Source organism: Falco punctatus, assembly GCF_963210335.1.
Source record: "Falco punctatus genome assembly, chromosome: 3".
NCBI lineage: Eukaryota > Metazoa > Chordata > Aves > Falconiformes > Falconidae > Falco > Falco punctatus.
The window spans coordinates 64271723-64343811 of record NC_137582.1 but is presented as its reverse complement, the minus strand read 5'-3'; the positions used below and the strand labels follow the sequence as shown (position 1 = coordinate 64343811).

The 72089-nt window shown below is 35.5% G+C and overlaps 1 long non-coding RNA gene across 1 annotated transcript; it reads right to left on the bottom strand.

Moving 5' to 3' along the window:
• Nucleotides 1-16242: 16242 nt before the first annotated feature.
• LOC308060574 lies at nucleotides 16243-63963 on the bottom strand. Its single transcript, XR_013926796.1, has 2 exons — nucleotides 59767-63963; nucleotides 16243-44516 (listed from the first exon to the last, which is right to left on the bottom strand). It is a non-coding gene; the product is annotated as an uncharacterized lncRNA (long non-coding RNA).
• Between the last annotated feature and the right edge of the window lie 8126 nt (nucleotides 63964-72089).

Here is a 72089-nt window from a genome sequence, read left to right as displayed (position 1 = left end):
GAATATTGTCCCTGCCTTGAAAAGCATTTCTGCAAGGCTTTCTTTTTTCAAGTATCCCAGTCTTTTGATCAGAGGGATTACTGATGTCTACCTTTGCAAAGAGCAAATATTTTCTAATGAGAACCTAAATTCTCTTTTTTTTTTTTTTATTTGTGGTGTGTACATGAAGGAAATTTCCTTCTATGGAAAGGGATGGATTTACATGATTTAGAGAGGAATAAATGGGGGGTGGGCGGGAAGGCATAAAGGGGACAAAAGAAGACTGGTCACAGGTAAATAGTTGGTTGGTATGCTTGTCTGGCCATGCCATGCATGTGTAATCAGCACAGTATGTCCTGACTTCTAATGATGCTTGCTTTCTAATGACTTTGCAGGTGAGATGCTCCCTGTTCAATGTGCATGTGTGTATACGGGGAGTCTGAGTGCCAGCAGCTGAAGTAAGACCACAGATTACAGGTGCCTGTAGAGGAGCAGAGTGAGGGCAGGTTTGGGTGCCAACATCTGGGCTGGGACTGTGGGCTGGAGCCTGTGTGCCAGTAATTGAAAAGGCCAGATTGAGCGAAAGAAAAATATGCAATCTGCATGTGTGTGTATATATATTCTCACTAGCAGATCTCCATCCTGTTCAGCCAGAAAATGGAGCTAGATGAGGCCATTGCTGCTGTGTGCGTTCATGTGAATGCTTTGTGTGTCTGTGTTACTCATGTGGCTGGCCTGTATATGCATGTGTTGTATATGTGTGCATGTGCCTACAGGCAATATATTTTCAGCTTTGCTACTGGTTGGACCTAGAGTGTGAAGCCCCAGCAGCCTTACCTCTTTTAGGCTGTCAGATCAAATAGCAAATACTTTCCCTTAACAGTTTCCATTAGGAAGACTTGAGTAGCATCACATAAAATATTCCCCAAGTCTGAGTCTTAAAACATTGACATAACTAACTTTGGAACCATAGCCTTATATGTCGTGTTCAGATATTTCTCCTGTTCATACAGAAACATGTATGGATATGCACATATATACATACACACTTATGTATGTGTAGAAGAGAACCAATAATAAATGCTTCAAATTGCTGTGTGACTCCCTGTACTGATGATATGGAACTATAAGGGACTAAGAAGAAATCCATATACTATAAAGCAAAGGTTTGACTACATCACATTTGTTCTGGTTTGAATAGAATAAAACTGATTAGGCCAAATTAGTTGTTAATCAATTAAATTGGTTTAACTTCTCACTAAAAAAATGTCTGCCTCTTTTTATAGTATGTATATTATTAAGAGGGAATATTAAATAATTATCTGATTTATATTTTCAAGGTTTGGTTGGGTTACCATATCAGAGTAATACAAAGACCATAGAATTTATCTACTGACTGCTTTAATTATTCATCACAAGACTATTTCAAGTACACAGGGCAAAAGCGATGTGTTGAATCACCTGTAAAGTTACTCTTATCCAGAAACTGACATAGAAGGATATGTTTACTTCAATTTTGGACTGTTCTGTATTCTTCAACTTGACAGCAGCATTTGAATTGTTAATTAGCCAACATAAAAAAGTAATTTAATTTTCAGTTTACAAATAGATAATTGTGTTACAGGAAAAAAAAAAAGAAAGCTCCCCGAGACCTAATTGTACATATTTAAATAGACCCCTATACCCACACAGGCCCACTGAAGTAAATAAAGCTTCACTAAACTGTTGTATGCCAGATTCACAAGCAAAATGAAATTTCATTTGGGAAATAAATCCAGTTGTTGGGTTCTAAAACAGCAAGATAGAGTTGACACAAATTTTGAGAAGAATTTTGCCTCTAAAGCTTGTTTTTGAACACATACAAAATTATCTCACTGCCACTCATTATACTCAGTCTCATAATCTGAAGGTCCTGAGTTTGAGCCTCACACAGGGCACCAATTGTCACAGCACTAGCTAAACTAGCTGGCTGCAACAAGGGTTTTGCTTCCCCCTAACCAGGTTAACTTCAATAAGTAGCTCCCACACCTTACCATGGCACAGCCACCAATCCCCCACAAGATTTCAAAAGTTCATCTACTGCTCATGCTGTTTCTTCATCCTCTTCAGGTTATTCCACACTGCTTCTTGCCTCTGCTGCATCCAGGACACACTCTCTTTCCTCCCCCTGCTTCTTCAAGGTCTCCCTTCATCCAGTCCTTAGAGCTATTTAACTACTTAGCAGGAACCAGCCACAGCTGCACATTATCCATGTCAGCCAACCCACCGCCCCTGAAGCAAGCCCAGAGCTGTATATTATCGATGTTAATTAACCTGCCTTGATTCTTCTGTAATTCCTCTACAATCTCACTCATCATCTGCTTTTACAAAGTTCTTCCTATTGACCCCTGTGTTCCTATGTCACCATCCTTTCTCCAATGATGTTACTCTCTTCCACATCACAAGTGTGAACCTGCCCAATGGTTGGAGCTGAAACAGTCTCACGATACAAACGTTTCTTCTGTCACTGTGACTGGACTTTCTTAATGTGAAAAAGAATTAACTTTCCTTTGATGTTTGAGTTTCTATAGGAAGCAAAAAAGGGATTATTCCTTTCTCCAGTTATGATACGCTTTGTTATTTCCCCATGCCTCAAATTGTGAAAGCAAGAATCTGTCCTGTTTGAATGATCTGCTTTTGACTTGGGACCGGTTCCCTTCCAGACAATTTGTGAACAACCTCTCTTGTCATTACAAACCTCCTTCTTTCCTTCAGCATCTCTCCTATGAATCTGCCTTCCCAATAATTCCTGCCCTATGATCTGTTCCTCTAAGTACATATCATAAATTTTCAGTGTTCTCATGTGGTTTTTTTTTGGACAAATATTCTAATGTGATGTGTACAGTATCTCTTCTGTAGGACATGTAACATTCTGAGCTTGAATCATGAAAGTTGTTTGAAAGACATTTTTAATCAAGCATATATAGTTGAGTTTAATGTAGTAGCAACTGGGTGAAACATTATGGGCCTAAATTCTATAGGAGGTCACACATTTACAGTTACATTTTGGCCTGTTAACTTCTGATTTGTGTAAAAGTCTAAATAATAAGATATTTAACATTTAAAATGGTTTATTATTAAAAAGTACAAGAAGAATAGTGTTGGAGGCAATCTGTCTAAAATTGTTGTATTAATTTTAATAATATATATATAAATAAATAAAACCAGTCTTTATAACTGATTTTCCTAACTCCTGGCAACATTAACTAAAAAATACAAAGAAACTTGACATAATTTTATACGGCATTTTGTTCTTCTGTTTGTGAAGAGACAAACAGTGTTATAATAACCTAGAAATCTGATTTTTCATTTTTTAACTCATTCTTTCTTCTCTTTAAAAAATAGGTTGTATTTCATAGCATAATGAAAGATTTTATCTGATCAAGACTGTCTTGCCTGGCAACACAAGATGAGTTTATCTGAACAGAAACAAGCTTTTTCAAATTCCTAGTAGCAACCTTTCACCTTTGCTCCTTGCTCTCATGAAAGAGTGGAGAACAGAAGCTGAGCAATGCTTTTCAGTGCCAAATAACCCCAACTACAGATCTTCGTTTAGAGTCACCAGGAGTGTCACTCAGAAGGCAGACTCCTTGACACCACAGAAAAAAAGAACTTGTATTTTGAACATTACAAGAGCCCTATTGTTGCTGATTGCTAGAAAGGGAGAGAAAGAAAGGAAGGAGGGAGGGAAGAAAAATGAACAAAAAACAAACAAAAAAATCCCACAAAAAAACCCTTCAGAGGCTTTTAAGGAGCTTTGGGCTTTGAAAAATGAATAAAACATTGCATTTGAAATCCCTTTGTGCATTACAACAAAGAGATAAAAGTTTATCATAAAATGAAGGTCTGGCAATTTCAGCAAATATATCCATGGAATTGGAACTTACAAAGTGTAGTAAATAAATAAATAAAATTTAAAAAAACAAAACAAAACAAAAAACCCTGTTAAAATTAAGTTTGCCATCTGTGTTTGAAGGTTATTAGAATGTTCTTTGTTGAAAGATGAGCTTTTTCAATTAATGACTATGTAGATTTAGATCAGTAATTCCTTTAGTAATTATACTCTGTGTAAAGAAGGAATTATATGCCTCGTAAGCATGTTCAGTTCTATCAAAGTAGATTTGTGCAAAAACTGAATTAAAAAGATAGTTTATCAGTAGCAGTTCACATAATAGATATGTCAGTCATTGCTTCCTGGGAGTTACAAGCAAAATACAGACTTGGTTTTACCTAATAATTAGATGAATTCCCTACTTTAAACATATATTTTTTACCTGTCAGGTTATGAATCTTTTTATTTATTAGGCTGAGGAAAAAGAGAATGAATAGATGTATGGATCAACTGTGATTATGTTTTATTACTGAGTGTGTCATAATTCCTTTTATGCTTTGTGTTTTTAGTGAAACATTTTCAGCTTTCAGTGTATCCTGTCATCAGCTCCCTTGTCCATTTAGTACTTGAATCTGAAATAGTATTTTGGAACAGAATCAGCTGGATATTATAATCTAATTTTGTTGTTGTTGTTGTTGTTTTTTTCTGAGTAAAAAAGCATGTTCCAAACAAATGTTTTCAGAGAATTTGAAAGAACTTCATATATATTCATCTTACAAAGGCTGGCATCTGCTTCACTCACATGACTTTAATGGGGTTCAAATGAAACATCAGACCATCAATTCAGGAGAGAAAAAAATTAGTCTAAAATATTTACAAAAGAAGATAGCAGGGGCTACTAAATGAAATTCAGTTGTGCCTCATCTTTTGGGACTTATTTCTTACCCTATTTCACAAGACGGATTAATGTGAAAGCGTATTATAAGTCTGTTCCCACTGACTTCAACCATCATTAGTGGTGCCAGAAAATAAGAAAATATGAAGTGTTTTCAGAAATAGATGAATACAAAACGTGTACAGCCAAACTGAAAATTAAACTACATTTGTTACCAAAAGAATAGAAATAAGTTATATTTAGCTTTAATATTAGCTTTTATTTCTCTGTCACCATACTTGCTTCCTTTCTATTATTATCTTTTATTTCATCTAGCAAATTTGGCACTTGTTAACTAGAATCAACATTGATTTTTTTGTCCCAATTTTTTAGTACATCTGCATGATCTTGAGAGTGGGATACTGAAGTGTCAGCAGAGTCCTGCTTCTCTCTGGCCTATTGCAAGCCTTCAGTTACTTTGCTGCTGCTTGTATTTTTGTTCTCCTTCACATTTTTTTTTCCCTTGAATAGAGATCCTAAAAGTCCAAAACTCTTTATCATTATGTGATTATTGTCACAGAAAAGGTAAAAAGGATTATTAAGGTGAATGTTTTAGCCTAGTGAATCAAGCATGCAACAAAATAATGGATACCAGTTCTTCCCCAAGGACACTGTGTACTATGGTCATTTAATTTACATAATACTAACATCAGTCCTTTCTGCTGCTTTCCTGTAGAGTAATATCTGTTATGGTCTTCTGGTTTCCATTATTTTCATTTCTTTTTTCATTATTATTTACTGAATGTGAACATTTTTCCCTAGCAATAACATCTCTTCATTGATATGCAGTCTGCATGTGACCACATAAGAAATTTTAGAACCATAAAATCGTTTAGGTTGGAAAAGACCTTTAAGAACTTCAAGTCCAACCTTTAACTCAGGACTACCAAGTCCACCACTTAAACCATGCCTCTACGCACCACATCTACACATTTTTTAAACACCTTCAAGGATGGTGATTCAACCATCTCCCTGGGAAGCCTGTTCCAATATTAGGCCACTCTTTCAGTGAAGAAACTTTTCCTAATATCTAATCTAAACCTCTCCTGGCACAACTTGAGGCCATTTCTATCACTTGTTACTTGAGGAAAGAGACCTACCCCCACCTGCTTACAACCCCCTTTCAGGTAGTTGTAGAGAGCCATAAGGTCCCCCTTGAGCCTCCTTTTCTCCAGATTAAACAACCCCAGTTCTCTCAGCCGCTCCTCACAAGACCTGTGCTCCAGACCCTTCACCAGCTTCATTGCCCTTCTCTGGACACACTCCAGCACCTCTACATCCCTCTTGTAGTGGGAGCCCAAAACTGAACACAGTATTTGAGGTGTGGCCTCACCAGTGCTGAGTGCAGGGAGACAATCACTTCCCTAATCCTGCTGGCCACACTATTTCTGATACAAGCCAGGATGCTGTTGGCCTTCTTGGCCACCTGGGCACACTGCTGGCTCATGTTCAGCTGGATGTCAACCAACACTTCCAGGTCCTTTTCTGCCAGGCAGCTTTCCAGCCACGCTTCCCCTGAGACTGTAGATTTGCATGGGGTTGTTGTTACTCAAGTGCAGGACCCAGCACTTCTACTTTGTTGAACCTCATACAACTGGCCTTGGCCCATCAATCCACCCTGTCCAGATCCCTCTGCAGAGCCTTCCTGCCCTCAAGTAGATCAACACTCAGCTTGGTGCCCTCTGCAAACTTACTGAGGGTGTACTTGATTATGAACTTTTTCCTTCTCAACAGAAGTCTTAAACATCAGCACCTTTTCAAGATTTTTTAAGCCTATGTTTTAATGGTCAACTCTTTTAATATATTCTATATGTTAACTGCCTCAGAAATTAAATATTCTTTTATTCTCTACTTTTTTTTCTCTCTCTCTTTTTTTTTTTTTTTTTTTTTTTTCCTGGTGAAAACTGCAGAGCAATGAGGAAAAGCTAAAGTCTGACATAACAACTGTATTCATGTTATGAATAATCTATGCTGGCTAAGCCTATATTGAATAGTTAATGAAATTAATGAAATTCACATTCTTGTTTTATACATTTTTAGATTTCTACATGAGTTCCTAGCCAATACTGTATATTTTTTTCTTTAATAGCACTCTGAAAAAATTACTATAAAATGTTTCATGCACTCTCTGTTGTCCTATATTCCCATATTAAAGGATAGACATAGTTATGGGTTTACATCAGCCTGATATAAAAGAAAAGAATTTGTAAAATGGTTTTGCATCACAGTTTTGACATGACCAATCAGAAGTACACTGTGATACCCTCTCAGGTCCTTGGGATATCCAAAATGGCACTTGATCAGACTAAATTCTGTCTGTGATGGGGGAGGTGATGACTAGAAAAAGAGAACCTAAAACATGCTCAGGTTTTGCCATGATTTTAAGTCCAGACAAAGCACTGTGTGCTCAGGAATGGGGAAGCATTCCTGGTTATGAGTAGAGAAAAGCTAGGAGGGATTCCAGAGCCAGTTAATGGAAGAGCTTAATTACTGGCAGAAACAAATGGCAAAAAAAGAAGAAGAAGAAAAAAATGTCAGACTCCACCCTAACAAAACTAGTTTTAAGACCCTTTTCTTCTTTTAAGTATAAATATTTTATTTTGGCTAGCAACAAGTAAATATGTTCTATATCTAAAAAAAAAAAAAAAAAAAAAAAAAAAAAGATTGTAGTTAATATCCAAGGGCCATCCTCTTATGTTCTTTCACCTCATACATCAACACAAGCTCAATACAAAGGTAACAGGTATGGAAGAACTTTATAGTATTTTAATGCTGTATCTGTGTCAGTACACATGGCTTATCACATGATAGCAATCACAAGCCCTAATGTGAATTCTGGAAAGAGTGAAGAAAGGCAGTTTTGTTTCTTTGTTTTGAATAGACATAATTTCTACTAAGGCTTACTGTCATTTTAGAAAAAAAAAAAAAAAAAAAAAGGAAAAAAAAAAAAGAAAAAAAAACAAACCCCCTGACACTTCAGTTCATTTCTCATATCAATTTAAGAAAATAAGTAAAATCAGGATATTTTCAAGAAGCTCTGCCAGCACCTTCCCTCTTCCATGAAAAGGTTTCAGTTATAAAGCAAAGTACTTGGGTACTTCTTACTGCTACGTTTTGACTAAGCGTTATGGGGGACTGAAGACAGTCTCTTCTGACTTACAAGAAATTCAGAAAAGCAGATTCCACAAGAGACAGCTAGAATTGCACAAGAAAATGTGTATATCAGTTTAAGGTGCTTTAAGCACAGTCCTGCACTTTCCATTCTCACACTTTGTTTTTGCTTTCAGAATACCTATTCTAGGAATGGGATTAAACACACAGATAATCCCAACTAGATGACACATATATATTTAATGTGTTTGTCTATCTCTTTTCCCTTACTGACATTATGCTTATGGATGCATAAACAAAAATAGGTATAGAAAATAAAGAAATATTAACCACTGAACATAGAAATAGAATTTCTTGAAACAGAAGCAATACAGTATTCCAGATAATACAAAAGCATTAACGGACACCTTTATCTGTGTGCACCCAAATTGCAAAATATTTTTTGAAATTTGTTTTATAATAATAAAATAAGGGATCATTTGAATAAAGTGATACCAGAATCTAACTGATAACAATGTCAACAATATTACTTGCCTTTGTGGTTGCATTAATTTGTGTTTCACTAGAATCTTTCTGTTTGGGTTGCGTTCAGTTCAGTTAATGAATAAGGTGAGTCTGATGAAAGGATAAAAAAAAAATCATCAGTTCTATCCTTTTTCCTCAGAGCTTTCTAATCAGCATTAGATGACTGATCACAACTCCTTCAGCAGTGGCCTTGTTTTTTACCTAATCTTTGTGTAGTAAAGACAATTTTGATCTGGCTGGCAAGATCTTCTTAAAGCATATTAAGAATTAAATTACTAAGGGCTTCTGATCAGCAGTAGAATATTTTCCTAAATTTAAGCTGAGAACATACAAAATAGTTGCCTGACTTTTACTCTTCTTTTTCAGCAGGGCGAGAAATCATTTTTTCATGAGCCTTAGGGAGCAAATTTAGCAATTTTATGAGAAAATTAGAGAATAGGAGAAATATATGTAATAAGTGAAAAAGACAAAGAAGTAGCAAGGTTTCCCATGAAAAGGATAAAGAAGTAGCAAGATTTCTTCTCCCTTTCATGGCAATGAATACTCATTCTCTATTCTGAGTCTGTACAAAGTCAGTCAAGAATTATTAATTTCATGAAGAAGAATTGCAAATTCAGTGTAAACTGCTGCCGTGGTGTTTGAATTTCTTTTGCTCTTTCCCAGTGTTCTGTTTCTTCCATGTGGCCCATTGTATTGAACCTCAGCAGTGAACAGTCAGGGATGAGGCCTTCACTTTTATACTGTGCACTTGTAAACTTAAGAATGAGTAACAGTTTCATTTGCACATAAATCTACTGCTACGTGTTATGAAATTAATATTTCTCTATTGATTATTTTAAAAAGAAGACAAGTGAATAGTTCAAATTGAATGAAACTTTGTGTAACTGAGTTTTTCAGTGTAATTATCTTTGGCCCTAATCCTGCAAAGAAATATGAAGAGATGAACAAATTATTTTGTGCTGTATCAATCTCTAAAGTATCACAATAAAATCCGGTAAAATATCACATTTTGCCAAATACCAAACAAATCCCAGCCTGCAAAGGGTTTGGCTTCCCTTTCAGTCCAATGTGAATCAAATTTGACTTGTCTGGTGTCTGGAGCTACAATGTCATGACAACAGTACAAGGGTGATCAGACTTGAGCTTCCTGCTCCTGTGACAATGTATGTCTCAGCATTTTTGCCTTCACACTCTCAGATTACTTGCAACTGATTATATTAAGGATAGTAATGACCTCTGGGTCAGCTGTTTCCTGGCAGCTAATCACTGAGGGCACCAAGGGCCTGAGGCACAGCCTGTGGGCCACAGCTCTGCTAGCTGGTGCCTGCCTGCCTGTTAGGAACTGCTTTCTTTATCTGCTATCACTCCTTAATCTAAGTTCTTTGTGAACTTCAAAAAGCTAAATAGTTTCATTTTGTTTTGTTTTTCTCAAGTACTAATTCCCACAATACACCATTAGCCTGTATATGTTCTCTCCAATTAATGTTTAAACTGTCCTTGAAATATACAGAAAATTCAAAGTCTGATACACTTTGGTTTCTCTTGTCTACAGATTTATGCCCATTGCCACATCAGAAGAGAGGCACCAATTATATTCTGAGAACAGTGTTTTCAGTTTACATATTTCTACTTAGAAACCTTGCTGTTTCATCCCTGGAACAGATTAACCCAGGATCCCTAGTTTAACAATAAGTATAAGGGGAAAGTGCAATAAACCCCAAAGAAGCACCTCTTATCTGGCAATACAAGGGGTGTATTTTTTTCACTAATTCAGATTTAGCTTGTGCCACATTCATACACAGAAATTAACATTAAAAAATAATTGGTATTAGATGTGCTTGGGAAGGAGTTCTGTACAGCTTAATATCATTGTTAGGTATTTTAGAATTTGAGCAGGAAGCATCAAAATCAGCGGCCGCAGTCAAGTTCCTACTAGAGCATCCTTAGCTCTGCGATTCAAGAACGATTTCTGAGTTCATAACTCTGGTTAGGATAGGGAATTTACAGAAAGTTTATGGCTTGAAAGGCCTGTCCATTCTGTAAGTATTATTCTTAGAAGGGAAAGGATTTTTATGTCAGGCAAGATCTAGTAGTGTTTCCTGAGAGCATCTGAGTTCTTGATTTACTGCATCTCAGACTTAAGTTTGTCAAACAATGTGATTCTTGAAGAAAAGTTCCCTGATGTCAGGTTTAACTAACTCAAAGTGCAGTATTTTATTCAGGTAACTGTAATTCTGTCATTTCCTAATTTAAAATGCTGAAACTTGTAATCATAGTTGATGGTTTTAGTTATTCAGTTTAATATAACCTTCTGTTCGCAATTTCCTAGATTCTCAAAGAGGAAGGCAGTCGAGCAAAATGACTGAACAAAGTGCACTCAAAACTCCTTTGAAGTGAAGTCTACTCTAAAAGAAATGCTGACCTCTTTCTAAGTGGAACAAATGCTAGCCATCATGCACTGTCCATTGTGCAGGCCACTTTACGATGGACAAGAAGGTGTCATTGTTAACAGTGAATTCCATAAAAAGGGATTTATGAGATTTATGGAACCCAGTTTTGGTTATCCTTTGTGCTTTTGCCTGCCTCTTGGTATTAACCGTATGTTCTTCACACCTTTAATTTTTATTCATTCCCCCATGGATTTTCTGTTCTGGATTCCCACACAACACTGATCAGTTTCATTTTCCAAATCAGGTTCTTATCCAGTAAACTCTGTGATATTTCCAGCCTTTGACATAATTTCGCTGTATTCTAAGAAAACAGGGGTTTCTCCTAATTTTTGTGGTAAAGAACAAGGGCACTGAAAAGATGAGACTGTTTCAGTGCACACCAGAAGTCCAAACAGCCCTCACAGTTTTTTGGTAGCCTTATATATTCATGTATATTTAGATTTATAGAAGCTAGTAAAGCATCTGCATTTAGTCAGAACTTCACAGTAATGATAAAATGCATATTTTCTACCTTGGAGAAGATTGTATCCCTCATATCAATCTTGCATTCCAACTATTGAAATCTAGGGCTTCCTAGACAAAGAGTTCACAATTTTTTTTCATGTGAAAAGAGTTGTAATTTCTTCCTTCATCAAAGTGTTTTCCAGAAAGACTAATCCCAGCCAAAACTGTTTAAAAGCAACTGATAATAAGTAATCAAAATTCTCATTTTCAAGCATTGTATTAAAACAAATCTGAGAGGGTCAGTGTTGGAGATAACAAAGCTTTTCATTTATGATCTAGCATAGTCCTTTTTAAGTACTTACAGTGCCTCCATGAATATACGTACAAAGCCTGGAAGATGAAAAGAACTAAGGAACTTTTTCATGAACAAGTTTCCTGACATTTGTGACAGGCTGTAAGCTGGTGACAAATGAGATCTGTAATAGTTTTACAATCCCTGTAATCAGCATAAGGAACTGACTCTTACATATTCGGTGACCGAATCCCCCCTGTCTCTTCTTACTGAATGTCTTCTAGCCAGCTGCTAAATTCTGAGGAAATATAAACCAGGATTTGTTTGTGAGGACGGCTGTTTTTAAGCTATACAAATTCTGCTCTAACTGCCAATGTCCTCAGAAATTGATTTACTTCAATTCTTCCCCAACAGCTTTAGTTGAGTTACATTTATTTTTCTGATAAATAACAGACTGAATAGTTTTGCTAACCCCAAAAAATCGTTATTTAATACTGTGATTGTACTGTAGATTGCATCTTGCTGAAAAGCTGGATAACTTTGCCACTGTACAGCACCATGCTGTGATGGCTAAGATCGCCACAAGTACCTGCTAAACCTATTTTAAAACAAACTCAGACATCTTTATTCTATGCTGAACACTGGAGTGCAGACATATGCTGAAATTTTTAGGCATGTGTTATATGGAGTTGTCCAGGCCCTCTAAAGCTCAGAAAAATCTGCCTCCTAGTTTCTCAACCAATATTAATTATACACTTGGTGTTGTCAAATACATCTTATGAAATTACAGGCATGATTTCTCTAAGTTAAACATGCTAAGGAAAGCAGCACAAGAGGTATTTAAAAGTTGCACTCTCAGCAGTCAGTGAAGCTGAAAAGAGAGTGTCCTTGATGCGTACTTGGAATTTTCATACAGGACTAATTTCAGATTACTTTTTAGTTCCAAGAGAATTCAGCATGGGACCTGGTCCTAAAGTTTTGGTAAACTATTAAAATGATCTTTTAGACTTTGTGTAGTTTCAGATAATTGTAAAACATTAGCAATTATTCATAAGGCATATGTTTAAAATTTGTTTTTCTAGACTGTTTCCAAGATTCTCATACATCATAGGAAACATTACGTTATGAGGGGAAGAGCTTAAATACAGTTAAAATGGAATTATGAAACCATTCTGTTTCAAAATTAGAAGTACATAGCTACATTTTGCCTTCATAAATAGTTTATCTGGGAAAGCACATATGGAGCAAAATGTTAAATGAAAGTAAAATTGTTTCATTTGACAAAACGTCCCATAACCGTCTAATTTTTATGTTGATCCAGTGCAAGCCATATTATTATCTGCCATCAGAGATTTTTGCAAACAGCAGCAAAAATTTTAGCTCATTTAGATAATACATGAAAAGCATATTGGTTTGCTCTACTTGTGTAATCTGAGCATAGAAGAGTACACCCAGGTTAAACAATTTCTTAGACTATGAATTCTAAAATTATTTATATTTAAATATATATTTTTATATTATATATATTTATATTTAAATTTTTGGCTCACTTTTTCAGTAGTGCTAAGAACAATAGACAGGACTATAAAACTTACTTAGCTTTTTGTATTTGAAATTACCCTCATCTCTTTATGGCTTCTTTTTGCAATACAGTACACAACAGGATATGCAGTTTCCTCTTGAAAAGAGTCAAGGACACTTGACTGTGGGTGATTGAGTTATTTATTTTCCTGGATAATTTTAGACTCTTTAAGAATTTATCAAAATATTAGGTTACCAGTTATTATACATTTACTATTGTATTTATGCAAGGATTACTCCTCTATTAGAAGAGTGTTTATTTCATAGCTTGTTGCTACACATGCAACAAACACTGATAGAGTTCAATGTCGGGATATAATGGGGGCTGCTCTGTTATACTTGATGAATACTTGATATTAACATGGTTACTGGGATCTTTAATTCGTAATGTTAGTGGGCTCAATCAACACTGCTGAACGCAAGAAAGCAGAGAAAGCAAGCTGTGATTCACTCTAGCAAACACTTGGGATGTCATTATAAGCCATGACACTGACTCTGTTTTCAGATGAACCTACCAATTAGTTTCAGGCAGACAGCCTGGTTACAAAACTGTAAAATAAAAGAGAAAAGACTGAATAAAACAACATGTCCCAGTGCAGTGAGGTCAGGCAGACAATAGAAAGCTGGTGTGAGTCAAAGACCCTAAGGAAGAGAGAACTGAGAGAGCAATGCCAAGGGAAGCTGAGCTGCTGCAGCAGTGAGCTGACACTAAAAAGGCCACTCCACCCCTCCTGCTCTGCTCCCAGCTCCTCAGCATCAATTGCTTCCCTTGTCCCAGCACTGATGCTCATCGATCTACACAGTACATCTATTCAGAAAATTAAACTGGCAGAAAGCAGATCTCTGCTGTTACATAGTTTGTTCTCAGCTGAACTGGCTCATTTGAGTCTCCAGTGACTGCCTGAGCTCATAAGTGAATTATCAGCAGGTGGGAAGAGAGGGAGGCTGCTCCTTTCAGCTACAGTTACCTGGCACCCTTAGAGACTTTACAAAGACACACCTTTGGATGTGCTAGACAATTACAAAAAAAGTTTAAAACTGTTTTTCCAACACCAGCTTCTGCTAAGATAACAGAAGTAAAGAAGACCATCTTCAGTACTGTCAGAGATTCCTGATAACAAGAGCTGTGATTACTTACCCACCTGTCAGGGTCAGATGAATCAGAGCTGACACAGAGTACTATATCTCAAAGCCTACTTTAAGGCTGAGGAAAAAATAGCATAATTTCATCTCATACAAAGTAAAGTCACAAGACTTGAGACTGGAAGGAGGTAGCTTAAAGGAGAGAAAAAAATGTGGCTAACTAAGCAAACCTTATGAGAAAGTTTATGTTTAAAAGATTCCTCTTCTGAAGTGCATGTGCTGCCTTTATACATTGATAATTTTAACAAAGATTCTTCATAAGGCTAATTGCTACTGTGTGTCTTATATCTGATTCTTGAATATCTGCTTCTATGAGAGAAAATATCTTATAGCCATGCCTGCCTCCTAAGGGAGATATCAGAGCAGTAAAATCTTTACCAGAACTTAAACTTTTTGAAAGCACAAGACTCCTAAAGCAAGTTTACAGGTCTCCCTGTGAACAAAGGGTGCTAGTAGGAGATACGGTGGATGTCATTCCAAAGCATATAAAAACCAGATATATCAATGTGGTTTTGGAATAGAGAAGGAAAAACTTTATGGGAAAGTCTATGCCTGCTGGCAGCTGAGGAGCCAAGAGAACAGCTTTGAGATGATATCTGAATTTGCTGGTGTGTGACAGAGTCCCTTCCTGGTTCCAAACCCCACAATAAGATCTATGTTCAGAATGTCACAAAGTATAGCTGGCCTGTAACTCAGTCCTGCATAGGAGACAGGACTTAAAAGTCAATGCCTGCCAAGGCTCTGTACGTCTTTGAAAGCATATGACCACAGTGCATCACTGAACTCTTATTCACTAAAGTATGTCCACTAAAAAAGTTGTGATTCACTCTTCAGGAAAGAGCACATCAGGAATGGGGTATTGGACAAAAATAAGTCCAAGAAAGACAATTCTGTTTGCTGGGCTGTCAAGAAAAAACTTTTCTCACGCCATCCCAGGGCCTGTGGGCAGCAGACATCTCTCTTTTAGTTTATTACTGAGATTCCAAGTATCATACAGAAAAGGGCTGTAGGCAGAAGGTCAAGCTAAGTCTGAACTCACAACAGTCAGAAAACAGTACACACAGATACTTACACTATGACAATCAATTCAAGCAAAAAAACCCTCAGTCCATAATGATGTACTGGGGTATGTTGCTTTCCCGAAGTTTGAAGGCAGCGGCAGTGGGCACAGCATAAACAAAGACATTGATAACAGAACTCCCCACAGAGATAATTTTTCCCTTTTAGGAGAATTGGCTGAGAGCTGCAACAGAAGAAGAGAATATCAAGAAGAAAAGAAGCTGGGCATTGTTTAATTTGAACTGGATGCTATCCAGAAGTCAATGCCAGAAACATTGTCAGTATACTTAAAATTAAAGCTATCAATAGAGAAAGTAAAGAGATATTTCCAGAGAATGTATTGTTGTATGTTCTCTTGCACTGACAGTAACACTGAATGTATAAATAATAAAATGGAAAAGAATATATAATCATTCTGGAGAAATAACCTATTTTTTATAAAAGCTCATAATATCTTCAAGATGATACTCCCCATGGAGAGTTAAAGGATAAAATAACTGAAGTAGATTTCAGGAAAAAAGAAAAATCTTTCAGGTAAAGTAGAAATGAGGGTTAATTTTCCAACCTTCCTCTGATTTCTGAAAGAACAGATTTCTCGAGTGGCAACTGTTAGGGAAAGATCACGCTGAATAGAGCTGCCATAGCTGCAATCTGAGGCTACAATGTTTCAAATGTATCTGCTATGCTTAAAATACACTTCTTAACAAATTTGGTAATGGGAGAAATTATTTTAAAAAGCATTGGTCGTAAGATACTATGACAGCAAATATATATTTAGCAGATATATAAAGAGAAGAATTAATTAAACCTAATTCCCTATGTTTTTGAGTGGTTTTTTGTTGTTGGTTTTTGGTTTTTGTTTTTTCATTTACAGATTTTTCATTGACAATAAAAGACCTTATTTAATATCTTTGACCAAAAATCCATGATGTCTTTCACGCATAGGTAACAAATGTCCAGTCTTTCCCTTGCTTGCATTGCAATAGCAGAACCTGTGTCACCTAACAGCTCATCTGTTTTCATGAAGCACAACATTTGTGAAACCTCTACTCCTTTCTTGTGTTTCATTGAAAACATTTCTGGTGGGGAAAAGATAAACATACATCTGCTGACAGATGCAGCATGGGAACAGCTTCATATCCTCAAGAAAGCAAGCTAAAAACAATGTGCTTCAAAGATGCTTTACAGAGCACTAATAAAAGTTGCCTGAAAACAATGCAAGACCAGAGAATATTCTTTCTGAACTTAAAAAAGTAAAGCAAATACAGGAATATTGAAACACTGAAAATAGAGACATTTTTTAATTTATGAATGATACAGATTGGCCCATATTTTTATTGATGGCCACTCAGTACACATTTGTCCCAAACTCACTATTGCCATTGCCAAAAATGCATCTGTATTCTTTCCACTTGTGAACTTGTACATTTTTGTACACATATTTTATCTGACATCTGAATTAATACTTAGGACAATCTTTGTGGAAGCAGACATAGGTGATAACATAGTGAAGCCCAGCAAAATGTAGAACTAAACACCATACATTCCAAATTAATTTATTAATGCTAAGTAATCTCAGATGAAACATAAAAGCTCACAGAACTTTGCTCTTCTCCATGAAAGCAAAGATGATGGGCAGGATAGAGAATATAAGCCACATAACAGGGAAAGTTTTAGTTCTATCCAGTAAATCCAACCCTGGCAATGATTACCAAAGTTATGAACCAAGATAAGACCCCAAGGAAACTGATTAAAGCTGTTAACACAGTGTAGCCAGTGCAGCAAATGTTACTAATTCAGAACAGAGATTTTGCTGCTGAAAGGATTTTCTTTCAAGAAACAGATTAGTTGTACCAAATGTGTTAGAAAAAGCATTTTAAAGAGATTGCAAAAAGGCCACTAGAAACTACAAAATCAAAATAAAAAATGAGATCTCCTTCACACTAATCTCAAATGAACAGTGATACTGATAAACAGTGAACCTATAAAACCTTTCTTCAAGCAAGACACATTCAAGAAAAAGAACCCCATGTTAACACCAGAGGAAGGCTATCCCTGTGAGGTAAATGAAGCACGAAGTTTTTATTTTGACTACGTATATGTAGTCTGTTCAATACTTTTTTTACCATTCTTGAAATAATTTCCCTAGATGATATTAAAATTTAAAATGTGATTACACATTTGGAATCTGGTGTGGTGTTTTTTTGGGGGTTTAGTTTGGGGTTTTCTTGTGGTGGTGGTGTTTTTTTAACTCTGAGTTTTCTTACTGTAGTCACTTCCTTGAAGACACAAGATGAACATTAAATCTGGTGGGTCTTTCACTCAAAAGGTTTATAAATGTGAATCCAAGAACTTAGTAAATCCATACAAATGGCTCTACTTTAGAATTATAGAATCATATTTGTTGGGTTTATCTGAGTTGGAAGGACCTCAGGAGGTTCTTAGCTCAAAGCAGTGTCAGCTATGAGGTTAGACCAGGTTTCTCTTGCCCAGACAAGAATAATCACAGCTCAAAAGAAAAAGATCTGGAAATCCAGGTGGCTGCTGGAGAGACTGATCAAAGATATCTAGTTAATATCATGGTTGGTTGACAGTTTATATCATCTGGCAAAAGAGAACATTGAAAACTAGTTTTAAGTGTTTTACAGCATATAAGCAAAGTCTTACCACCTAACTAAAAGACTGAATGAAAAATTGATTTCATTTTATTTGTTTTTAGAGACTGCAGTCCTTAAAAGACAATAGTTATACTCAACAGCTGTGATTGTTATGAGAAGTCAGACTTTGCATTGATAAAAGCTAGTAAATTTAGTTTATGTAAAAAAAAAAAACCTGTATCAACTCTTAATAACAAAACTGAAGTGCTATGTGTTTACAAAAAAAACACCTCCTCAGTCATTAAACTAGAAAAAAAGACAATTATTGTTATTTTCCCTTGTCATTTGCATCAATTTCATGTCCTCATAGTGTAATGATTTGGGAAACAATGGTAATAAATTAGTATAAAATAATTAATGAGGTAGTGATGTCTATCAGGTAATGTTGCAGTAGCCTTTGCTTATGATAACATTTCAGTGCTGAAGTCAGTAAGTGGATTTGTAGAAGGATAGTGATGGGAAAATTCGATATTGCACTCCCTGAATTAAAAAAAATAAATTAATTAGGCCTATACTGCAGAAAGTAACAAACTGCCAAATTTCTCAGTTTAGCACTGAGTTAACTTCTCATCTGGTTAACACTGCTGAGGTATTCACCTGCATAACCTGTTTCCAGCACCTAAGTTCACATCTCTTAATGACAATAGACTGTGTCACATTGGCTTGCCAGCTCCCTCAGAGCTCTCTTGGTGATGTGTGTATAACATTCTTCACAGTGTTTGAATGTGAGCTCAGTAAACCTGACAGAAAAGTGGCAAGTGGAGGAGAAAGAATTGTCCTTCTTGAGCATTATAATACTGACACGGAAGGTAATGGAAGGTTTTTATCAGGTGTTTACTTTCAAGATGCTTAAACCAATCTTGTTATTATAATCCAAGTATGTGGTCTTCAAAGCCATACATGACCATTCTGAATCATCATAACCTATCTGTATGTCCTTACATGACTTTCGGCATTAGCAGAGAAATGTCTCCAGAGTAGTTAGTTAGGTAGTTAGTTATTTTCTCTAACAATATGTAACTGAATGGCTAACTTGTGGTCATCATACTTACATGGACAAAACTCACATAGTTAGCTACATATCTGAAGATTGTGGAAAGACTTAATTTTAGTAAACAAATATTCAGTTTGCCTGAGACAGTGGAAATTTTGCTAGCCTTCTACTTTTCTTCCAGTCCAATAGAAATCTAACATCTCTGGTTGGCACAGTGTAGCACAATTTTCAATTAATTTGTTTTCTTGAATTATTCCCCTTCTTATTTCTTTTAGCAAAAACTTAAAGTAAGGTTTCTAGCCATTTATGTTCAGATTTCTTGACATTTTTCATCAGCTGGGGGCACCAATTCTAGTGGTTTACACCAATTGCAACTCAGTGGAACAATGTCTACTTGAATTCCAGCCACTTTAATTGAATATGTTGTAAAAATGGAATAAAGGGAAGAGAAGGGGAATGTCTACAGCCCATTGAACTTTGCTACAATGCTGCTACAAATGTTTAAAGACAAATGAGAGACATCAGCTTCAATGAGGAATAGGGAATTAAACAAATCTCTATGTCCCTTATGTATATAACTTGCTATTGTAAAGTGTGTTTTATTCAAGTTGAAAAACACTTTGAGATCTTCAGATAAAAGATGCTACAAAATAAAAAGTGATGGTGTTATTAGTTTATGTATTCCAAGTCCCTTTAAGACAGCTGCAAAATCCACAAGCTGGAGTTTGCATTAGAATCTCTGATCATAGATAAATTCTCTATCTTTGAATTAGTGGATTAAAGAAAAAAAAGAAAAAAAGCTTTTTCTGTGCATTGGAGTCTTGTTTACTCCCTCATGCATTATGTATTATATAGCATGTATATGTCCTTGACACTCCAAGTTATTCATAAATAATGAATAATACAGTAATACCCATCACATCTTTAGTGCTAGGACAGTAAAGTGTTTTATGTACTTGAACAAGTTAAGACCCAAAGCTATGTTCTCATTTTAGGTGCTTGGAAACTGACAGAAGCATACAAAAGTTTACATTGTTTGAAGAAGAGCACAGACTGGAATTACATAGATGAATTAGACTTTATACACTACTTGCTCTTAATAAAGCATTAAGACTGACCCCATCTGTTCAGATGATGTCCCAGGTGTTTAATCTCTACTACAGAAACACACTAGTGCTGCTATTTCCATTATTTTACTGTTATAGTGCCCCTTAGACCCATACTTTAGTTCATTTCTCTGTAACATAAATGGGAGAGGTTAAGCATTTTAATATTCTAGTTGCTCTTTACAGTATTCTCTGCAGAGTACATTTATACTTTCTGCCTTGTAAATATTACATATAACAGAAACCTGTATAAAAAAGGAAGGAACAAGGGGTTTAGAGAGATACTCAGGTTCTAAGAGCAGTAAACTAATCACAGAACACAGACAGGACCCCAGGTACGAAAATCGGTTTCCAAATAACCTTTGCATAAAAGACTTCATTACCACTCCTCCGGGTTCTGTGTTTTTTTTTCTTCTTTGTTTTTGTTATTCTTTTTTGCTTTTGCTTTTGCTTTTTCTTTTCTCCTTTTTTTTTTTTTTTTTTTTAGACTGTTCTCTAAATGGGAGCATTAACTGCTCTTACAATCAGATTTAAATTGTGCTTGCCATCTCACTTTAATATTTTTCTTTTAGTAATTTAAATGTCATTTCCCAGAAACAAATAGCCAGAACAAAAATAAAGTATTACATAGACGGTGTTTAAAGGCATGCAGATAAACAAAGTCCATTATAATTATGCCAGGGGCATAATTTTTACTGTTCTGCTCTGCCTTCTATAATTAGTCTTGGAAGCAAATACTGTTATATTCAGCCATATTCAGTCATGAAACAAAGTGGAAGAGCTGAGTTTATTAGAGATTAATAAAGTCTCCATGAACACTCCTAAAAAGCTACTAAACCCTTAAGTATAGATTAAAGGTCAGAACACATTGCCAGTACTTCCTCGGAGGGCAAGAAATTGAGTACACTATCTATTAACTACAAAGAGAGTGAATAGAGGGCTGTCAAATGGAAAATGGGAGATTTTAACAAACTATACCACAGAAAAAAATGTGTGGTATTTTTATTACGACATTTAAGTGTATTTTTAACAGTCTTATAACTGAGATGTTTTAAGAAAAAATCCACAGCTCTCATTACTGAAATTCATTACAGCAATATGTGCAAGTTTAAGTAGTATTACTCATTTATAAAGACATTTTAATGTAATTTTCTGGAAAATTCTAAACTATATTACCAAACTATATAAAACTACATTTGAAATGATGACTTTTTCCATCCAGCCACCTTCTAAAGTGTCAGATAGTGAGAAAATGTTTTCACTTTTCCTTTTATAAATGGGAGGCTAAATACAAAAAGTGATAACACTATTGTGATAAGCTTCTCAGAATATACATTATTACAAGTCTTGATCACTGCATTATAAAAAACAACGCCAAAGGTAAAAGGATACCTACCAGGGAGAAGATAATTTAATGTGCTTTCTTCTTCATAAGCTAGAAAATGTTCATATAGGTGCACCTTAAAGCTTTCTCTTCTGCTTCTGTTTTTTAATTATTCTGTTTCCCATAGTCAATTTCTCCCTGTTATACAGCTGATTTCCAGGAAATTGTTTAAATTTTTCAAAAGATTACAAGGAAATTGCCCTAGACTTTTTGAATGGATTATCCAAAAAACAGTCTTTCAACCAAATGTTAATCTCATCCTTTCCTACCTCATATTATACACAGTAATGGAAACATTAAGCAGTATACATGCTACAAATCTAACATTAAGCAGATCTCATAGACAAAATCTGACTTGACCTCTCATTCTCTTGCATTATTATCTAAACTAATTTTATGATCTTCTGCTGATCACCCAGCTCAAATGATAATTAACCTGATTTCTGAACTCTGAAACTGTTTATGTTCCAAAACTGTTGTTACTTGCTCTGAATAAAAGGAACCCAAACCCACAAATAAACAAACAAACAAACAAAATCACATTACCTAGAATAAATACTGAGAAATGACCATGAGATGGTTAACAAAAATAAGTATGCTTCTTTACCTTAACAAAGGAGATGTTAATGTTATTTATTTGAGATGTTTTCTATTTCTTTGAGACTTCAATTTTATCAAGAAAAAGAAGAGTAATTTCAGGTGTAGAAATTATAGAATACCAAACAGAACTAAGCTGTCCATGAAAAAAAAAGTAGAAGTAATTTTTAGGTTCTCAAAGAAGAAAATTCTGGGAAAAAAAAATGGAGTTGGAGATGAAATATTCTCATGATGAGATTGAAGAGATCCTATATAAGTTTATGATTTCAGAATATGAGTGTCATTGTTATGTACAAGGAGCTCATTTAAATGAATAGCTGGTCACGGTTTTGTTCAATTCATTATATATATATTTATAGACACACATAATTTCACTGATTGCAGATACAAAACCCAATAAATACTGTTTTTCCTTTATTTGTGTTTTACCATTCTTTTAATTGCTGTAAGCTGGACATGACTAGAAACAGATATTGGATGGGAATTCCCTCAGGTTTCCTGTTGATTTGGGTTTAGCCTGCACAGCTGAATATAATGTGTCTTGAGTTTTCTCCTTGGTTTGTAAAATACAGCAAGATGGTTTCCTTCTACATTGCTCAAGACTATTTTTCCTTCTAAAGGAGAGAGACATCCATGCAGTATGGCATTTAACTCATTACTTACTTTGCAGGATGAAGAGTTTACTCATGCCTGCATCTATTTAACATAGAATCATTTAGGCTGAAAAAGGTCTTTGAAATCATCAAGTTCATTTGTTCACCCAGGACTGCCAAGTTCATCACAAAACCATGTCCCTAAGCATCACAACTGTTTCTTAAACACCTCCAAGGATGGCAAGTCCACCACTTCCCTGGGCAGCCTTTTCCGATGCTTGAAATGGTGATGTTGAACATGATGTTTTAAAAAGTCAAGATGAACAGAATACTTAAATTTTTGGATGTGAAGGGTCACCGTCTCCAAATTTCTTGGATTTTATGTGACTAGAATAATTAATATTTTTTCTAGCCATCAAAAAAATCATTAACTGACACTACTAAATTAGGGAAAACATAGCTTTACACACTACCGAGTCATCTGCTACAATATAACAGTCTCATAATATGCACTATTAAAGTGCAATACTTTTTGATATGGTAATATTTACCCATTTCTTACTACCAGCCTATGCAGTTTGTGCTGATACAGTGAAGTGAGTGTGGATGAATGACTGCATGTGCCAGAGTAAACATCTCATTTTGAAACATTCAGACTTCTACTATTTGTAAATTGTTTTTGTTCTGCTTGAATACAGGTGAATTTTAAAATGTGAAATATATTCTAGAGTGAAAAAATCTTGCTGAAGTGAAAAAGAAACAAATACAATTCCCAACTTCCCCAACCTCTACTCCTGTTTCACAACTTTAGAGAAGGTGATAATAAGAGACTAGAATAGGCAGTGTAGATTAACCTGTAGTATAAAGGAATGTTTTTTTCTTGCGGTTTAATCAAATACAATTATAATTTACCACATTATTATCAACATTTAGCTTTTATCACCCTATAGTCACTGGATATGAATCTACCTTGTTTCCAAGGACTTTTACTAAAAAATTAAGGCCAGACTCTCAAAGGGGCATACATCAGTGTAGTAGCTCTGTTGACTCCAGTGGAGGTCATTACCTTACATTACCTCAACTGCACAGACATTCTGCAAGATACCAGTTCTTTAAGACTGAAACTGTGAAATAACACTCATCAGATGTATTGTTCTATGAACTTCCTACTTTGGTTGCAATGTTAAGTCATCAGTACCCCTATCCAATACTGATTTCTTGTATGATGTGAAGGTGCCATGACTAAGCATAACCTGAGGACTTAGGTTATTTTGCATACTGAGCAAAGCAAAGTAGGCAAAATTCTGCAATCTTGATCTTGATGGTATCTCTTCCTAAATCTGAAAGCATCTTACACTCCCTTCTATACTCATAATCTGCATTTAACACGTTTTAAAAATATCATATGCCTTTGTATCATCTGATATAATTTGTCAGATATTACATTTTCTAGGGAAACAAGAAATTATAGGTCTTTTGCCAAAGGACCAATATTTTTTTTTCTTTCTGTATGGTTATTGCTCCATGAATTTCTGTCAATCACTATGGAATAACTACGGGAATTTAGTCCACCTGCGCCACAGAGGACTAGATTTCTACAATTTGTTTCACAGAGAACTAGATTTCTACATCTCTGGATTAATACAAAAGTCAATGTCCTAGCTAGCTACGTTTTTTTCTTCTTTTTCTTTTTAAGGTGCTTTTTCTATTTGAAAAGACTTTAAAGACTGGCAGTATTTTTTTTTTGTGTGGTTTTTGGACTTTGAGGGTTTTCTTAATTTTCTCCTGTGTCAACTCATACTATATTTTATTTTATTATGTTAACACTATATGTGTAAGCAGATACAAAGTTTCAGCAACATAATTATCATTCATAAAAAATTGAAACAATATGGAGATGACAGATATTTGTTTGAGCCTTTCTGGGATAAATTCAAGCTTACTTCGGTAGTACATGCAATAAATTCAACAAATGTAGTTATATATTGAGTTTAAATGTCAGAAAATTGGCATAGTGATATCAAAGTGTCTCAATGGGATCATTTAAGCTGAGACAGGTGATTGGGTGATTCACAACAGTATGTAGCAAACTGAGTACCATTTATTGAATGATTAAGCAAAGCTGTTATTGAATATAACAGAAGAATGTATTTGGTTGTCAGGAGGAATCCACCTGCATTATTTATTATGTATCTGTGAGCTTTACCATATATCTGTCAGCTTTAGAACTTGGTGCAAGTATAATTTTCTGTGTTTCTGACACTCCTTTCCCCTTTGAGTGAGATTAGAAATAATTTGCATCTAGATAACAAAAACACACAGAAGACCTTATTTTCAAAATAAGGTCTATTGTTAGCCAGGTAACTTTACATCCAAAATCCATCATAACTGCAAACGACAGTGTCTAGAGTTTATTGCAGCTGCAAAACTGTGTTTAGGGTTCTATGTACAGTCAAAAAATATGCCTTTAAAGCTATTGACCTGCATGAATGTGCATTCAGAAATTCAGATCCTGAAAATGCATAGATAATTTATTTTTTATTAATCCCTAAATCAAAATTATACAAATCCATTGTATACCCTCCTCAGAAGCAGTTAACAATACCATAGAAGTTGGCTCAGTTGTAATTTCCATTTAGGACTTTACTGATAGACTTTTTATATCTTTTTACATCATTTATATCTGAAACAACGAAAAAGGTGAAGTAAAAGATGTAATACAGAAAAGTATACGTATCATTTTAAGACAAGTTCCTGAAATAAAGTAGTAGAAGGTGTGACAGCTGAGTCTATCCTGTATATTTAATTTAATTTTGATCTATATATGTGTGAAGGTGTATATGTATATGTATATATAAATCATATATACATGTAATTTAAAAATCATCAGAAGAACATTAAAATACTGAATCCAATAATTACACCGAGTAGTGTTTTCTTCAATGAGTAGTCCATTTAAGTCAATAGCATAACTCACGGGAGTTCACTTTGTACTCTTCTTTGAATAAGGACCAATATATAGGTGGGCTGCTGCAGGAGTCAAACAGGGGATTAATCAAAATTCTGAGAGGTACTAGGTGTCTGGACACTTTCCTTCTGTTTCCAAAAGTAAAACTGTTTTTATGCCACTGCTTTCTGAAAGGTCTGTTTGTATTTTTGTGTTCAAAACTTAATGTCACTGGCAAGAAACCACTGCCAATACTTTCAGAGACACTGCAGGTGACAGTCTAATTTATTTCCTCACATCAAACAAGCATACCACTGAATAAATTGCATCAGCTTGTGAAGTCACTTGATAAGATAAATAAATGAGATTCTTGGAATTTATACTACATGAAAGAACAAATTGTTTGAGGCAAGATATGTTGAAAAAGAGTAGAAATGAATAACGAATTGTTAGAAGGAGGGAATGGTAAACATTTTTGAAACTTGGATGGAACTATTAAAAAACATAAGAATTAAGAAATGTAATATGTCTATACAAGCATATACAAGCCAAGTTCAGACATGCAGAAAAAATGAAAAGTTAGACAGAAAAGACTGGCAATATGCAGATAGTGAAATCTCTCACTGCATTAATACTAGTAAACAAAAGTTTGTCAAAAAAACCCCTCTAACTGACTTGAAATTAGCAAAGCTTCTAAAGACATTCCTATTTCTGCATCACATAATGAAAAACTTGTTCATAAAGAGTTTATCTTTCTCAAAAGATCTGTCCCAAATGCCACTAAGGTCAATTTCTCATGACCTTTCTGCTTGATAAACACTGGGTGAATAAATAAAATTGCCTAAGGGCAACACCAACTTCTGCACCTGGCTTTTCAGAGGATGTTCATTTATTTTCTGTTTTCTTTTGTCTGTTTATTTGTTTGTCTTGAAGTGCCAGTCTTTAATCATTTGTGGTTAGACTTCATCTTTTTATTTCTGACTGCTCTTTTTACCCATCTACTGACACTGCCAGCATTCAAGCAACACTTATATGGTGAACCAACCCTGAGGATTTCAATGTAGGAGAAAATAATATTTGAGTCAAGTTAGTTTGTGATGTAAAAAGGAAAAAATAACAACGATGGGTCTACACAAGGCACATTTATGTTTATGAAATACTGTAAATTGAAACATAGAGAATATATATATAAATTTATACAAGTACGTGTGTTCGTATATATGCAACGTGTTTTCATACACATAGCATAGATACATACACATGCTGTGACACTATTTACATTTAGATTTTCCTGCCTCACAACTAAGTACTTAGTATTGTAACATATATAACTTCCATCTGTGGAAAACAGGTTTATTTTTCTGTTGATTTTTGCAATCAATGTTTTTTCTAACTCTAGAAAGTTGCCTACAACTTTTTGTACTTTGCACCCAATTGCTTACAGTATTTTATTTTCTGTAGTTGTGTAAGTATATAGCCTGTTACATAAGCATATATCTATAAGTGTATATGGTCTGTTTCATTCCTGGAACCAATATTTTTTCTTTAAGAAAATTGATTTCTTCCTGGCTAGATTGAAAGATAATCTAAAACATAAATAAACTTATTGTTAATTTAAAAATATCTTTTATGTTTAAATCAAAACTTTGAAAAGCAACATACAAATACAGGCATACAATTACTTAATTTTAAAAGAAAGCTACTAATTTTTATTTCAACACAATTATTGCTTGTATTTCTAAGATAAAAGTTTTTGGATGTTTTCAGTTCTGATATATAAAAATTCAAAACACAGAATGGATTATTTTCATGTAACGACTCTTATCTAAAAGCAAATTTGTTAGGACAATGAGAATTTCATTCTGTTGTATTCTTTTTCTTGAAATAGGAGCTATTTCATCTTTGGTTTTTTCTGCATGGGGAATGATTCAACTTTGGAGTTTCCTATAAAATGGAAAAACAAACAAACAAATCCCAAACCCAGTGAAAATCAGTATCTCCTAATTTTAAGTCTAAACTGGTAGTGGAAGCATGTAGAAATCTCAGGGAAATTAAAAAACAAAAAAAAACTAAAAAAAAAAAAAAAAAAAAAAAAAAAGTTGAAGTGGTCTCTAGAGGTTACTTAGCCCAGCTTCTTCTTTAAAGAAGAACCAATTCCAAAAAATAACCTCAACAAGTTAGAGGGTTTTTTATAAATACTCTACCCCTGACCATGTACCCACTTGCTTTTTAAAATAGATTGGCAGTAAGAAATGTGCAATAAATAAATCTCAAAACTGGCTGGTAAATTCAAGTTCATAAAAACCTTATACAATTCAGCAGCCTAAAAGTTCAGTTTTGGAATTCAGTTACAAGTATCTTGAGTCAAGCTATGCTTTTGAATTTTTTCTGAAGTTTTCCGTTCAAATACATTTTATATATATATATACATATATATTAAAAAAAAAAAAAAAAAACAAACAAAAACAAAAACAAAACCAAACTTTAATTATCCTATCAGGTCTTTAAAACAAGTCCACATATTATCCTTGAAACTATGTCCTACCCTCTGTTTTTAGGAAACATGAATTTTTAGTTTGATATCTCATCAAAATATAGACAGTATGAGCTGAGTTCTGTGGAAAAGACATCTGGTGAGATCTAATGGCAACAAGGAATAGATTTTAGATTAATCTGTCCTGGTTTCAGCTGTGATAGAGTTGATTTTCTTAATAGCTGTGCAGAGCTGTGTTTTGGATTTGGTGTGAGTACAACGCTGACAGCACACTGATGTTTTCAGTTGTTGCTGGTTGATCTTTACACTAAGCCAAGGACTTTTCAGTTTCTCAGGCCCTGCCAGTGAGAGGGCTGCAGGGCAGAGGAAACTGGGAGGGGACACAGCTGGGACAGGTGACACAAACTAACCAAAGGGATATTCCACACTATATGGCGTCATGCTGAGTATATATAAGCTGGGGGAAGAAGATCAAAGGGACAGGGGGGACGGGGGAGGGGGAGAGGGAACAGGGGATGACACACGTTCAGGGTAGTCGCATTTGTGTTCCCAAGTGACCAATATGTGTGATGGCGCCTAGCTTTCCTGGCGATGGCTGAACACCTGCCTACCGGTGGAAAGCAGTGAATAAATTCCTTGTTTTGGTTTGCTTGCATGTGGAGCTTTTGCTTTACTTCTTAAGCTGTCTTTATCTCAACCCACAAGTTTTCTCACTTTTACGATCCTCTCCCCCATCCCACTGTGGGGCCAGTGAATGAGCGGCTGCATGGGGCTTAGTCACTGGCTGGGGGTAAACCACAACGGGATCTTTCACATATATAAAGTCAAGCCAGCTCTTTGATATGCCTTTTATTGAATTTGGTTATCTTAAAACCAATCTCAAAAAGAAAGTATTGACTTGTTTTAAACTGGTTCAACAGATAAGAATACCACTCTGTGAAGCTGGTCATCTTGATTTACAATACTGTAAGAAGTGCGGTTTAGCTCCACCCACCCACCCCCTCCTCCCCAAAAAATTGTCATAGAAAACACAAGCATGTGTGTTCATGCAAAAAATAAAACACATGGAAAATAACACTGCTAAAGTAATCTAGAAATAGGATGGTTATCAACCTATTAATAACCATTTTATTCATAACTCTGAATATATACATTTGGCATTCAGGTAGCACCACCAATTATACAGTTAATTATAAGTATAATAAATTAACATTTCATATATTTTTCTGCTTTTTCAGAGTTCTTCAAAGCTCTTCATGAGCAATAAGTAAATACTGATATTAAAAATAATCTATCCTATTTAACTTTTTAATCATGTTATTCTACTTTTAAAGTGCTAGTGTTTAAATATATTACTGTGATTCCTCCAGAAACAAGGAAAAGCAGAAGTAAATTTGATCCAATGACCACTCAAATCAATAGAAAATTTGTCATGATAGTGAAAGACATTGGACACAACAACTTCATTGGCTTTTTTTGGCTGACCAAAATATAATACGTGTCTACTAAGCATACAAACTGGCACTGTTCTACCCCAGAGGCCTCCTCACATTGTAGTATCAGATGAGCATGATTCATTAGCTTACTATCCAGAAGAAAAGCACCTTATCTCAAACCTTTGAGAATACTTCCAGAAAAGAAGAGAGAATTCACTGTCTTTCCTTGTATTCTTCTTACTGTCAGTCCAGAATGGTATCCTCTCTCCTTGCCTTTGCAGTCTAACTCCCACATATGCCTTCTTTTTCCAAACTATCCCTCTTCACATGATGCATTCCAATTGCACGTAGTGCTTTTCATACTTGTTTTTTAGAAGTTTTGGCAATATAGATATGACAAATATATGGATGCATTTTAAATGGCAAATATATGCATTTATATTTATATTTTAAGATGTACCAATAAAATGATCATGAACACAACTGTACTACTCTATTGCTTCGTTATCTTACCACACAACTTGCCACTAGTTTCTGTGTATCACTCCTTTGCTGGCACGGAGACATTCATTGCCTTGCTTCAGACCATAGAATGTAACTTCTCTCCAAGTAAGGCTGCCTGAAGAAATGGCCAGGATATCTCCTGTCTCATACACACAATGCCACCTTGTTTGGAAAGGTAAAGAGTTTAAATATAACCCAGGCCTCTTCCTTTTTCCTCAGTTTCAGAGAATTCATTCTAGACAATTTTACCTATAATTACTGGTACTGGAAGAAATTTCCAGGGTCGAGACCTCAGCAAAATGATGGACTGAGACTGTGTAAATGTATTTTAAGTATGCAACTTCTTAAAAACAAGTGTTTTTATTAATCTCTTTTCTTTAAACTTATAATACTTAGATCCCAGATGCACCAGAACTGAGGTCTACATTGCAAAACCCATCAAAAAATGTCCAAAACAGAGATGGAGATCTGGTGATTTTTTGGATGTAATTTTTCAGTATTCTTAAAATTTTGCTAGCAGAACATTTGAAAATTAATAATAGCACGTTTTCCTAAGAGAACTTAAAAGATAAAGACAAATAATTCTATCAGACATGGCAGTGTTAGATTTATGGTTGGACTTGATGATCTTAAGGGTCTTTTTCAACCTAAATGATTCTATGATTCTGTGACTTACTGATTAATTAAAATTTGTAGCTGCAATGACTAAACAGCTCAGTGCTGTCAGAAGAAGTAGAACAGTATTTTGTTTTCTGTTGGATTACTGAACTATATCAACTGTCATGGAGGAATTTAGGTGTGATAAAACCTCAAGGACAGAACTGCACCACGCAGTGACGTAAGTTTTAGATCTTCTTTCTAATCAGAATAGGTATAGCAGGGTAAATAACCATTTGTGTTTCCAAAGCCACTCCCACAGTGTATACAGATTACACACTCACGCTGAAGAAGGTCCCCGCTGCCCCAATCCAGCTGTGACTAGCACTGGGGATGCAGGGAACAGGACACTCACTCTAAGCAGCCAGCATGCCTGAGTCACAGTTGGCAAACAGGTTTCCGTGCATAAGAAACCCACCTCAGTCAGGCTCAGGACACTTCTGCATGGCATTGGTCTTCTGTGGACTTGCTCACCTACTAAGGGACTTATCCTTTAATGCTTTCTCACTTAGGTGGTCATGGTTGGCAGAAGATGTCAATTGCCTTACAGGTCACAACACCCCAGGCCAATCTCTTTGACTTTCTCCATATCTAAAGTCAAATAGGTGTTATTTTCTTGTTGCTAGTGGCTTCTGGCTCAACTCATAAACCCCACCACCCCCAAATATGTTGCTAATTGTAAAATGGTAACACTTCCTTCTCTATTTCCTTCCTGTGCATATCAGATCTAGGTATGCCTCCCCATGACAATTTTCTATGCTTTTTTTCTGCTTTCCCAGTCTACACCAGAGCTATCTAATGAGTTAGAGGTAGGCATATGTAGTCCAAGTCTCATTTATTTGAGTAGTGTCTTCATATTGGTGTCACCCTGTGACATGAATTCAGTATGGGATGTAAAAAACACCTGTAACCAACCTGGCAGCCACTAGAGATTCAACCAAGTATGAAGAATAGAGGAAATGGGCTGCCAGTTTTTGGTGGTGATTAATTATGTTGGTTCTAGCCAAAATGTATAACTTCACCTTATAAAAATCTGATTTGAAGAATCTGCTAGTTATCTCCTCTTCCCAGCTAGAGTTTTGCAGCATGACCACTAATGTTTTTAAGTCAGCCAGCACTCTGCTGACCTGGTATTTAATGTTCAGAAGCTTGCGAGGATTATAATAGGAGGGAAATTCAAGAAATTATAATTGTTGACAGTGGTTTCAACACAACCATTGATTAACTTTTGAATGCACACAGGCTAAGTTGCAAAATTAAGTTCTGGTATTAAAAAAAACAGTTTTAACTCGGAGGATCACTAATATGATATACTTAATACATAGCAAGTCTACTCTCCTCCTGACAACTTTCATAATCATAAGTTCCTCCCTGCACCTATTTTGTCACTACTCTTAACGACAGAGACTCATGGATCTATCAATACACTTTCCACCTTCTGACAAATATAAAATAAAAATTACTTGCTTTTACACAATCCCTTCTATTTTTCATAGGGGAAGAAAAATGAAAATAAAGTCTCAGACACTTTTTCCTTAAGACTGTAGTGCTTTGATATATATAAAAAAATAATATAGATTCCTAGTTGAGCTATCATCATATTTATTTATTAATCAGTGGCAAATATCCACTGTATGCTCTATGCTTGATTGGAGGCTGCACAGAAACTGCCTGAATACTTCTGAATTGGTGAATGAAAGTTACTGGATATTGTGTCTTATGCCTTTCTTGCAAGAATTCTGCCTCTGGACATACCTGGAGATGCACCATACTCATTAAATAGGAAAACTGAATGCATACGCACCTGCACCGCTACTTGCAAGCCTTCAGCCAAATTAGATGCTATTCCCAGCCATTAATTAAATAGCAGAAATTCTATATTTGGGACAAAAAAAAATCTGTGCCAGAGCATCTGTTCACTTGTCTTGAAATGCATGATTTGTATTTTCTAATACAGATTCCAGTACAATAATGTGAGAAATTGATTGTAGTCAAAAGCACAGTTGTACATCAAGGAAACATGCCATGTTGGATGAGCTCTTTGGCCATGTTGAAATAACTAGCAAAAAAATTGACAATATTCCACAGTGTAAGAATTTGAGTCATACCTGGTTTAAAGCCAGGAAAATATATGGGAAGGGAGGTGGTTCTTAAGTGAGAGAAGAGAAAGGAATTTTGAAAACTACGTGTTATATTAATGGCTGCTTCTCAACTAGCAATCTTCTGGTTTAGACATTCCGACAAAGGAGTTGGTGCATATCTCAGAATGAAATTGCAGTAAGCTTTCTGAGTTCTTGATGCTCTGTTCAGGGCATGCAGTAGGGGAGCATGAGAGGTCAGCATTTTTTATTACATTGGTTCTCCCTTTTGAGGAACAAAAAACATTAGTGTGAATGAGAGACATGGTACCTTGGTACTTAATTTCTTCTGTTTCCTCAACATTACATCCAGTAAACTCCCAGTTAAACCTTGAACTTCTGCTACCTTTCCAAGCTACTCTTCTTGTGTACCCTTCCATCAGAGCACAAGAAACTAAATAAAGCTGATTTCAATTTAATTCTCAGGACATGTATTTTTTCTTCAGTGAGAATTCTTTTTCCTGCACTGTGAAATGTCCTCCCACTGTTCAGTTCAGCCTTAGGGTTTGTCTGCTACTCAGAAATTGCTACAACCTTCCATGTAAGAATAGTTCTCAAATATAGATATATTTTAGATTTTATTAACAGAATTCCATAATCTAGAAATATTTTGTCTGTCTTTAATTATGTGAGGAAGTACAGAGTTTCCACAAGACAATTTAGCTGTGCAAGAGGAAGGAATCATCTACCCATTCATTATTACTTAAATTAACTGTTTGGTTTTCTAATTGAATGAGTCTTTGTGATTGCTAAGCACTCATAGACATTAAGCCTTCTTGGCTTCCAGTGAAGTCAGTACTTTGATCCGGAAATCCTGTCTGCACCAGCAAATTGCATGTAAGTTAAATCTCTGCATTGGCTTCAATGGATTCTGTATCAGTGCACAGGGAAGTAAACACAGCTGTAGCATGCCTAATAGCCTATGAGAAATTATTAAAAAATATTCTCTTGATATATTGAATATTCTTGAATATTGAATACATTTTGGACAAAAACTACCAAAATATAAATTACCAGCTTCGTTTTCTATGGAAAGGAGAATGTCAAAGTGGAATTTCAGCCAAGTACCACAATAGAGAGAGGAATGAAAACATAGAAAATTAAACAGGAAATTAAAATTAATGAGGTAACACTTTTCACATGTTCCAATGCATTTTTATATCTTATTTCTAAAGGGAGTGTAAGATAAAAAGCCCTCCAGGTTTATGCAACAGTAGGACATGGAACCTTGCTCTTGGCTTCAGTAGGTCCAGCCTAAAGACGTGTGCACACATTCACACACACACAGTCACTCACCCACAAAATGTCCTACTTGCTTAAATGAAGTTCCCTAGAGCTTTCTCTATGTAAGAGAAATCTTTTGCCTTAGCGCAGTGCCAGTCCATCATTTCCAGTCATAATGAGCTATTTTACTTTGTATCCTGTTGTTGAAACTTTTTTATGAGAATCTGCTCTTCCATATGGATAAGTATTTTATGTTTTTCATTATTCATTGGCTTAAAGGTCATTATCAATTCTAGTTATTTTGCCCATAGCTCTTTTTTGTTTTCATGCAACTTTCTAGCCATTCACTGACCTTTGAAAAACTTATGAAAGTTACGGTAATTTTTATCTGAATTCATAGCCTTTGAAGCATAACAGTCTTCCATCATACACTTATAACCTAGCCTTTAGGAACTGTGAATCAAACATATTCCTGTTTAAAACAATTTTAATGCAGAAATGCAACTATTAAAGAAGTGTGAACTAACTTAAACCTAGTTTGAGGCATTAACCTTCCCATTCATTCAGCCACTTTGACTGGATAAGTGCTGCCTTCTTTTTTTGCTACCTGTCAGTAGAAAAACATCCCATCAATATGCAAAAACTTGAAAAAAATAATTGATGTACTGTGCTAGTGGCAGAAACAATAGAGATTGCTCTGTCTGAATTCAAATTATTGAGTAGTTTCTATGTTACACTGCCCATTAATTTAAATTAGAACATTTTGTAATGCCAAATACATACCAGTATCAGCTTCAGCATTCTCAGTGTGTGATTTTGCTTATATATATACATATATATATATATATATATAGCTATAGCTGAGGATTTCTAATCACAGATACTGCATGTGTTAAAATGGTGTCATTTTAAAATTCTATTATATTGGCAGGTCTGCATTTAGCTGCTGTGGTGTAGGAGCAAGGCTGTAATCCAGACTGATTCACAACTGTCTTTTGTTTATGTATCAGAAGGGAAGTCAAAGCCAACAGCTAGTAAGTTAATAGTTTATGAATACCTCAGGCGATTAAAAAAAAAAAACCAAAACAAAACAACAAAACAAAACAAAACACCCCCCCCAAAAAAAAAAAAAAACAAAACCAAAACCAGCATCCTTTTTCTTCTTGCACCTGCTAAACCAGGTTTCACAGACTGTTACATCACAAAGTAGATTCTTACCCTTGTTTACTTGCTAAAAATGTGAAATAAATATATTGGCCAGAATGGGAGAGCTTACTTTACTGAAAATTTTAATCATGAAATGTATAGTGATTTGAGGTTCTCTTTCATCTCCTCTCTCTCTAATGTTGAATGCAAAGCTCTTTTGGGAAATCCAGCTGATCTACAGAAGATTATTTCAAGTAACAACAAAAATACCATATGTCACTTTCTGCTGTGCTGACAAAAGCAAATTCTACTTAGAAAGGCAAGGACCCTAAACAAAGGAAAAGCCAGCTACATGATCAGAGGGTTAGTGCAATTAAATTAATTTTATTCTGTTCTAATACAGTGCAGTATAGCACAAATCCACTTTTGACCTCCAGCAAATGGGAATACAGCTGCTGCCACCACAATTCTGAGTGTAAGAATGTTTTCTTACAGCAATTGCATCTATTTCGGTGGCTAGGTGGGACCATAGAGAAAAAGCAGGGTGGGGGGTGGGATATGGAACGACAGGACAGGATGACACCAAAACATGCTGTTTAGAATATTTCCTTTAGTCCAGAAGGATTTCTGAAATTTCCAGCCTGGGAAATATTACATGATCCCCATTAATATAATCCCCTTTTGCTCTCACCTCTTCTCATATCACAAGGGGATTGGGAAATTGGAAATATAAGATGAATCAAGTCACAGTCATACTTTTGTTATGGTGCTGACAATGCTTTTGACCTTCATGCATTGGCAGTTAGTTTATTTTCACCACCACTTACAGCTTTTGTTGTGAATAATTGTCAATGATATGTCAGTTCATAGTACATTTGGGGGAAATAAGCAAGTTTATTCCAATTGATTACCAATGGTAGAAAAAGGATACTGATAATTCAATTTTAAAATAAGATCATGAAAAAAAAAAATCATCCGTGGATACTCTTATGGCTTATAAAATCACAGCTAAATAGTTAGCTACCAGGCTAAGCAGAAATCAGAATCTTCATGAAGATATCACCTGCAAAGAGATCAATTTACATTTGCTTTTATTAATAATATTATAATAATCCTAAACCTGCCAATTCAGAGATTCTGGACTGAGAAAACTATGGGGTTTAGGAATTAGAAGGATAAAATGTTTTATATCCTCTCATTTTTACAGTTTGCCAACCGTGCCTTTTCTTGTGAATGCTTCCATTTTTTTCTATTTTTTCAGAGACTTACCCAGAAAAGCTAAAATCCAGAAAGAATTTGTTTTCCAATATTACTAGTACTGACCACATGAAGCAAACAAACAAAAAATACTGATTAAAATATCAAAAATTAATTTTCAGTTAAAGTTTTCAAAGCAAAGGAGAAATTATTCTTTTCAACCTACTTTACTAACTGCATTTCTGATTTGAATTTTGCCAATAAATATGCATCCATTTGTGGGTTGTTTTGTTTTGTTTTGTTTTGTTTTGTTTTCAACTGGGCACAGGCAGGTAAATGTAAAATATAAACCCATTTTGACTTCTATTTAATTTGCATGGAATCTTCAAGGAATGAGAAATCAAGTCTCTCCTTTTGTTTTCCATCATGGACAAGTATGAAACTGAGGGTGCAAAAAAAGTTTCTAACTCTGATAGCTTACATCTAAGTACTGGGGCTAGGAAAAGAGTGGGTGTAAAAGACCTATCTGACTCTAACTTGCAATTCATTCTCTACACTGTTTGACTTTACACTGCCTGGTAGGCATCTGCATGTGTACTGCTTTTGAATGGGATGGAGTTAATCTGCTTTATAGCAGGCAATATTGTGCTGTGTTTCAAATTTATGACCAAAACATTTTTAACTATTGCTGAGCAGGGCTGGCACAATGTCTCACTGTGCTCCCTCTGGGAGTGGGCAAGAAGCTGGGAGCAGACGCAGCCAGAAGAGCTGACACCAACTGACCAAAGGGATATTCCATGCCCTACAATATCATGGTAGTATTAGGGAGAGTTTTTCTAAAGAAAACATTGCTCATAGGTTGTCGGCATTGGTCTGCTGGTGGGATATGGTGAGTAATTTCTTTGGGTTTGGGTTGTTGTTTTTTTTTTTTGGTTTGGAGTGGGTGTGGGGGGGCTTGCCTGCTGTCTGAGGTTTACCCACCACTGTATATGCAAAACAATTAATCCTCCTCTGGGAAGGTCTTAAAAGTAGTCTGCAGTAAAACCAGCACAGTTTCCATCACATCATTTTAGACTTTTACAGACAAGGCAATATTAAGACTTTTCCTTTTTTTTTTTTTTTAATGTAAAAAAACGCCTTTATTTTCAGTTTGAAAGAATATGGTCACCCAAGCCACCATTTTACTCACAGCTGCCTGCAGCAAAGACAGGCTCACAAATCAGGTGTAATGACAAAGCTGTGGTAAAGTCAGTCAGATTGTGCTGGATCAGCCACACAGAAATACAATCTCAAAGCTGCTATGAGCAAGAACCATTCTTACCCTGAGAAAAGAAAGTTGTGATATAATATATATTAGATGGGAGCTCAAGGTAAATTGTAACTTAAAGGGGAAATTAGTTGTCTAAGCAATGTCTAGCACCCTCTCAAAGATACTCATGTGACCTGGTATAAATGACACAGGAAATAACAGGAAACATTACATCAAAGTGTGAGGTATAAACCAGATCATTTTAAAATGCTTTTAAAATGGCCTGAGACACTTGCTTTTTGGCATCCAAATGCCTTCCTGTGTTGCTCATTGCATTTAAAGTCCAGGATTTCCACTTCACCAGAAAGACCGAGGTAAGAAATGTTTTTTGCATGGATTTCCATTCTACATGTCTTTTTCCATGTAAGAATTAGGGAAAGAAGTGTGAGCTGGGAGCATATTATGCTCATTACATTCAAAGTACAATGTATTTCACCTTAGAGGATAAAGGGAACTGAAAATTACAATGTCATTCTTGAGGTTATACTCCACATGTACCTCCTCCATGAGGCTATGCTCTGTTTCTTCCATCAGAGCTTCCAGAAAAACTGTAAGTCAACACACAGGTTGAAAACATACACAGTCACAACTAACATTTCCACAGTCTCAGTAAGGTTCTGCTGCATTACTAATCCCATAAAGATTTTGTTATGTATTAATGAGTAACAAAGCACTTGACATACTTTTGGCAGGTTCTATTCTAAAGAAAAATCTTGAAGATAAATACTTAATTTATGTATTATTTACAATATCAAGTAGAAAGATTTGTAGTCATATACATTGCTACAGGATCAGGAAAAATATGTTTTTATTGTAATTTACATAAGTACATAGCCACTGTCTCAAGAAAACCTTAAAAAGAACACATAAAGTATTCATATTTTTACTTAAAATAACATTAAAAATGAATGCATCCTCATTATATTGGCTCATTAATATTTTCAATTTATTCATACTGTATTCTCCGTCTTATTTTTAGCTTAAATTTTATTACTTAATAATTTCATACCAAGCCTGAAGTTTCCTTTTCACCAATCTAAAACTTAATGTAGATGACAAGTAGATGGAGTTTAAAATATTTTTAATCAAACGTGACTCTCTCATGTTGTCCAGGCAGAGGGATACATTAAAATCTATAAATTCTTAGCATACTGGAATCGGATGTTTAACTGGGATTAATTCTAGATAAATCTCAACAAAGTGGGATTAATTCTAAATAAACCTCAACAAAGTGTAACAAATTTTACCATTTGTCAGACATAAGTCAGCACAGTATAGACATATAGTTCATGTAAATCAACTGGTGAATGATATGCTCATTCCCTGGAGCTGTGACATTTTATGACAGTTAGGTAAAACAATCTAAAAGCAATTATTCTTTGTAAGCAGCTCTGACATTTAGCTGAGCTGGAACATATGAAGTAAGGAAACAGGAAAAGTACGAGATTTGGGCCAGACCTTAAGGTTTCTTTAAAAAGTGAAAATGTCCCATATTCCACAGCAGAACCTCTTTCACATAGACACCCTGTGGAAGTATCCTTCATTTTCTTGCTCAGATTTTAATGATAGAAGATTCTTCTTAAGGCTTTGGCTCTTGCAGACTAAGAGCTAAATAGAAGTTCACTTGTAGAATGACACAGTATACCAGAATTTAGACAAGATTTATTTCATTTATGTTGAGAATACTCAACTTAAAATGTTTATTTTAAATAAATTATTAAAAAAAAAAACCAAACCAAACAACAAGGAAAATATGAAGACAAATATTTGCAAAGTATTGGTCAAAATGACATCAAACAGTATGTCTATCTTCCCTTTTAATTGCATGGCAATTCAGGGCTTCTGAAGTACTTTAGAATGCACAATTACTTCATTCAAATGCAGTATGAATAAATGTATTTCACATAATTGATTAAACATGTCCTAAACTGTTCTTAAACTTTTCATCTGCCATCAAATTTCCCCCAAGATTCTCTGAAAAGGAAGATGAATCTGTATAGATATTCTCTGACCTATTCTCTGATTTTAACATGAATTTAAATGCCATTCAAGAGAATTTGGTGCTTTGCAAACTCAGGATCATACAGGCGTGATACTATGATTTAAACACATTATATTTGATGTTATAAAACTTCTGTCATCTCACGTAGTTTAGGCCAAGATAATACTCTCCAAATGGGGTTTCAAATAAGTATACCTTTCTAATGTGTGTTGCATATAGGAAGTTATGCAAGGAAATTCTGACATACTTTGTGTGAACTAGCTCAAAGAAGAATATTCAATGCACGTTTAGCAATCCTTATTATCTAGCCCAGTCTCAGAAAGACTAGAATGTTTTAACCATCATATAATTAGCATCACAAATAGCCAGAAAGAAATTGGTTTGGACCTGAGAGCTGTATTTTCTGCGCTTGGGATGCTCACTTGGGGGTAGTTAGAATACCTTACTGTCTGGGACTGACAGAGTCTCAAGCCTATTCCTATTGTCAGGGCTTATACATTATATATCGTTCACAAGATGTACTAGGACATGTTCTTGTAACCTTGTATATTAACATCCTTTGTGTGGTAATATATATTTTAAATATACTTTAAAGGAACACTGATATTACAGTACATGCATTATTTGATATCTTTTAAAATGCATTGCTAGTTTTGTTTTGGTCTCCAGGATTAATTATTTTTTTCACTATACTTCATCAGTAAAAGCATACCTCCCTTTGCTAGCTATAGGCTAGTTGTTATTGCAACTTATTGGTTGTTATGTCATGCCAGCATTTCTTCCTTCTTTAGTTTCCCTTTTTGCCTGCAGCACTGATTTTCATAGGTGTGGTCTCCTGGATTTTCTGGTTTCATTTGATTTATTCTAACTGATTAATTTCCAGCTGTTTCCATATTTCATATGTCATTGGCATTTTTGATAGCTGCCTTCAGAGCTTACATTTTTAATTATTTTTCTTACTGATGCCTCTCTCCTAGATATTCGTATGCTTTTTCCCCCTTCCTTTTGCAAAAATTTAGAGAACATTTTAAATACAAATATTTTTAAATTATCTTTAGAACTTAGTTAAAACATAGAAAAAGGTTTAAGAGTTTTTTCCTTTCTCCCAAATCTCGATAATAATTTAAATTTTTGAAAATTTCCAACTCAGTCTATATGTGATCATTTTTATCTAATAGCTTCTAAATATCATATAAGGTTTTCCATATAGATTTCAGGTTAATTCTATAGGGGTTTTTTTTAGCTCACTTTCCCTTAAATTCACACCATAACAATGCAGAGAATGTTGAAATTGATGCTACAGTGAAATGCACTGTGGTGTTTTCCTAAGAGAGATAATTTAAAATTTGAATTAATATTTTAATGTTTTAAACCAGCATCTGGATCCCTATGAAAATCAAAATGAAGTCATTGGTATCAAAGAAATTTTCCTGATTTTCTGCAAGAATTTAGCTCTGGATTTGCATCAGTGTCTGGCCCTTATATTTTAGGAACTGGGCTGCAGTCTTCAACCATTGTTAAATCCAAAGCTACTCTATTGCCATAGAAACAAACCAAACCAAATCAAACAAAACCAAAAACAACAACAACAAAGAAACCTAGCAGTACTTTTAAAACATTACTGCTTACATCTGTTCTGAAAAAAACAGATGAGCCAGTGTTTGGAGTTATAACTAGCTGCTTGGAGTTACATTTCATATATATGCTACTTTTCCATGTGTTCACCTTTTACAGTGAACAAAAAGAACACTACTTTTCTTAATCTGCTGTACATTCTGGGCTAACAATGAGCTTTTCTATGGAGGGAAATAAGGTAGAAGGCGGCTTGAAATTTTGAATTCAAGGAAAAAAGTAAAATATGAAACTAATCAAAACAGAGGGGAAAAAAGACATAACAGTGGTTTCATAGTCTTCAAACACTCAAGCATTAAAAACCCACTTAGAATTATATACATATAGAGAGGGGAAAAAAAAAAAAAAAAAACAACCAAGAAAAAGAGTGTGGTCCTTTCAGTGTTTGAATCCTTCTTCTGCCTCTGTATTTAATGCTGCTACCCAAACAAGGCTGAATGGCCCAACAAGCCCCAACATCCAAGCTGAGTAAAACATTTCGGTTGACGTTTCACAAAATCTTTAAACAGGAATCACTTCTCACTGTCACTGGAAGGAACAGCAGAGGCGACCTCCATTTCCATAGATTGCACCAGCTCTGGTGCTCAGCTGATCCATTTTTCAGTTGTTTCAATGCTAGGAACTACTAGAAAGAGAGTTTAATAATTGTTTATTTTGGAATTGTTTAGCTGCATCATTTTTTTACTGCACAGTCAGATAAGCACAACAATCTGATATGGAAAGCCAATGGCAGAATAGAGGGAAGGGCAGTTTTCAGCAATTGCATCAGCTTAGCCGTCTCAGAGATACTTGTATTTCCACTCTTTCCCTGTTCCATGGAAGTAACAGCTTTAAATCCAGTCATGATGCAAAAGCTTATTGTGTATGCATCTCAACAGCTGAGTTATGAGAGGCAACGTTTTTCAATCTTCAACCTCCCCAGTTATCATGTCATTGTGTCAAACATAGTGTGGCCCTGCCTTTTACCCTGCTGCCACCTCTGCTGGTTCCTGTCAGGGTGAAGGCTAGCGGAGGGGGGGGGGGGGGAGTGGGAGGGGGGGGCTGTACTTACTTCTTGAATAATGATAATCATGCTAGTTAGAGCACTTAAATGAGTTCTTATGTCTGATCATCAGTAAAGAGAACCATATAAGAAGAATGCACTAAAAGTATGTTGGCAGATTAAGTGTAATAGGCCTATAGAAAGATAATATAAAAGATGAATTTTATGCAGGTCAAGTCTAAGGTTTTGATTGTGTCTCTACATTGTGAAATTGTAAAAGGGGAGATAAGTCCCTTCCCAACACTGCAGTGGGAGAATGTTAAGGCAATTTAAGCAATATTCTTCAGTTGCTCTGTCTTTGAATACAGGGTGAATCAAGCAATCAGTGGGAGTTTGGAATGAGTACACCTCTTTGCACAAAATCTGAATGAACAGGACACTTCAGATGCTTGAAATACGATCAAATGAGTGAGACTTATGGAGCTGTGATTCTACAGGCTTTTCTTGAAGGCAGCACTAGCTTAAGTGCACTTTGCACCAGACTTTCAATCTCACTTTTGTATCACCTTTGCTCCTGCATCTTCATAGCTATTCAAGAAACTGTTCAGTAAATAGGATCAAAAAAATCATAATGCTGAAAAATATCCCTGAATTTCTGGTTTTGCATCACTTTTTGACTAAATCTGGTTTGCTGGCACAACAAAATGATATATACTTAGTGGAAAGACTTTTTAATATAGTATCATAATCTCATAAAGATACTCCAAGACTTCAGTGGACTGGAATCTTGGTTTGGTTCTTCCTCTTCTTTCTCTAACCTGGGAAATTGTAAAATCTTACTCTGTTAGTATCACCATCACCTTTCCCTTGAATAAGACCTTCCCTCTCACTTTTGCTAAGATATAATTTATTTTTTCTTCATCGTTAGATTCCCTGAACAGGATGACAATTTGGAAGTTGGAGGACTTATGCAGGAGCCCAATTATACAAGTTTTTGAGTTTCCAAAATAAGCAGCTCTTTTCTAGCTCATTTGGGCCAACTTGTAAGGTTTGCAAAGCTCTCATTAGGACATGACTTCAATTTTCACCTCAATTACTGTTTGGCAATACTTCTTTCTCTCTTGTATATTTACATAAATTATAGAACCTTAGTTCAACAAAAATCTTTTGTTTCCCCCCTCCACCTCCCCCCATTAAGGGAGGGTCATGCTTGCAATTTTTCCTCCATGCTTTAAACTCAAAGGTTAAAATATGATGTCTAAATGGTGACAGAGAAGTCTCAATGAGGGAATTGGGGTCTTTGACCTCAATCTCTGCTGCTTGGAGTGGGAAAGGGAAGAATCATTCTGTGTTTGCTAGCTGAACTACAGTAACCTGCACCTGACAATTTAACCTGTTAGGTTTTGAGCATTTTCAGATCAGATAAAACCATCAAAGTCTGTATAAATAACACATTGCACTAAATGATCTCTCATTTAAAACTAAAATCACAAAAAAACCTGTTTAATTACAGAAGTAAGTATATACACTGTGAGAAATTACATATCAACTATATATTTAAATAATTTAATCTCTAACCTTCTAGATAAGTCTCATTTTATTTCCATATTAGATTTGGGTTTAGCTTGTATGTGGTCATAGGAGATCAGGCAGGGTAGTTATTGATATTAAAGGAGTAGGCAAGTGTAGAACATGGTGAGAGGATAAAATAATTATACAAAAGTCAACAGTGAAATAAAAGTAAAAACTGTTGACTTGAAAACCATTTTAAATCCCATTAAAAGTGTGGAAAGGGTTTGGCTTTTTTAATACTACAGTTCAGCAAAAATTAGGCTTTATTGTCTGAAGTGTAGTGGAAACACTGAAGCAAATTCATAACCCTAAACTAAGTTCTCTTACCAATATATTAAATTAAGTATATCTAGGAAACAAATTCCACATTTCATGCCTGATTTTGTTGCCTTACTTGTGAATCAGAAAAAGAAAAGACAGACATTTATTAATAACTACCTTTGCTTCCAAATACATTAAAATATATTCATAGAATCACAGAATCATAGAATGTTTTAGGCTGGAAGGGACTTTAAAGATCATCTAGGTCCAAGATCCCTGCCATGGGCAGGGACACCTTCCACTAGACCAGGTTGCTCAAAGCCCCATCAGACCTGGCCTTGAACACTTCCAGGGATGGGGCATCCACAACTTCGCTGGGCAACCTGTTCCAGTGTCCTATCACCCTCACAGTAAATAATTTCTTCCTTATTTCTAGTCTAAATCTACTCTCTTTCAGCTTAAAATCATTACCTCTTGTCTTATGACTACATGCTCTTGTGTAAAGTCCCTCTCCAGCTCTCTTGTAGGCACCTTTTAGGCATTGGAGGGTTGTGATCTGCCCAGTCTTCTCTCCTCCAGACTGGATAACCCCAACTCTCTAGGCCTGTCTTCATAGTAGAGGTGCTCCAGCACCAAAGCTCCAACACCAAAGCTTCTTTTTGTGGCCCTCCTCTGGGGATTCACTCCAAAAGGTCCATGACCTTCTTGTGTTGGGGGCTCCAGAGCTGCATGCAGTACTCCAGGTGGGGTCTCACGAGAGAGGAGCAGAAGGAATCACCTTCCTTACCTTGATGGTCATGCTTCTTTTGGTGCAGCCCAGGATACAGTTAGCTTTCTCGGCTGCAAGTGTACATTCATAGAATCATAAAATGGGCTGGGTTGGAAGGGACCTTAAAAATAACCTAGTTCCAACCCCCCATGGCCAGGCCATGTTGAGCCTCTCATTTACCAGCACCCAAGTCTTTCTCCTCAAGACTGCTCTCAATCCATTCTCTGCCCAGCCTATATTTGTGCTTGGGATTGCCCCAACCAACATGCAGGACTTTGCACTTAACCTTGTTGAACTTCATAAGGTTCATGTGGGCCCACCTCTCAAGCCTATCAATGTCCTTTTGGATGACACTTTTTCCCTCCAGCATGTCAGCCTCACCACAGAGTATGTATTGGAATACATATTATTGTGTCTAGTGATGTCATTCATATTTTTTCCAGACAAAAATGTTAATTTAATGATAATTATTTCAGCAAATAGCTTCAAAGTTTTCTGAATCCTGGTTTTAACAAGATTTCCTTTACAAGCCTTCATGACACCTCTAAAATCAAGTTTGGCTGTTGAATTAGACAAATGGTGATTCCCATAGCAAATTAATAACTTGGAATTCTGCTGTGCCTCAGTAAGAAATAAAGGCATAGCTGTTAAAAGGACAATTACCTAATTTAATTTCTTTTGTGTAAGCCTTTTTCAATAAGGTCCAAATTCAACACATACTGTGATACAGCAAGAAGTCATATTTAATCACTACTAAACTGTGCTTCAATGCTTTCTGTAGCTCCAGTTGAGAGTTTGTACCTATATGGAAGGGTTGGGTTTTTTTTAATTTTATTGTAGCATCTCTTCAAAGTTCCAGCTGAGGTTTCCTGTCACAAGCCTCCTTGCAGGGAATCAAAGCTACTCCCTTTTTGTTTCCAACAGTTCATACTTCCTGCACAGCTCAGAGGTCAATAGATGGGGACACAACAGTTTACATAACAAGAAAGAAAGTTGGGACTTCTTGGAGGAAGGCACCTTAAGAAAGTTCTGTTACTGAAATAACTGGAAACTCAGTACCACAAGCAAAAAGTCATTGGTTTTTTGTTTTTTTTTTCTGCTGTACACCTAGTGATTGTATAAGACAATATTTTAAATTCTGTTTACAAAGTAAAACTTGTTCTATCAATGTATTAGGAATAATATTTCAAGAATAATATTACTCACTTATGCTTTAAAAAATGCTTTGACTTTTCTGCTTGTCTCCTTTGTTTACAGAAAAAAGGTAGTTTGCACTTTCAGTGTCTTTATGTTCTCCCAAAAATAATATTTTTAGGGTTATCCTCTTAAAAATATCTAAACCCAGTACATGATAATTTTAAAATTATTTTCTAGCTTCAAGCATAATTAGCAAGTAATCTACATGAACACATACTTCCTGTGCTCTAAAATTAATTAATAATGCAGTCACATATTCTGCAAGGTTATACATGGGACTTGCAAAATGTGGTATCATGGGTTTTATTTAACAAATGAAAAGGGGGGGGGCAGTTCAAATAAAGTTAGACAAATATTAATATGATCAGCACTTGTTTCAATGTACTATTTCTCAAGGAAGGGAGAAGCAGAAAGGAGAATGTAAAGACAAGTAGAATATAGTTGAAGAAGAACAAAAAAGGCAAGGTAGGCAAATTCTTAAAACAACGTACAGATTTTGAGAGAGAAAGGAAGTTAAGAAAATAAGGTGGACAAACATGAAAACAGGGAATGAAGGAGTTATGCAAAATATGGGAAAATATATGAGAAGGAGGAAAGGAAATGGCAAAGGCAAAAAGAAAGGGAATAAAGGGGAAATTCTCTAAAATAAGACTAGAAAAGCGGAAGAGATATGTAAAAAGACTTTGAAAGATATCAAGAAAAAGTAACTTTTTTTTTCAAAATTTCCTATAATTAAAATTTTTCTGCTTTTTGTTTGTTTGTTTGTTTGTTTGTTTGTTTTTTCCCTGCAGCTGATTTTCTTTTTCCATTTCCCAGGAGTCACTTTTGAGTACTGCTATGGTCTAAATAATTGAGCATGTTACTCACTGAAGATAGTAATATGTATTAGAAGGTATGATATTATTCCTTTCCCTTTACTAAAAGGCAAAAACATAATAATCTATCCTGTATTACAGGCAACAAAATAGAAATATAAGTCCATAGTGTCCCACACAGGAGTCATTCAAGATATAAAATTCAAAATCACAAGTCCATATCCCAGTACTGATCTGTGGAAGGATTTTACATTAGCTTTTCTATTAGAAAATAAAAATAAGTGTACAATTTGAAAGTTACCATCCTAAGGCATTTAGGAGACACGGATTTGTTGGATTATTTTCTGCTGTTAACCAACTCTGTCTTTGAAGACACAGAATTTCTTCCAATAAACAACAAAACAAAAAAATCAAGTAAAGATTTTGAATACATGGGGGAAATCTGAGATGTAAAGAATAGAGTATTTACAGTACTATTGTACTATTACTAAGCAGCCTGTGGTTAGATACCTCATTTTTTAAGTATTGCAAAACTTTGTTTAGAACAACAGTGGCCAATGCTCTGTAAGTACTTATATGTCTATTCATATTTTAGTACCTTCTACAAAGTCTTGTCACCAATGCAAGATTTTTTTGTGGCTTCTTTTCCTGTGCTTTTGTAGTATGAATAATACTTTATGCATATTGGTGAAGGTAGGAGGAATAAAATAACTAGACAAAAACATTGAGACACTAAATCACACATATTGACAAAAAATATATTAACACAGTCAAGAGTTCTCTGTTGACATCTTATCTTTTACCAGGTGCAATACAGTGTTTAAGCAACTGGTGAGCACTGACAGCCAGGGCATTGCCTGCATTACATAGAAAATTCCCTCAAAGAATGGCAGAGAGAATTATTTGATCCAGACAGGTAAGTTCATCAGAATGCTTTACATGCATTCCAGATGCCATAAACCATCATACTGATAAGTAATTTGTTCTTCACACGTTCCTCTTGGACAACAGAAGCTCTCAAAAAAGGACATATTTTTCACCACAAGTTTACTCCAGTGAGCAAAAATCTATGGATTGTACTTATGTACTAATTGAAGATGTTTAATTAACAATGAGAATGTGGAGATAGGTATCACTCACTACCTCTATAAAAAGATTCAAGCAATGTTTGGAGTCAGCCTGATAAATATTTGGTTAACCATTTGGAGCCTTACAACCTGTTTACTGGTGTTACTAATTATTGACAGAATTAGTTATGATCACCAGCTAAGGATATACAATGAGTAGTTCTGTAATTCCTTTTTGGGCACATATCATTCTAAGAAATTATTGTTGACCAAAGTGAAAACAAGGTTATTATTTCCAAAAATACTAAACTTTGCAATTTACAGTACCCTTTTATGCCTGAAAATAAATAAATAAAATGGACTACACTGTTTAGGACTTTGTAAATACACTTGAATTAACTATCAATTAAATATAGGTTATATTGTGTTTTCCTTACAATGAAGAATGACTTCCTCTTTGTGTAGTGGTCTACTAGTGGGTAGCTTCAACTGAAAAATTAAAATTCAGAAATGAAGTATTTTAATAAAGTTTTTTACAATCTTCATGTCTTCCATTAGTACATAACACAAAAGCACCTTCCTCTGATGAAAGTGTTTTAGTGAACCTGTTCCTGAACTGAGGCACTACTAAAAATGTATAAAAATGACTCCCAGGTTTCCAGTAAAGTAAAATACTATTGATTTCTGGTTTTGCTGTCTTATAATAAATAAATAAATGATTTTTTTAAAATTTTATTTTAGAAATGATAGTGCAGGATAGACTAGAGATCATATGTCTGTATGACTGTACAAAAAACATGTATGGACAAATGACTAATCAAATGCATAACAAAAAAAGATAAATATTTTTTTAAAAAAACTGCTTAACAGTGAGTCATAATATTTCATATCAAGACTGCTGAATTTAGCTAAGCAACTAGGTGTGATCTTGAAGATGTAACCAAACATAAGACGCACAAACAAAAATGCCAATAGCTTGGTAAAGAAATAGAAGTTCTTAAACTGTGAACAGAAAATGAAATTTGGGGATTAAAGTATAGACTTCACTGCCTTGAAAGGATGTTTTATTCAGGAGGTGAAGAAATAATAGTGAAGTTGACACAGGATTTTGAAGATTAGGCGAGAAGTAAAACTTTTATTGTCTCAAGAACCTAGTGAACTAATACTAGATCATGAAGCATTCAGTTAGAGGAGACTGAGAAATGTTATGACTCAAAAACAATAAAAATCATTATATGAATGAATAATCATTACAGAAAAAAGTGATTAAATCATGAGAAGCAAAAGAAAGAAAAAAAAAAAGGATGGAAACAACATAAAAACAACTGATTAGCAGAAAAGACATGTTCAGAAGCCTTCCTCACCAAGTAAAGAATAAATGTAAGACTGAGTGAACAAAAGCTATAGAAGCAAGTAAAAGAAGTTTGAGAAAAATAAAAAAATAAAAAAATAAAAAAAAAAACAAAAAACAAGAAAAGAACAATTAGTACCACAATAAAAATGAAGTCAAATAAAGGATTAAAATACTTAGATATAATCTGGATGTAGTTCAAAGAACCAGAAACAAATAATAATTGGTATTCAGGATTCAGAAAGAAACACATAAGAACCATAAACCTCATTATAAGTATTTTAAAATAAATCTGTCCAACTGAGGCTGAGGACAGGGAGGGGGCATTGTCCTAAGTTTATAAAGTGAGAAAAGTAATCCTTGAAACCAAAGGCACACTAGTTTAATATTAATCATATGTAAAGCTTTAGAAAGAATTCTAAAGAACAGAGCAATTAAAGGCACATATGTAAATAGAAAGTAGAATAAAACACAATATAGGTTTATTAAAGACGGATGCTGCTACATGAATCTAACAATTTTATTTGACAAGAAAAATACATTTTAAGCTAAAACTCCAACAGTATTCAATTACCTGGACTTAAAGTCTTTTCCATATTGGTATAAAACATGTAACATCTTGAGAACTCAAAAAAATTTGTAAGGTCAACAGATAACATTAAGAACAAAAGGTGCAGGTTGCTATAAAATCCTTAAGAATTTTTCTTGCTTAATATATTTTATTTGTGAATACGGTAAAAATAAGTAGAATGAGTAGATGAAATGTGGTCAGGAAACAACCACAATTTTTTTTTTTTTCCAATACAGAAGAAGCCTGGGATATCAGCAGGGAAAAGGAATGTAAGAAAAAATCTTGAGATGCAATAGAATCAAGATTAATTTCAACAGTACAGAACAATCCTGGGGAATAACACACATTTTACATATAAACTAGGAACTAGTCATCTAGAAAGGACCAGAGAAGAAAAAGGCACAAACTTGCTAGCTGAATATTACATGCCTATAAAATATTAATGTGATGCATGCAAGGATAGTCAAATATGTTTGTAGGTTGCTGAATTAGTTTTCATGGAGATAGAAAGTGGTTTAATGTCATTATATGAAATGCTGTAGAACAGTTCATCTGGACTACTGTGTATAGGAACGATTATCCAAGACAGATGTTCAGGAAAGTTGATTTTACAGGACTGTTAAGCAAAGAGCTGTATTGTCACGAGAACAAAGAACAAAAAAGAACAAAAAAGATTTATGTACAAAAACTTATGAAAAACAAACATATATGAAACGATACTTGATCTAAGGAAGAAATGGAACTGATAAATCAAAAGGTTCCCTCCAGTCCTGTGCTCTTGTTTTCTCAACAGTTTTGTATCAGACTGTCCTCTAGTTCTTTGTATGACTAAAACTTTTATTGGCGTTAACTCTGAAATCTCATCTTCTTCTTATATTTTTTGTATCTATTTCATAAACAAAGTTAGTGTATTACTTAAGGGTATAGCACCACACCATAATTCTGTTTTCCAAGGTATGTTCTAAATTAAAGTTCCCTTTCCTTAAACACTGTATCATTGAAACTGAATCTTTTCTATTAATTCCATCTTTCAGTTTCTGTTACATATCATTTTCCTTTTACAAAGAGGTTCAGACATCCCAAGTGTATGGTAAACATGAATAATTTTCCATGTTAAAACCAATGTAATTTAAACTAAGTGAATTTTCCGTCTTCCTTTTAATGATGTATAGAGTATATTTCAAATCTCACTAAGGAAATCAGCATTTGTCTAGTTCATGACATTTAAAAATTATAATTGTTCTTCATGCTAATTCAGGGTAAATTAAAACAAGTAGCAAGAAGGCATAGTTCTGGGTTAAAAAAAATCTTGTGTTGTCTTAAATGCAAAGAGTTGAAACCCTGAAGCAATCTAAAGAATTTCCATGCATATAACATATCTGTTTTCCTGTTCTGTGAGTACCTCTAAAAATGTATTAATTTTTAGAATATAGTACTGTATTTTGCATGTTTCCCCCTTGCAGAACAAGTTCGATACTCTTCCTTGATGGTGTTTTAACATTGCTTAAATAGAAAATTACTTGCATAAGATTAATCTTTCTTACTTCTTATAAGAAAGGAAAGTTGGTTGTCTTTTACTATGTATCTCAAGTATTGAAAGTCATGGATGTACAGTTGGTAATGCAGGTAACACTCTTAATGTAATTAAATATATTTAAAAGTAATGGCTTTATGCCAACTAGCTTCACATTTGATGATTGAAGATGGCTTTATTACTTATGAATGCCATGGGCGTTAAATATCACTTGGAGACAGAAATTTGTTTAAAAATTTCTATTTTTTGAACACTGATAATTTAAATGTATTTAATTTTCTTTTATTTTATTTTGGTAGTTAAACATCACCAGTCATTTAGAAGATGTTCAAGAGGTTGGTGTGTCTGGCCAGAATTATTAAATTTGAGTAGAATGGAACAGACTTCCTGTAATGCAGGTTTAGCCTGTAATGGGAAGCAATGTCACAGCCCCCTCTCCCTTACAGAGCTAATGCTCTGCACACATATACCTGAAGTATCATAGTAGTTTAACTGGTATCATTGCAATTGTGAAATGCTGTCCTCTGATGTATGGACACCTGTATCAATGTAGGGAAGTGGGACATGAGTGAATGTAGGTTCGTATTAGAATGACAGACTTGAAAACCAGTACCATTAGCAATGTTGAGATGTTAGTTTGATTTCAAAATATTCAGCTTAATTTAGTCTACCTTGATGTTACACAGATTTTAAAAAAATCACATTCACTCCCTATTTAATAATGTAACTTATAGAATTTAATTATTGATTTTCTTCAACATCCCACTTTAGAAGAGCCTTGTAGCAATTACTAAATTTACACAAGTCTATTTTGTAATCCCATTACAGGAGACGTTCCTTCTTTATATTTTCTTATCTTTCATATTTCATGCATAACACAGTGACACACTGTGCATTGAAAGATAATAGGTAAAATATTATGTTTCAGAATTTAATTTTTGTATCAAATGTTTCTTAGAGCTACGTTTTGTCATGCAATTAAATATATGTGGATAAAATCCCTAGAAAACATTTAAAAGTGAAGCTGATTAAGGACAGTTTTCCAAATATTGGAATTAAAAGCAAAAATTAAAACTGGAAGAAAGTACATTTCTTTTCATGACATTCCTAAGCATAAAACCAGCATGTCACATGTAGCTGTTGTAATAATCTTGCCATATCTCAGAGCAGGATGTATTGCAAACAGCAAAACATAGTAAGCAGATATTAGAAACAGTATCTGCATTTTATTGAAGGATATGAAGACAGTCCACTGCAGGGCTGCCTAACTGGTACTTTTCATGCCTATTACATTAAAAATAATGTTATCACTAGAAAAAGTGAGCACTGTCAGCTACTAAATTTTATCCCATTTATTCAGGCTAGGAATCAATTACCATAACTATGATAATTGTTTGGCATATGTTAGCTAATGTTGAATTTATTAAAAAAAAATAAAAAACCCAGACCAAAATCCTTATCATGTATTGTCCTTCCCTTTGTGTAATAATGCTATCAGCACAAAGTGAATATAAAGCAAATGTAAAATGCTACTGAAACAGTTTTAGTGGTTTATGTTCACTCCTCAATAATTTGCCATAGTGCAACACAAATATCACAAGATAAAATATAAGAGATGAACCAAACTCAAACAGATTCTAGTTCTCTATAAACTCACTGTGACCAACACAATCTGTAGGAACTGTATGCTAAAGCCTTTGCCATACCAAAAGCCATAGGACCTCTAAACCAGTCTTAGAAGTAGCTAGGAAATGAATGACACCTCCTTCTGCTCTCCTGCAACACTGAGAAGGAGATTGAGTGATCTCAGCAATATTAGTTTCGGCAGCTCTTGCTAGCTGACTTCAGACCATAACAGGTTTTGGGTTGCCCACATCATCACTGCTTTTGATCCAGATGCTCTTCCAGAACCACAGGTTGGCAATGTCATTCCTTCCTCATTTTTCACAGACTTTGATACCCAGGAAGTGACACAAAGTTACTTTAATCAAGCTGTAGATTTCTTTTTATTTTTTTCCTCCTCTCTGTGCCACTAATTCAAGTATTTTTTGATGTTGCACTTGACTTACTCCCCTGAAAGTTACATGCACAAAGCCAAAAGAAAAGAAAAAAATCTGATTGCATACTGTTTTGTACAGTTAGTTGATTTAAACAGGGAGCACAGACAAATAACAATCCCCAGTACAGCATGAAATGTAATAAAAAATGTTACAATTACAAATGGTAGGTGTCTGAGAATGAAAAAAAAAATATAGTAAAATCATAGAACAATTAAGGTCAGATGGGACCTCCAGATGTCATCTATTCTTATCCACTAATATAAGCAAATCTAATCAAACCAGGTTTCTCATACGTGTGTCCAGCTAAGTCCTGGACACCCCCAAGGTTGGAGACACAACCTCTCTAAGCCCCTGTCCCAATACTTGAACACCCTCAAGGTAAAACAGACAAACAAACATATACATAAATATAACATTCCTAACATATAATACGAATTTTCCATGTTTCTGTGTTCATTGCCTTTTGTCCTAGTGCTCTGCACTTTGGGAAGTCTGTTCTGACCCTGTCTGTGCCCATGGCTGAAGTAGTTGCTGTCAGTAATAAGATCTCTCCAAAGCTGAAGGAGCACATATCTCTCTCTGTTTTTCCTTGTATCCCATGTGCTCCAGCTTTCTGACCACCTTGATGGCTTTCTCCTGTGCTCATTCCAGTACATCAGTGTCTTTCTTCTGCTGAGGAGCCCAAAACTGAGTTCTACATATAACATTCCCAAATGAAACATTATGTTCGTTTAATTAATTTGATAATTTGAATTCATGGAACCAAAAATAATCTTGAAATGCCTTCCGTTGGGTTTGAAAAGTTTAATGTTTCCAGTATTTTAGATGTCAAAGCAATTTCAGTGGCTGATTCAGCTTCAATTTTGGCACAATCAGCAGACTGACATCTTGAGCACTTAGAACTCGACCAGAATATGAAGAACAGCTTGTTAAGCAAAGAGAATTCAAGGGCAAACAAGGTCTGGTGAGGCACGAAACATTTTAAAATTGATACTGTACCTGCATGGATAACAATAGAGTGAGCTGAAAAAGCTATAGAATGTGCTGAGTCATCTTAATGTTAATATTTAGGTGTGTAGAAAAGAAATTGTTATTAATGGAATGAGAAGACCAATAAGGAATTTATAATTAAAGATGGTCTTGATCTATTAAATTTATGTCTTTGGTTTAGATACAGGGAAAAAAAAATATAGAGCTACTTACATGGTTAAATGTAAGGGTCACAAAAATCAGAGGACTGGAACACCTCTCCTGTGAAGACAGGCTGAGAGCATTGGGGTTGTTCAGCCTGAAGGAGAGAAGGCTCCAAGAAGACCTTATAGCAGCCTTTTAATATATAGAGGGAGGTTATAAGAAAGATAGAGAAAGACTCTTTATTAGGGCCTGTAGTGACAGGACAAAGGGCAATAATTTTAATCTAAAAGAGGGTAAATTTAGATTGAACATAAGGAAGAAATTTTTACAATAACAATGATGAGATACTGGAACAGTTTCCCAAAGAAGCTGTGGGTGCCCCATCCCTGGAAATGTTCAAGGCCTGGCTGGATGGGGCTTTGAGCAAAATAGGTCTAGTGGAAGGTGTTCCTGCCCATGGCAGAAGGGTTGGACTAGATGATCTTTAAGGTCCCTTCGACCCAAACCATTCCTTGATTCTATGGAATGCTGGTATGTTATTTGATGGTGATCTATCAGCATAATTTAAGTCATGGCAGATATAGCAGGAAACAAACTAGGCAAATATAGCAATTCCTGCTAAAATTTTATTATATATTACTGTTCATTAATATATGAATATCAGGGTTTCTCCATTCTTTGTCCTTGTCATCAGCAGGTTCCTAATCCTGGGTACAGTTAATTCCTTAGTAATTAAAAATTGTTTGATATAAGTGCCAACATCAGTGGAATAATTTAATTTCTTTCAGTGTTGTTTTTAATTTAAATAATTCATCTATCACGACTGGACATATAAAAATCAGTAGGATAATAATGGGCTTATTATATATTGAAAAAGCAGAGTAAATCAACATTTTTTTCTGGACAGCAATGAAAGCCTGGATCACTCAGTCAATCCAGAGCAGCTAAAGGCAGCAGACAGATAACAAAGAATAGGAGACATTACAGAACCCCTGGGACACTGCAATATGTGTCGGACACAGCATAGAAAGGCAAAAATACAAGCTCTCATTATATGCCAATATTTAAACTGAATCACTGCTTGAGAAAACTCACCTCCACTGACAACCTCTAGAATTTGTCCAGGAATCCTGCTGTTGAATAGCTACAGAAGATGAGACTTGAAAATATTCATTGTTTTAGTGGGGACTGCATTAAGTAATATCAGTTCTTTCAAATAATTATTTTCTTCAGGAGGATTGCCCAAACGTAAGGTGGTACATACAAGTCAGATGATTAAAAAACCTTCACAGTCCAAACAGAATAAGGAAAGTAAGATAAAGTGTACCTTCAAGAGTCATACTGAATTAAAAAAAATTAACCACATTTAAATTCATTCCATAATATTGTTAATGTGAAATATCTTAACTAAACTTTTTGTTACCTATCAAATGTGTCAGTGAAATTATATGTTATATATATGAAATAGTAATAACATGACAGGGCAAATATTTTGATATATCATTTTTCTTTTGAAGTATAAGAAAAGTGATGGTAAACAAGTTAAATACTTCTGAAATGTTGGAGCAAAGTGAAGAATAAACTGTGGATGCTAAACGAAGGGAAACATGTTCTATAGTTTTTGTAAAGAATATATCTGTAGAGGTAGAGATTATGGGAGACGTTGGACTCTAGGTGTCATTGCTTTTGGGATGATATACTAATTGAAATTGTTCTGTAAAAAACTGCAGCACCAAGAGAAGAATCCAGAAGCAGATATACCAAAAATTAAGCCTATCCACAAATACCAAAAACAAAAACAAAACCCACAACAAATTCTGTTGTATATCTACAGATATAGGGACCCTTTACGAAGAAAGACTTTTACACCTCTTGTGTTGATGGCTGTGTTCTATCTCCAGTGTGAAATTATCAAGATTTCTTAGAATTACAAGAAATGTTCTTGGTAGTAGATAGAAAAATCCATATCAGGAAAGCAGGTGAAACTGTATGGTTTGTCTCTTTTTGGTCTCAAATTATAAAGTTAGAACTGTGGTTAATGTGCAGGTAGCTCCAGATGGTTTAACTTTTTCCAGTGATTACAAAGTGGTTAAAAAAAAAAGAAAAATTATGTATAAAGGAAGGATCTGTAGAAAAAAATCTGTGAAAACATAAAAAGGTTCTGCCTGACTCATAAAGGTCATTTAGATTCAAGTGCTTTAAATAAATGGATTAGCATAAATGGATTAGTTAGCCAAGTTTTGCACACTACTTTGAAGATATGTAGGCATCATACTTGTTCCTAAATGGCCTGCATAAGTCATGCAGAAAATATTTTTCTCTGGGTCAGTTAACTAATGAGATATGATTCCATTCTTGGGTACTAAATAATTTTAACTTAGCTGTTATATGAATTGTGTGTCCATATGTGTAAAAATGCATGTTTGCTTGGATGTGATGTTTATATATTTGTACAAATATAATGATTAATTTATTCTTAACATCTTTAGGTTTTGTTATCTTAGTCTGCTAATGCTTTCTAACAGATAATACTGCATAAATATTTAAATTAATAAGCACATCCTTAGTAATTGTAAGATTCATTTTTATGATGCTTTCAATTAGCATGAATCAACTACTTTGTTGGAAATGTCCAACTGCTTGCACATAGTGGAATCTTTTTATATTAGTCAAAGATAATGTAAGAATGTAATGGTGTAATAAAAAAGCATGAGATGCTTCAACAAAGTTATTGATATGCCCACAGAATTAATTTCTGAGTACCTAAATGCCTTCTGCAGAAAAGGAGCAGAGTTCTTAAGTTCCTAAGACTGTGACCAAATGAGGGGTATTTACTACCTCATGTCTTGTGATTTCTGTTCGGTAAGCACACCAAATGTAAATTCAGTTCTTAAATTTCTTAGAAGATGCTCTTACAAACTTTTTTCAGCATATTTGATCCTTCTCTGTAGCAAAGCTTTCCAATAACAAAAGCATATTGAGTAGACAATCTTTAAGCAACGCATTCTCTGTGTATCCAATTTTCATTTCATGTTTTGTATGCCATTGACTTTGACCTTGTAACTAGTGATAATAAATGCTACAGTCCTCTTTGACTACATCATATTTCAGGACATACTCTCTGAGAGCCTCTCTTAGAAGGACATTACCAGTGCATTATGGGCCATAATCTTATGCCTCTATTAGCCATAGCAGACAAGGGAGTGAAATCGGACCCTGGAGAATAGTTCAATCCTTGTCTTAAGGAAGTACGAGGCAGAGAAACTGTATTAGTGAGCAGACACCTTGCATGTCTGTAGGGCTTTAGGGTTCACGCTAAAGGTACAGGGCATCTAGGAGACAATAATGTGACACTCTTCAAGAATGCAAAAGCTCTTACATCAGTGACAATGGCTTGAAGGTTTACAAGTTATACATTCTTTCTGGTGCCTGAATTGAATCCACTCCTGCATAATACCCCTGTAGGTTGTTTTTTTTTAAATCATAGATTATTAGTGTGCCTCAATCTGATGATATGTTACAGCAATAAATCATCAGTGTGCTGCTACTCTAATGAGCTGTTGCTTCAGCATGCCATTGAATCTGTCATGCAAATGATGCATTAATAAGGCATACTGATGGTGTGTTCTGCAAAAGATGGCATTGCCCAGAAAAGGAAGTGTTTAAGAATACATTCAATACAATTGCAAGATAAAAAGTCAGTGAGCACACAGCATAGTAAGAGCTGGTTTGCCAGATACAGTATAGAATCTTATTTTTCCAAACTATTTCTGGCATTAAATTTTTTGCAGGCCTAATTTTCAGGGAAGAGGCTGGGGAAAACATTTTTGAAAAGTACTATTTCAGTTTAGATAAGATGACTAGTATAAAAACAGCTGCTTCCTTTTTATCAAGCAAGAGGTTTAAATTTTAATTCCATTACACATAGAACAGCACAGAAGAGAAACTACACAAGCACATTAATTTTGTTCTATGATGCAGCTAAATGGAGTACAAAGCTGCTTTGAAAGATACGAAACCTACATACATATTTTACTTTGTCCATGAGTAATAATCACAAGATCAAATCCTAAAATTATGTCAATTATATAAGTATCATTACATAAAACATTATAAAAAATGATCACATCTCCACTCCACTCCTTTATTTTAATGCATATTGAATAAAAAAAATAAATCTGTTATTTTGTTCAAAAAAATATTGAGTATTTTATAGGCGTATGGTCTCCCAAAAAGCTACCAATTAGTAACAGTGATTTTCTGAAAGCATCCAAATCCTGACATTTAGAAGAAACAGTGTTTTCTTCTAAAGATCTCTGTGCCATTTTACCTTTTCTCATGTTTAATAAAATTTAAAATATTTTGCCGACAGTATAGCACAGCAACAGCACAAAGAAACTAGCATATACATGACAATTTCTTCCCAAAGTAAATATTTACTCTTTCCTTCAAATCTAATACAGTAATCCAACACAAATCAGAATTATCAGAGACACTAGAATACCAGGACTGAGAATAGTTTAAAACTTAAAATATATAGAAGATCTAAAACCATTTTTATATAGAAATGGTCTTTTACAACTTAAAATGTAAATTTCCTACTTGAAGAATATAAAAGTAGAATGCTTTGAGAATTTAAAATTTCCTCTCATTTTTTTTTACAGAGTTTGTAATCAAGACATTAGTTTTCTGGGAATATTTTCAGTTTTGACAATTCAGTTATTGTTAGAAACATTTCACTGAAAAACTTCTAATCAATCTCTTCATAAACTCTCTTCTAAATGCTAGCATCTCATTTCCCCATAATATGGAGTGCATAAAATATGTAAAGTGTCTGGTTTCTCTATTTAGCTAAAAAGCAATAATTTTTTGTAACAAAAGTTTGAAATTTAGATGAAGAATCTCTGAAAGAAGATGTTTTGCTCATTTTTCACAGCTTACAGACTCTATCCAAGATCTGGCTTGTTCATAGAAACATAGAATGGTTTGGTTTGGAATGGACCTTAAAGATCATCTAGACCAACCTCCCTGCCATGGGCAGGGACACCTTCCGCTAGACCCACTTTGCTCAAAGCCCCATCCAGCCTGGCCTTGAACACACTTGTTCCTGTCCTCGTGATCCCTATCCAGGAAATTTCTGGATAAAATAGCTGCTGTCCATACTATTGCCTCTTTACATAATTTCTGTCTGGATGCCTGCTTGATCTTCTTTCTACTTTCTGCAGGTGTATGTGGTAGTTTGGACACTTTCAGTATGTAGATAGAGTGAAGCATCCCACCTGTTACCTTACACAGAGCATGTACATGTCAGGGAGCAGTGAGGGCAAGTGGCTCCATGAGAGAGGTGAGCTAGCAGCCATGCGTTACGGTACGGCTGGTAAGGCAGGGATCTTTATGGAGGTGGGATACATTCTCACAGTTCCTAAGCAAGGGAGACAGAACAGGGTTGATGCCAGAAACCAGGGGCAGAAGCAGTTCCAGGATGGCTGAGCAGTCCTGCAGGGACCATGGCAGTGGGCAGGTATCCCTGCAGTACACTTTGGATGAGAGCCAGAGCTGAGGGTCTGAGCTCCAGCACAGTCCCCACGGGAGGAGGAGAGGTCCTACGGAGACTGAGCCCAGACTTTCCTCATGGTAGCCTTGTCCCAGGTCACTGCCACACTGCTGCAGAGATGCCCCTCATCATTTTCAGACAGGTATTTTTTTATTCATACAGTTCCATGGATAATTTTCTTAATTATTATTGTTATGCCAAAGTCTGTCTTTCAATTTTATTTTTTTTTCTAGAGAAAGCATAAAAGCAGTTCAGCTGAGGATGACTGGCGGTCAGACGGGGTTTTGTAAGTTATAGCATGCTGTCTTCCTAGTCCCTGAGACAGACTTCCCAAAACTCCCTCTTCAGAAAAAACTCATGCCAATCTTCCATCTCTCCTTGCTATACTAAAAAGGAGGAAACATGTGCAAAACCTGCAAGTTTAAAACATTTTTTTGTGCTGTAATTATTTCAGTTACAGCTAAACTTTTTCTACAACTGAATTCAGTGTGAATATTTCTATTCCTATAAGCTGATGAAATGGATACTTGATGAATCATAGCTGGTGTATAGCCTTGCTCTAACTGTAACAAGAAGTAAAAAAAGATTTGGGAGAGTTTTACCTTCTCATCACCAAAAATACTCCACACACTCATGGAGGTATTAAATGCTTCCCCTGCTTTCCTACTCATTCTTGAAGGCATTATAAGTAACTGTTAAGAAATTTTTCAGGGGCATGCACTAAAGAAAAAGCACAACTGTCCAGGAAAGAAAAAAAAAAAAATAGTCATCAATAACATTTTAGGAAGTAATTGAAATATTTGGAAATGATCAGACTGATATATAAAGAAAGCAGAGCAAGAATCACAAAATCACAAATCTGAATTCTTTTCTTATGACATTCCAAACTTTATGGAGAAAAATGCCTATTTTCTAAGAGTCAATTTGAAAAATACTTCTAAAGAAGACATCGGAAAGTAATGTCTAAAAAAAATGTGGGCACAAATTTCTTTATATAGTTAAATCTCTGAGACTCTTGACATTTATTTTACACACACACACACACACACACACACTGATGTGTTGGGACACACAGGGTATCTGGCCAATATTCTGTAGCAAATGGCTTACAAAATCAAGTCTCTCCAGGTTTTTAGATACCATGCTGCAGAGTCAGAAACATAAATTCTGAAAGCCTCACTTCAAGCTATTATCCATCAGGGTCTCAGAGAGTCCACCTGTGTTATGAGTGCCTTACCATTAGACAGTTTAGAAATCAGGGCTGTTTCCCTGTCACTGGCAATGAAAGCCGCAGCTACCTAAATCAAAGCAGAAACTGGTTGGATATTACCAAAGCCGGTTTGTGGCTAATTTCAAAAAGTCAATAAATCAAGCCAACCCATGAAAACTTTCAGTTATGATTACCTGATATTTCCTAGCAGAGGTATAGTCATTTGAAAAATTATGAAGATACTCATATTTTACCATTGACTTTATACCTAAGTTCCATGTTCTATCATACAGTAGAATGTATTTGGAGAAAACAAACAAAAAGCGGGAAGATAATGCCAAAAGAGTTTGGTGCAGTGAAACATTAGCAAGCATAAATCGTACATGAAGGTCCTGAACAAAAGTCCCAGAAATTTGTGACAGGACACTTCCAATTTTCTGTTTGCAAAACTCAAGCCAACACTCACAGACAGAAAACATGCCATCTCTTCATTATAAGTACCAGTTAATATCATTCTGCATAGAACAGTTTGCTCCTCATGTTACCCTGAAAATTCCAAAAGTATCTGTTTAAGCACAATGAATATAATACATTTCCTATACACTGAAGAAAGATATAATAATGTTTAAGAAACTTCAGCTCTGAGGTTCTTTATTTGAAGGACTTGACCTACTCATCATTTCTTGAGGAGCCACCCTATGTGATATGATTTGTACAGCATACTTAAGAGAGTTTCTCAGAAGGTAATTGTTTCATTTGATAGAAGTAATATACAGCAGATGTTGTAGTTTCAAATGCAATGGAACCCGATGTCCGTATGTGAGGTACAATGACATTTGGCTTATACAAAAGATGCAAACAGTGCGGACACAAGCTGAAAGCTAAATTCAAACATTTGGTTTCTGCAAGTATGTTTAAGGATGTTGTGTGCAGATTGGCTAGTCTTTTATATTAGGCTTGAGTGGTTACCATACAGTACTAATTCTCAGCAGATATATTAGTCAATGATTATGTGGGAAACTGATTTTTAAGTAGACATTTCTTTTAGTGCAGATGAGAGCTAAACATCCGACAAGAAACATTTCTCCTTTTGGGAGGGAAACAAACAGCCTTTCTCTGCCTGTTGTTTTGATGGTATTTCTTACATAAGATAATTTTTTATAGGTTTTGATGAACATAATAGTGCCAAAACTGAAGAAAGTTTTTATAATGTTGTTTAGTCAGAAAAATCTTCAGAAAGCCAATCCTTGGTCCAGCAGACAAAGCCAGGTACTGAGAAAGATTTATTCTTTACCTGAGATTTTATAAAAGTTGAAAAAAATGTTATATTTATGAAACTAAACAATATTATATGAGTATCCATTATGATACTATTTTATCAAGAAATCCTCTTATTTTTTTCATGTTCTGCAGACAAGAACAAATAAGGAAATAATGTGGATTAATACTGTTTCTCTGTAATTGTCAAAGCAGGGTAAAAACAGACATTTCTTAAGAGCAACAATAACTATTAAAATTATATTTTTGAGGACAATACAAATCAGCCTCCAGTGAGCAATGTTCATATTTGTTGAATAAGAGCCAGTTACAATATTTACTGAAACTAATCCTTTTTGCATCTTTGAAGATGTAGCTTATGCATTCATAAGAATATTTTAGGCGCTGCTTTCTTCCTCCTTCGCTCTGTCTCTCTCCCTCTCCCCACTCTATTTCTCATCATTTGATTGAAAATGTTTGGCAATATAATTCTAACTAGCAGGCAATAAACCACTATGAGAGATCTCCATGATGTGCTCTGTTGTTCACATTTTATAGATAAATTTCATACGAATATTCCCTGCAGTACAAACATGTGCTTTATGTAGTGTACAATAAAATGTTAATTAAAAAAAAACAAAACAAAACAAAACAAACAAACCAAAACAACTAACCAAACAAAAAAAACAAAAAAACAGAAACAAAGTTTTCTTTAACATGCTGGTACCTGTCAATGGAAAATGCATTTTTTTTTTTGACTGATCACCACTGCAAGGCTGGAATTCAGGTTTCATTCTCTCTGTGCTGATCTCCCTCCTCTAATATTCAGCTGAAGTTAAAATTATTAGCATGGTGCTGACAGAGATGCTGACATGAGGTGTTGGAAACAAAAGTTTTTGAATTATTAATGAAACTACAAGGACAAAATCAGATGATTCAATGAAAGTTGGGATCTTAAAAAGACCAATAATGGGTACTAAATTTTAATGAAGTTTCAAAGTAACAACTGAAATGCACCATTTCATTTGCCGTTAACCTTTTTGATATGCTGCTCTTTGTACTTTTTAACTTCCTTAATACATGATGCCTCTTAATGACAAGGACAGGTGACTATTCCATTTAAGTGAACATGCTTAACTGGAACATAGCAGGGGAGTTAAAATAAGGGGCTAAATTTGAACGGATATAGCAGGTTTAGAAGATATCACCAAAGACAGAAGGGGGGGGGGCGCGAAGCTGTGTAGAAATAGATAACACTGGGTCTGGGGGGGATGTGGGGTGGCACAGAAATCACCCTAAACAGAACAAATGTATCTTGATAGGTAATAAAAAGGTCTAAATGTTTTCCCTGAAGAGGTGCTGAGGAGGCTTAGTTCTTAAAGCTCTTCATGTGCAAATACATTTAGCCCTGATAAGCAAGAGACAACACACTCTAATATCACCTGAAGGCTTAAAACTGGGTACTAATCCCATGCTATGTCTCAGGACCTGACATCTGAATTCAAATTCTTGCCTTTCTGTGTATCTTTAAGCAATTAATAAGAATTACTTGTATGTTTAGAGCACTGTATACCTAGTAAGCAATCGAGTTAAAAAAGAGAAGGTGGTGTGGTAGAATATTGGTGGAATGCTATCCTACCTAATGAGTCCAACCTGATAAGTTTTTAAAGAAAAAATGTAGGGATTTTTATGAATGTATATAAGTGACATTACAAACCATATTTTAACAATTGGCATAAAAATGAAGACTCCTCAGTGCCTGAAGTTTTCCTGAGCAAAAACCTAAAGCTTTCACTGCTCTCAAAGCTGTTTCATAGTCCTTTGATTTCTACTGGGAGATTTGTTGAGCCTGTGATTTTGGAACCTTTTGGGCATGATAGTTTAATTCATGGGAAAGGCATGAAAAACTGATGACAGACTAGTAAGAAAAGTCTTACCTAAGACTAACCTCCAGCCTTCAGAAAAATACCCATTACAGGATAGTTGCTGCTGTTCATCAAACTGTAGGCATATATACATAGCTGCAATCAGCAGCTCTAGAAGCAGCTTACTTTCACTTCTTAATCACTGTCATCATGTTAGTATCTCCAGTCCTTCACAGATTAACATTTTGCATTCATTTATTTTATATTTGGGTCACCAGCTCCCAAACCTTTTATCTGGGGTCTTTGGTGAAAACTTGTAATGCTTTCACCTTATATATTTTTTTTAACTCCCTCTAACTGTGTTCTGACAAATGTTATTATCATTCCCTTCTTTATTCTCAATTTTTTCTCTTGGTTCCTTTGTGTGTTTTCCCTTTTTCACTTTTGTTCCTTTTTTTTTTGTTGTTGTTGTTTACAAAATGCTTTAATGATATAGGAGAAAATTATATTGGAAAACTCTTTCACTAAACACCTAAATATTTTTTTTATTATTATTTTTATTCTATGTAATTCAATAATTCTAGCTTTTCTGCCTTTGGACAATCATAAACTCTAGACCCATGGTGCTCATAAATGTCATGGTCTTGCTTGATGGTCTTGAAAAACCTAGTTATTCAAAAAGGACAAATAAAATTAATTTTTTAAGAGCAGATGTGATTAAGAAGAATCTGAGTTTTCACATGGATATAATTTCTTACTCAATATGAATAAGCAGAAACAGGCCTAACTAAGAAGAGAGTCTGTGCTGGAGCTGCGTAGTCGTTGAAAGATGAATGACTATGAGATGCATTTGGAAATAGAAAGGAGTGATCAAAGTGTCTATCACTTAAGGTCTCCTCTCTATGATTCCTTTTTAATAGTTATAGATCTCATCAGGCACCTGGAGACGAGAAGCTGCCTGTTTTGTATTAGTGTATGTAGAGGAATGAAGGCCGTGGCTTGATTGACAGCTGTGGCCTTTCCTCAGCGGCAGTGGGTTGATTGACATGGATGATGTGCAGCTGTAGCTCGTTCCTGCTAAGTGGTTAAATAGCCCTGAGGAGTGTGGGAGAAGGGTTGGATGGAGGAGGATAGTGTGGTCTGACCACTGGAGGAGGGTGGTACAGCACAGACAGTAGAATCTGACCAATGTAAAAGCTTTGTTGCAGCCTGCTAGTTTGTTTGTGCTGCAACTATTGGTGCCTTGTGTGAGGCTGAGTCGGACTCTGATTACAACAATTAGTGTCCAATGTGGGGCTTGAACTCGGGATCATCAGATTATGAGACTGAGTGTAATGAGCAGTGACAGCGGTGATAGCTGTGCTGGGGGATGTTTGAAGTTTTGAGAAATGATGGCAGTGCCCAATGCAGTGGAGACAGGCAGGGATAGCCTGCAATCCAGATCACATTGAGATAGATGGGAAGAGCCTGGGGATCTGGATCAGGCACCAGTAAAGGTGAGCCATTGGGATCAAAGAGAAGGAAGCCTGACTGCTGTGGAGTTAAGAGGCTGAGGGTAACAGGTGATAGCAGCAGAATACATGGCCAGATGTGGCAGCAGCCTGCAGTGGCAGTGGGTATGGAGTGGGTATGGCCAGACAACGGTGATGGCTGTGCCGGGGGAAGGTGCAGGAGCAGCATGGTGCCACGGGTGGCTCCCACTGTTGCTGCTGCTTGGCCTGGTAGTATTCTTGCTGGTGTTTATGTGCTCATTGAAGGTGTCTCCACTTGTAGAAGAAATGGGCGACCACAAGGATGTTACAAAGTTTTTCAGGACACAGAATAATGTATTAGTACTGTATTCTAGATCTGCTGCTGTTAAAACCTCATTCGGGTTACTGCCTGGTGTGACCCAGGAGGTAGAAGGATAACATACTATAAGCCCTTTAGAACTTCCCTCTGAAGAAAACAAAATTCCAAATTTCAAGAAAGCAGATGAGATGAAAGGTGATCAGCCCCCAGAAGCTGAAAAGCCCAAGATAAAATTGAAGAAGGGATGTGTGTATAAGTTCAGGGACAAATTGTCTGGACTGTATGAGAAGTTTATTTGTGAAAAAGTTGTGATGAATGTTAAACACAATGCATGGAATGTTAAGAAGAAAAAAAAAAAGAAAAAAGGGAGGAATTGTAGAAGAATGATAGAGGACTGTATGACAAGTTTATTCATAAAAAGTTTGTGGTGATTGGTAAAAACATGAGGTATGATATGTTAAAAAGGGAAAAAAAAGTTCAGGGACAAGTTGTCCGGACTGTATGAAAAGTTTATTTGTAAAAAGATTATGATGAGTGTTAAATATCTAAGGTATGAAATGTTAAAAAGGAAAAGAAAAAAGAGGGGAATTGTAAAGGAATGAAGGCAGGTTAATTAACATTGATAATATATAGCTGTGGGCTGGCTTCAGGGGTGGTGGGATGGCTGATGTGGATAAGGTGCAGCTGTGGCTGGTTCCTGTGAAGTAGTTAAATAGCTCATAGGGGTATGGAAGAGGAGCAGCCAATGAAGAGACCTCTGGAAGAAGCAAAGGGAGGTGATATAGTGCCCTGGATGAAGAGGGACTGGCCAGAAGAGTATGAAGAAATGGCAAGAACAGTAGGTGGACCATTGAGACCTTGTGGGGGATTGGTGGCTCTGCTGGGGCAAGGCATACTAACTGCTTATTGAGGTTGGCTTGGAATGAGATGGTAAAATACCTTGTTGCAGCTGGGTAGTTTTGAGAGTGCTGTGACAAGTGTATGCATGGATTAGTTTAAACATTCATATCAAATCAATTAACTATTTAATAATGAAAGGACTTTAAAAGTTTTTTATCTTTCTAGGAACACTGAATTAGAGCACTTACAATTTCTGACAAGAAACTGATGTAAGTGATATAAGAAAAGAACATGCTAAATGAGTAGAGGTTATGAGTCCAGAGGTCAAGTAGAGGAGGGATTCAATCACAAATACAGACTAGTCTTGGCTTAAAATTATTACTCACGCAGTTCAAAATCTCTCTTAAAAATAATTTCAAAAAAATAATCTGAACAGTTGTTAAATAGGGTAGATGTGATGCAAATCTGTAGAAATTTTTGCTGCAAACCTACCACTGTTAATACTTATTGTAGGTGGTTTTAATCAATGGACACTTACATAAATATCCCTTGCCAGAGTTTACTACAGCACCTAGACACAGGAAACTTTATTACTGTATTAAAAGCTGCTGCTTCCTAAAAAGAACATTTATCTACCTCACATCACTTTTACAGGACGTGAACATAGTGCTCCTTTTATTGCATAGTCATGTGAGCCTTATTCAGAAACCCTTCAGTTCTGGTTCAGTGACTACAAGCATGAGAACTGCAAGGTGCTGTTAAGAAAATAGGTAGCATTCACAGCTTCTATACATTTGGAAGGGAACTGTTTTGTAAGATTAGAAATCTAAGAAAATATAACAAGACCCTCTCTAAATCATGTCTGTAGTCAAATACAAGCCCCTTTATTTTATAAACATATATTTAATGCCTTGTAAACATATGAAATAGGTGATTTTCTAATGCTGCTAAGAGGTCAGAAGTAACAGTAAATAAGGTGGGATTATGCCTGTTAAAAAATCCTAGAGGTGGTACATTCTCTGGTCTCCACAGGTACATGCTGCATCTTGCAACTGGAAAGTGCAAATTATTAAAAACCAGGATTTGTTACGCTTACATGCAGCTTTCTCATATTGCCGTCTTTTTATTGCTTGCAGCTAGAACAAACAATAGCCTTTCTTGCAAGCCTTAAGTTATTTTAAATATTTGCTTATTTTTTGCACCTAAAAAAGTGTAATTGCCAACACAACTATTGCGTGTGATCGTGTAGGAGGATGGTTATTTGTCAAAAGGACAGACATCTGCAAAACTGTTGAAGGAAGAAGGTACTGCATAAATAAAAGGATTTGCAGTCTTGAGTTCCTGCCTATATTTACTGTCCCAAAGAAGTAGCCTGCCTTCCAAAATCTTTGTATCCCAATGATTTTACTAGGAAGTACAAGAAACCTAATCATCTTGATATTCACTGAAGGTTAACATTACTCTTATATGTTTACTTAAATCTTAACATAGGATAGATTTCTACTAATTCCATGTTCAATGAGAGTTTCTTCATACCTAGATATCTATAAGACCTTCAATATTTATCTCTAACAAAGGAAATGTCTCTCTTGCATATCTTTCGGAACACAATAAAACATTTGATAGTTACCTGCTTTGAGTGACAGGATATGAAAATGCATAAAATGAGATTACTTAATATTCTTGTTTTAGGAAATAAATTAATGAGCTCTTTATAGCTTTATTTCCTCCTAACCTAATTCTGCAGCATACTTGCTCCAATTTTAAAAACATTTAGATAGTAACCCTAAAATGTGATTCATAGGTGTGTCCCAAAAGGAGGAAATGTTCCTTTGGTATCTCTAGGGCTTTTAAAACCTTATACATTCAAGGGAGACTGATTGCTTGGCAAAGACTGTGTAAAAGGAGTTGGAAAACTCTACAGAAACATTAAAAAAAAAGTGAGGAAAGGGGAAATCTGGTGTGAAAAACATGTGCTGCGCTGCATTGCTTTCCTAGTTACAGTACCCTCAAAAGTATGAAGCTTCTATGTCTGATGTGGAGAGAAAAGCACAAGAAGATCAATAGCTTAAGAAAATTGTTGGAATGTCAGTTAGTTTCCCGAAGGACAATTCCTTATGAAAGATTTTGTGAATGACAGCTGTTCCTGTTACCAGTAACTGATGAAATGGAGGTGACTGCTCACAGAATAGTAACAGCAGTATTAGGGTCAAAGGGAGAAACACGGCAAAATGAATAAGTAATATAATTATGGGAAGTCAGAAGAAAAGTGGTAAATATATTATTGCTGTCTCAACTCTATTCTTCAGCTAATTTTTAAGCAAAAGGAAACAATGTGTTAGATGAAATACTAGATGCAAAATACAGTAGAATTTCAGTGAGTTATTTAAAACTTGAGATAAAATAAATCAAAAATAGCAAAGTCCCAGGGTTTTGAGAATGAGTGTTAAATTCACTATTGAACAGAGGCCTGTCCTGATCAAGTTCATTATAATTCATAGAAGCATAAATAAGTTTAGGTTCAAAGGAAATTCTGAAGCTCACCTAGCCCAGCCTTCTGCTGAAAGCAGTGTTAAGTTCAGGCCGAGTTAAAGTTGTTCAGAATCTTGTCCAGCTGAGTTCTGAAAAACTGTAATAATGATAACAGTAATAGCAGACAGACTGGGAAATACTAAAACTATTAACGTGAATTTCAACAGCTTGAGCCAAAAAGCCAGTCTTTTAACAAGTCTTATGTACTTATACATATATTCATATTTTTTGTGAATTGAGGAAGGTTGGGTACTTAGCCCACATTCACCATTCCACTATACCTGTAATTCATCTTTAAAAGGGATTAGTTTAGCTCCACCTTGTACTGTGTAATAAAAAATCCTGTGCCGTACAACTAGGTCTCGTAATGCTGAGAGTTATGCTGACGAGAGCAACTTTAAACATGTTGGTACTTGACATTATATGCAAAAGAAATAGAAGCCCAGCAGCACACCAGGTGATTGGAGGAAATGCTCTGATTCAGGATGAAATCTGGGAAATAAATTAGAGGAATCAAAGGACAGGAGAAAATAGTTTACATTTTAAAAGTGAGGAAGACCTGATGAGACAGCATTTTCCAGTAGAGAAAATTCATTGGTCAAAAATCTCAAAAAACAAGACTGAGAGGATAAGCTATTGCTAAGAAATACTGCAGATTCTGTTGCCAGCACAGGCATAACATTAGCAACAGCAGCTAGGGAATGATATTGGCTGTAGTTGAAAACCAAGATATCTAAAAAGCAATAATTAATATCTTGTGAAGTGCTAATCCAGATCCACATTTGGTAATCTTTTTTCACTTTTTTTATCCACTTTCAGTGAAACCTTTTTCCCATCAAAACCTTCCCCCCAGACCTCCAAAAACTGATACTTAAAATCAAAAGCTCAGCAGGGCTATTCTTTTTACACTGTATGCATTTTACTGCATCCTCTCTCCAGTGCAGTTGTTAATGCTTCTCAGGTGATGATTACCTCTCCCTGTTCTGCAAACTGAAACACCTTTCTTACTTCTCACATGCCAAACGTTTTTTTTTTCTTTTTCAATACAAATCAAGTTCGAAAGTATGTAAAAACAATAAACATAAGTTAAACTCAAGGTGTGATCTGATAGAGTGCTTTCCACATTTGCAAGTTCCCAAAGCTTGCAATTATTCTGGATCATATGACTCATCTGGTTTATACTGGTGGCCTACAAGAGTTTACTGTCACAGCTGAGACACTCACAAGTTTTATAAGGGACCCCAGGAAGGGAACGCCAGGGGTATGAGAAGCTGGGGAAGGGCATGTGAATGTTAACAGCCACTACCGGCCTGTCCTTAGTCTGAGGTTTGCTCCACTTTTAGCTATAAAGAAGCTGTGCTATTTTTTCTCATTAAGAATACTAGTTGTCGCTACAGCCTTGTCTCACTTTCTCCCACTAAGTGTTTTTGCTTAGGAAGTGTTGTATTCTCCCCCATTTTAGTTTCAGAACAAATATTTTGATTTCCAGTTGCTAAAATCCTAGTTGGAAAACAGAAAAATTGAACAGTGTTCAGTTGTGCAAGGACAGTTTTCTTTTATGGTCATGATTATGTCTTGGTTGTGCTTAGATTCTCATAATTAATAATATAAAAACATGTTTGCTATCAAAACTTCCTGAAATGTCATTTCCCAGAAATCTTCTACTTTTCTGTGTGCAGGTTTTTATGGAGGTGGCGTTCCCTGGGCTGAGGTGATGACCACAACCTGCACTTTCTTTGTTCTGCTGAGGCCCCTGGGACCCTCACACAGAGCAGCTACCACATACTGTCAGAGACCAGCCTTCTCTCGGAAGTCCAGACCCTCTGTTCTGGAAGAGAGGAGAGAAAAGGGAACCCCATGTCACACCTGCCTGAAACAGGGATGGAGGGCAGCCTGTCTGGACCATAAGTAAAAGACCTTTGTACAAGACCTCCTTGAAATGGTTACAGCAGTGTTGCTCAGCAGGGCCCAGAACAAAGGACTCTGCTGGAGACTGATGTCAGCTGAGAGCTGGCATAGTCGAGGGCATCCTGTCCCTCTGGAGCCCAGGGGAGAGGCCTCAGTGCCCTGTGGGGACACCCTGGACTGGCCTCAGCCCATCCATGTCCCATAGCCCTGCCTTGGGCTCCACCAAGCTGGGTGCCCATCCTCCAGGCCATGTTCCAGCCCTGCCCTGCCTGTCCCAGTCCCCAGGGAAGTGCGCGCTGCCCGGGGCTGCCTGGGTGCCCCCTGTTGCCCTGCTGCTGGCTGGGGTGGGACAGGCCATGGCTGCTGGGCCCTGCCTGACACACTCCTACAAAGAACCTGGAATGAAACTGCAG